The 58140-nt window shown below is 40.8% G+C and overlaps 2 protein-coding genes across 2 annotated transcripts; both read left to right on the top strand.

Annotated features, from left to right (window-relative positions):
* The first annotated feature begins 11504 nt into the window (after positions 1 to 11504).
* Positions 11505 to 40191, top strand: donson (DNA replication fork stabilization factor DONSON). Its single transcript, XM_079812353.1, has 10 exons — positions 11505 to 11959; positions 14142 to 14225; positions 14318 to 14515; positions 19352 to 19530; positions 24559 to 24737; positions 27283 to 27373; positions 27458 to 27592; positions 29037 to 29235; positions 34480 to 34689; positions 39553 to 40191. Exons 1-10 carry the CDS (start codon positions 11582 to 11584, stop codon positions 39688 to 39690), a joined length of 1791 nt encoding a protein of 596 aa, XP_079668479.1. The 5' UTR covers positions 11505 to 11581; the 3' UTR covers positions 39691 to 40191.
* A 2139-nt stretch (positions 40192 to 42330) lies between these two features.
* LOC307123706 (uncharacterized protein) lies at positions 42331 to 57524 on the top strand. The gene is made up of 7 exons (XM_079812354.1): positions 42331 to 42639; positions 46174 to 46234; positions 47081 to 47404; positions 52611 to 52958; positions 55042 to 55290; positions 55402 to 55437; positions 56999 to 57524. Exons 2-7 carry the CDS (start codon positions 46189 to 46191, stop codon positions 57124 to 57126), a joined length of 1131 nt encoding a protein of 376 aa, XP_079668480.1. The 5' UTR covers positions 42331 to 42639; positions 46174 to 46188; the 3' UTR covers positions 57127 to 57524.
* The last annotated feature ends 616 nt before the right edge of the window (positions 57525 to 58140 follow it).

Raw genomic sequence — 58140 nt, 5'->3', positions numbered from 1 at the left:
CTATACTCTAATAATTACTTGTTGATTTATTTATGATTTTTGGTAATAATTAAATAATTAAAATAAAATGTACATTTACTTGATTTATTTATGCTTTTTTGATAAAATAATTAAATATTTAAATAAATAATTAATATTGGTTCAGTTATCAGACACTTCAAATAAAATAATATCAGTTCATCTCCACTTTAGTAAATATGCAAAACAATCAATTAATTAAAATAATTAATAATAATAATAATAGTGCATTTTCATATTTTTTTATATTAGCCACTGTTTTTTGACAATAATTCAATAATTAAAATAAAACACATTTATTTCAGCTTTTTATATAAAAATAATTGAATATTTAAATAAATAAATATTGGTTCAGTTATATAATGAATAATAGTGCATTTTCATATTTTTCATATAATGATTACTCGTTATTTTAATTTATTTTATTTTGGTAATAATTTAGTATTTAAATAATTAAAACATGCATTTACTTATTTTATTTCTGCTTTTTTGATAAAATAAGTAATTCAATAAATAAATAAATATTGGTTCAGTTATCAGACACTTAATAATAATAATAATAATAATAATAATATGAGAATGTAACTTTTGGGAAACATTGAGTTCATCAAAAGCAGAAAAAAATTAAGAAGTTTAAGGAAATAAAAGAATATATTTGTTAATGTGCAGTGCATGACCTCTGTAATAACTGGATTTAACATTAAATACACATATAAATCATAACATGCATGTTTGTATGGGTGAAAACAGTGTTCATTCATCATTTATTGTATTAAAATAGATATTTAATTGAGACGTGTAACACAATCATCATATTATACGACAATATAACATTTGAACACAAACACAGTGGTTATGATGGGAATATAGATTTGATTTGACATTGTTTTAAACACACATTTCATCGTATTTTAAGAAAAAGTTGAAGCATGAGCTTTTATCATTTAATGTTTTCATGTAAATCTACACTCGTCCTTTATATTTGACTAAAGATGGGCAAATGTCCGTGGGGTCAGAGGTCACCCTGGGGCCGTTCATCACCGGCTGAGGATCGATACGCAGCGCCATCAGCTCTGACAACTCATCCATAGCACAATATTCAGCTCTGTCATCTCTCAGCCTGATTAATCACACATGCAGATGAAGATTAATAATGACAGCGGACATTAATCTCAGCGCTGACAGAGGAAGAGCAGCCGCGCACCGGAAACAGCGGAGATCTTCACATCTGAATATTAATATTACACTCGAAAAAATGCTGGCTTAAAAACAACCCAAGTTGGGTTGAAAATGGACTAACAGTAATTGGGTTGTTTTAACCCAGTGGTTGGGTTGTTTTAACCCAGTGGTTGGGTTGTTTTAACCCAGTGAATGGGTTGTTTTATCCCAGTGAATGGGTTGTTTTAACCCAGTGGTTGGGTTGTTTTAACCCAGTGGTTGGGTTGTTTTAACCCAGTGGTTGGGTTGTTTTAACCCAGTGAATGGGTTGTTTTAACCCAGTGGTTGGGTTGTTTTAACCCAGTGAAGGGGTTGTTTTAACCCAGTGAATGGGTTGTTTTAACCCAGTGGTTGGGTTGTTTTAACCCAGTGGTTGGGTTGTTTTAACCCAGTGAATGGGTTGTTTTAACTCAGTGGTTGGGTTGTTTTAACCCAGTGAAGGGGTTGTTTTAACCCAGTGAATGGGTTGTTTTATCCCAGTGAATGGGTTGTTTTAACCCAGTGGTTGGGTTGTTTTAACCCAGTGAATGGGTTGTTTTAACTCAGTGGTTGGGTTGTTTTAACCCAGTGAAGGGGTTGTTTTAACCCAGTGAATGGGTTGTTTTAACCCAGTGGTTGGGTTGTTTTAACCCAGTGGTTGGGTTGTTTTAACCCAGTGAATGGGTTGTTTTAACTCAGTGGTTGGGTTGTTTTAACCCAGTGAAGGGGTTGTTTTAACCCAGTGAATGGGTTGTTTTAACCCAGTGGTTGGGTTGTTTTAACCCAGTGGTTGGGTTGTTTTAACCCAGTGAATGGGTTGTTTTAACTCAGTGGTTGGGTTGTTTTAACCCAGTGAAGGGGTTGTTTTAACCCAGTGAATGGGTTGTTTTAACCCAGTGGTTGGGTTGTTTTAACCCAGTGGTTGGGTTGTTTTAACCCAGTGAATGGGTTGTTTTAACTCAGTGGTTGGGTTGTTTTAACCCAGTGAAGGGGTTGTTTTAACCCAGTGAATGGGTTGTTTTAACCCAGTGGTTGGGTTGTTTTAACCCAGTGGTTGGGTTGTTTTAACCCAGTGAATGGGTTGTTTTAACCCAGTGAATGGGTTGTTTTAACCCAGTGGTTGGGTTGTTTTAACCCAGTGGTTGGGTTGTTTTAACCCAGTGAATGGGTTGTTTTAACCCAGTGGTTGGGTTGTTTTAACCCAGTGAAGGGGTTGTTTTAACCCAGTGAAGGGGTTGTTTTAACCCAGTGAATGGGTTGTTTTAACCCAGTGAATGGGTTGTTTTAACCCAGTGAAGGGGTTGTTTTAACCCAGTGGTTGGGTTGTTTTAACCCAGTGGTTGGGTTGTTTTAACCCAGTGAATGGGTTGTTTTAACCCAGTGAATGGGTTGTTTTAACCCAGTGAAGGGGTTGTTTTAACCCAGTGAATGGGTTGTTTTAACTCAGTGAAGGGGTTGTTTTAACCCAGTGAAGGGGTTGTTTTAACCCAGTGAATGGGTTGTTTTAACCCAGTGAATGGGTCGTTTTAACTCAGCGGTTGGGTTGTTTTAACCCAGTGAATGGGTTGTTTTAACCCAGTGAATGGGTCGTTTTAACTCAGCGGTTGGGTTGTTTTAACCCAGTGAAGGGGTTGTTTTAACCCAGTGAAGGGGTTGTTTTAACCCAGTGAATGGGTCGTTTTAACTCAGCGGTTGGGTTGTTTTAACCCAGTGAAGGGGTTGTTTTAACCCAGTGAAGGGGTTGTTTTAACCCAGTGAATGGGTTGTTTTAACCCAGTGAAGGGGTTGTTTTAACCCAGTGAATGGGTTGTTTTAACCCAGTGAATGGGTTGTTTTAACCCAGTGAAGGGGTTGTTTTAACCCAGTGAATGGGTTGTTTTAACCCAGTGGCTGGGTTGTTTTAACCCAGTGGCTGGGTTGTTTTAACCCAGTGGTTGGGTTGTTTTAACCCAGTGAATGGGTTGTTTTAACCCAGTGGTTGGGTTGTTTTAACCCAGTGAAGGGGTTGTTTTAACCCAGTGAAGGGGTTGTTTTAACCCAGTGAATGGGTTGTTTTAACCCAGTGAAGGGGTTGTTTTAACCCAGTGAATGGGTTGTTTTAACCCAGTGGTTGGGTTGTTTTAACCCAGTGAATGGGTTGTTTTAACCCAGTGGTTGGGTTGTTTTAACCCAGTGAATGGGTTGTTTTAACCCAGAAGTTGGGTTGTTTTAACCCAGGGGTTGGGTTGTTTTAACCCAGTGAATGGGTTGTTTAAACCCATTGAATGGGTTGTTTTAACCCAGTGAATGGGTTGTTTTAACCCAGAAGTTGGGTTGTTTTAACCCAGGGGTTGGGTTGTTTTAACCCTGCGGTTGGGTTGTTTTAACCCAGTGAATGGGTCGTTTTAACTCAGCGGTTGGGTTGTTTTAACCCAGTGAATGGGTTGTTTTAACTCAGTGAAGGGGTTGTTTTAACCCAGTGAATGGGTTGTTTTAACTCAGTGAAGGGGTTGTTTTAACCCAGTGAATGGGTTGCTTTAACCCAGTGAATGGGTCGTTTTAACTCAGCGGTTGGGTTGTTTTAACCCAGTGAATGGGTTGTTTTAACCCAGTGAATGGGTCGTTTTAACTCAGCGGTTGGGTTGTTTTAACCCAGTGAAGGGGTTGTTTTAACCCAGTGAAGGGGTTGTTTTAACCCAGTGAATGGGTCGTTTTAACTCAGCGGTTGGGTTGTTTTAACCCAGTGAATGGGTTGTTTTAACTCAGTGAAGGGGTTGTTTTAACCCAGTGAAGGGGTTGTTTTAACCCAGTGAATGGGTTGTTTTAACCCAGTGAATGGGTTGTTTTAACCCAGTGAATGGGTCGTTTTAACTCAGTGGTTGGGTTGTTTTAACCCAGTGAATGGGTTGTTTTAACTCAGTGGTTGGGTTGTTTTAACCCAGTGAATGGGTTGTTTTAACCCAGTGAAGGGGTTGTTTTAACCCAGTGAATGGGTTGTTTTAACACATTGAATGGGTTGTTTTAACCCAGTGGTTGGGTTGTTTTAACCCAGTGAATGGGTTGTTTTAACCCAGTGAATGGGTTGTTTTAACCCATTGAATGGGTTGTTTTAACCCAGTGGTTGGGTTGTTTTAACCCAGTGAATGGGTTGTTTTAACCCAGTGGTTGGGTTGTTTTAACCCAGCGAATGGGTTGTTTTAACCCAGCTATTGGGTTGTTTTAACCCAGCGGTTGGGTTGTTTTAACCCAGTGGTTGGGTTGTTTTAACCCAGTGAATGGGTTGTTTTAACCCAGTGAATGGGTTGTTTTAACCCAGTGAATGGGTCGTTTTAACTCAGTGGTTGGGTTGTTTTAACCCAGTGAATGGGTTGTTTTAACTCAGTGGTTGGGTTGTTTTAACCCAGTGAATGGGTTGTTTTAACCCAGTGAAGGGGTTGTTTTAACCCAGTGAATGGGTTGTTTTAACCCATTGAATGGGTTGTTTTAACCCAGTGGTTGGGTTGTTTTAACCCAGTGAATGGGTTGTTTTAACCCAGTGAATGGGTTGTTTTAACCCATTGAATGGGTTGTTTTAACCCAGTGGTTGGGTTGTTTTAACCCAGTGAATGGGTTGTTTTAACCCAGTGGTTGGGTTGTTTTAACCCAGCGAATGGGTTGTTTTAACCCAGCTGTTGGGTTGTTTTAACCCAGCGGTTGGGTTGTTTTAACCCAGTGGTTGGGTTGTTTTAACCCAGTGAATGGGTTGTTTTAACCCAGTGAATGGGTTGTTTTAACCCAGTGGTTGGGTTGTTTTAACCCAGTGAAGGGGTTGTTTTAACCCAGTGAATGGGTTGTTTTAACCCAGTGAAGGTTTTTTTTAACCCATTGAATGGGTTGTTTTAACCCAGTGGTTGGGTTGTTTTAACCCATTGAATGGGTTGTTTTAACCCAGTGAATGGGTTGTTTTAACCCAGTGAAGGTTTTTTTTAACCCATTGAATGGGTTGTTTTAACCCAGTGAATGGGTTGTTTTAACCCAGTGAAGGTTTTTTTTAACCCATTGAATGGGTTGTTTTAACCCAGTGGTTGGGTTGTTTTAACCCAGTGGTTGGGTTGTTTTAACCCAGTGAAGGGGTTGTTTTAACCCAGTGAATGGGTTGTTTTAAACCAGTGAAGGGTTTTTTTAACCCATTGAATGGGTTGTTTTAACCCAGTGGTTGGGTTGTTTTAACCCATTGAATGGGTTGTTTTAACCCAGTGGTTGGGTTGTTTTAACCCAGTGAATGGGTTGTTTTAACCCAGAGGTTGGGTTGTTTTAACCCAGTGAATGGGTTGTTTTAACCCAGTGGTTGGGTTGTTTTAACCCAGCAATTGGGTTGTTTTAACTCAGTGGTTGAGTTGTTTTAACCCAGTGGTTGGGTTGTTTTAACCCAGTGAATGGGTTGTTTTAACCCAGTGGTTGGGTTGTTTTAACCCAGCGAATGGGTTGTTTTAACCCAGCTATTGGGTTGTTTTAACCCAGCGGTTGGGTTGTTTTAACCCAGTGGTTGGGTTGTTTTAACCCAGTGAATGGGTTGTTTTAACCCAGTGAATGGGTTGTTTTAACCCAGTGGTTGGGTTGTTTTAACCCAGTGAATGGGTTGTTTTAACCCAGTGAATGGGTTGTTTTAACCCAGTGAATGGGTTGTTTTAACCCAGTGAAGGGGTTGTTTTAACCCAGTGAATGGGTTGTTTTAACCCAGTGAAGGGTTTTTTTTAACCCATTGAATGGGTTGTTTTAACCCAGTGGTTGGGTTGTTTTAACCCATTGAATGGGTTGTTTTAACCCAGTGAATGGGTTGTTTTAACCCAGTGAAGGGTTTTTTTAACCCATTGAATGGGTTGTTTTAACCCAGTGGTTGGGTTGTTTTAACCCAGTGAAGGGGTTGTTTTAACCCAGTGAATGGGTTGTTTTAACCCAGTGAAGGGGTTTTTTAACCCATTGAATGGGTTGTTTTAACCCAGTGGTTGGGTTGTTTTAACCCATTGAATGGGTTGTTTTAACCCAGTGGTTGGGTTGTTTTAACCCAGTGAATGGGTTGTTTTAACCCAGTGAATGGGTTGTTTTAACCCAGTGAATGGGTTGTTTTAACCCAGCAATTGGGTTGTTTTAACCCAGTGGTTGAGTTGTTTTAACCCAGTGAATGGGTTGTTTTAACCCAGAGGTTGGGTTGTTTTAACCCAGTGAATGGGTTGTTTTAACCCAGAGGTTGGGTTGTTTTAACCCAGTGAATGGGTTGTTTTAACCCAGTGGTTGGGTTGTTTTAACCCAGCAATTGGGTTGTTTTAACTCAGTGGTTGAGTTGTTTTAACCCAGTGGTTGGGTTGTTTTAACCCAGTGAATGGGTTGTTTTAACCCAGAGGTTGGGTTGTTTTAACCCAGTGAATGGGTTGTTTTAACCCAGTGAAGGGGTTGTTTTAACCCAGTGAAGGGGTTGTTTTAACCCAGTGGTTGGGTTGTTTTAACCCAGTGAATGGGTTGTTTTAACCCAGTGGTTGGGTTGTTTTAACCCAGCGAATGGGTTGTTTTAACCCAGCTATTGGGTTGTTTTAACCCAGCGGTTGGGTTGTTTTAACCCAGCGAATGGGTTGTTTTAACCCAGTGGTTGGGTTGTTTTAACCCAGTGAATGGGTTGTTTTAACCCAGTGAAGGGGTTGTTTTAACCCAGTGAAGGGGTTTTTTAACCCATTGAATGGGTTGTTTTAACCCAGTGGTTGGGTTGTTTTAACCCAGTGAATGGGTTGTTTTAACCCAGTGAAGGGGTTGTTTTAACCCAGTGAAGGGGTTGTTTTAACCCAGTGAAGGGTTTTTTTAACCCATTGAATGGGTTGTTTTAACCCAGTGGTTGGGTTGTTTTAACCCATTGAATGGGTTGTTTTAACCCAGTGAATGGGTTGTTTTAACCCAGTGAAGGGGTTTTTTAACCCATTGAATGGGTTGTTTTAACCCAGTGGTTGGGTTGTTTTAACCCATTGAATGGGTTGTTTTAACCCAGTGGTTGGGTTGTTTTAACCCAGTGGTTGGGTTGTTTTAACCCAGTGAATGGGTTGTTTTAACCCAGTGGTTGGGTTGTTTTAACCCAGTGAATGGGTTGTTTTAACCCAGTGGTTGGGTTGTTTTTAACCCAGCATTTTTTTAGAGTGTAATATTATAGGCTTATTCTGGCACTACATTCATAAAGCACTTTTTACTAATGGAATAATCTCTAATCTCCACATAGAGTGAATTTAACTTTAGTTTTTACATGTCTATAGTTTTTTTAAATAATTTTCTATTTTGGTTGATTTATTTTTGTAGATCAACTTAAAACTCGAATTACGTTTTTTATATGTTATTTAATTTTTTCGACCTGATTTAACCCATAAAAGTGAGTTGTGTTGGAATAAATACATTGATTCAGTCATACTAAATCACTTTTCATAGTTTGTAATACTATTTTGGATTCGTTTTTATTTTTCTGTTTTCATTTTAATTTTAGTTCAAGTTTAAGTTTTTTATTGTTTGTTGCCATTTTTATTATTTTTTTATAATGTCTATAGTTTTCTTCAACCCAGTGGTTGGGTTGTTTTAACCCAGTGAATGGGTTGTTTTAACCCAGTGAATGGGTTGTTTTAACCCATTGAATGGGTTGTTTTAACCCAGTGGTTGGGTTGTTTTAACCCAGTGAATGGGTTGTTTTAACCCAGTGGTTGGGTTGTTTTAACCCAGCGAATGGGTTGTTTTAACCCAGCTATTGGGTTGTTTTAACCCAGCGGTTGGGTTGTTTTAACCCAGTGGTTGGGTTGTTTTAACCCAGTGAATGGGTTGTTTTAACCCAGTGAATGGGTTGTTTTAACCCAGTGGTTGGGTTGTTTTAACCCAGTGAAGGGGTTGTTTTAACCCAGTGGTTGGGTTGTTTTAACCCAGCGAATGGGTTGTTTTAACCCAGCTATTGGGTTGTTTTAACCCAGCGGTTGGGTTGTTTTAACCCAGTGGTTGGGTTGTTTTAACCCAGTGAATGGGTTGTTTTAACCCAGTGAATGGGTTGTTTTAACCCAGTGGTTGGGTTGTTTTAACCCAGTGAATGGGTTGTTTTAACCCAGTGAAGGGTTTTTTTAACCCATTGAATGGGTTGTTTGAACCCAGTGGTTGGGTTGTTTTAACCCATTGAATGGGTTGTTTTAACCCAGTGAATGGGTTGTTTTAACCCAGTGAAGGTTTTTTTTAACCCATTGAATGGGTTGTTTTAACCCAGTGAATGGGTTGTTTTAACCCAGTGAAGGTTTTTTTTAACCCATTGAATGGGTTGTTTTAACCCAGTGGTTGGGTTGTTTTAACACAGTGGTTGGGTTGTTTTAACCCAGTGAAGGGGTTGTTTTAACCCAGTGAATGGGTTGTTTTAACCCAGTGAAGGGTTTTTTTAACCCATTGAATGGGTTGTTTTAACCCAGTGGTTGGGTTGTTTTAACCCATTGAATGGGTTGTTTTAACCCAGTGGTTGGGTTGTTTTAACCCAGTGAATGGGTTGTTTTAACCCAGAGGTTGGGTTGTTTTAACCCAGTGAATGGGTTGTTTTAACCCAGTGGTTGGGTTGTTTTAACCCAGCAATTGGGTTGTTTTAACTCAGTGGTTGAGTTGTTTTAACCCAGTGGTTGGGTTGTTTTAACCCAGTGAATGGGTTGTTTTAACCCAGTGGTTGGGTTGTTTTAACCCAGCGAATGGGTTGTTTTAACCCAGCTATTGGGTTGTTTTAACCCAGCGGTTGGGTTGTTTTAACCCAGTGGTTGGGTTGTTTTAACCCAGTGAATGGGTTGTTTTAACCCAGTGAATGGGTTGTTTTAACCCAGTGGTTGGGTTGTTTTAACCCAGTGAATGGGTTGTTTTAACCCAGTGAATGGGTTGTTTTAACCCAGTGAAGGGGTTGTTTTAACCCAGTGAATGGGTTGTTTTAACCCAGTGAAGGGTTTTTTTTAACCCATTGAATGGGTTGTTTTAACCCAGTGGTTGGGTTGTTTTAACCCATTGAATGGGTTGTTTTAACCCAGTGAATGGGTTGTTTTAACCCAGTGAAGGGTTTTTTTAACCCATTGAATGGGTTGTTTTAACCCAGTGGTTGGGTTGTTTTAACCCAGTGAATGGGTTGTTTTAACCCAGTGGTTGGGTTGTTTTAACCCATTGAATGGGTTGTTTTAACCCAGTGGTTGGGTTGTTTTAACCCAGTGGTTGGGTTGTTTTAACCCAGTGAATGGGTTGTTTTAACCCAGTGAATGGGTTGTTTTAACCCAGCAATTGGGTTGTTTTAACCCAGTGGTTGAGTTGTTTTAACCCAGTGAATGGGTTGTTTTAACCCAGAGGTTGGGTTGTTTTAACCCAGTGAATGGGTTGTTTTAACCCAGAGGTTGGGTTGTTTTAACCCAGTGAATGGGTTGTTTTAACCCAGTGGTTGGGTTGTTTTAACCCAGCAATTGGGTTGTTTTAACTCAGTGGTTGAGTTGTTTTAACCCAGTGGTTGGGTTGTTTTAACCCAGTGAATGGGTTGTTTTAACCCAGAGGTTGGGTTGTTTTAACCCAGTGAATGGGTTGTTTTAACCCAGTGAAGGGGTTGTTTTAACCCAGTGAAGGGGTTGTTTTAACCCAGTGGTTGGGTTGTTTTAACCCAGTGAATGGGTTGTTTTAACCCAGTGGTTGGGTTGTTTTAACCCAGCGAATGGGTTGTTTTAACCCAGCTATTGGGTTGTTTTAACCCAGCGGTTGGGTTGTTTTAACCCAGCGAATGGGTTGTTTTAACCCAGTGGTTGGGTTGTTTTAACCCAGTGAAGGGGTTGTTTTAACCCAGTGAAGGGGTTTTTTAACCCATTGAATGGGTTGTTTTAACCCAGTGGTTGGGTTGTTTTAACCCAGTGAATGGGTTGTTTTAACCCAGTGAAGGGGTTGTTTTAACCCAGTGAAGGGGTTGTTTTAACCCAGTGAAGGGTTTTTTTAACCCATTGAATGGGTTGTTTTAACCCAGTGGTTGGGTTGTTTTAACCCATTGAATGGGTTGTTTTAACCCAGTGAATGGGTTGTTTTAACCCAGTGAAGGGGTTTTTTAACCCATTGAATGGGTTGTTTTAACCCAGTGGTTGGGTTGTTTTAACCCATTGAATGGGTTGTTTTAACCCAGTGGTTGGGTTGTTTTAACCCAGTGGTTGGGTTGTTTTAACCCAGTGAATGGGTTGTTTTAACCCAGTGGTTGGGTTGTTTTAACCCAGTGGTTGGGTTGTTTTAACCCAGTGAATGGGTTGTTTTAACCCAGTGGTTGGGTTGTTTTTAACCCAGCATTTTTTTAGAGTGTAATATTATAGGCTTATTCTGGCACTACATTCATAAAGCACTTTTTACTAATGGAATAATCTCTAATCTCCACATAGAGTGAATTTAACTTTAGTTTTTACATGTCTATAGTTTTTTTAAATAATTTTCTATTTTGGTTGATTTATTTTTGTAGATCAACTTAAAACTCGAATTACGTTTTTTATATGTTATTTAATTTTTTCGACCTGATTTAACCCATAAAAGTGAGTTGTGTTGGAATAAATACATTGATTCAGTCATACTAAATCACTTTTCATAGTTTGTAATACTATTTTGGATTCGTTTTTATTTTTCTGTTTTCATTTTAATTTTAGTTCAAGTTTAAGTTTTTTATTGTTTGTTGCCATTTTTATTATTTTTTTATAATGTCTATAGTTTTCTTCAATCATTTTTTTTATTTTGGTTGATTTGTTTTTGTAATGAAAATGACGACTAGTAACTCGGCTAAAATATATTTTTTAATTTTTCATATTTTATTTACAAGTTATACGTTATTTTTGTTGGCAAATAAGTCGATTCAGTGATACTAAATGTTAGTTTTTAATAATATTTTTAAATCGTTTTTTTTATGTTAGTATAGTTTTTTATTTTTGTTTATTTATTTTTGTAGATCATTCTACTCAATCTTAGTAGACCTACACATTTTTGGGGGTTAAAGTGCGTGCTAAACTATGTAAATATATATTTTTAAATATTTATTAACTATTAATATTAGAACGCAAACATGAAACAGCAGGGACTTTTATATTAGTGTTTTTCTACCATCATAAACTGTATCTACCGGAATAAATTCTTATAGACTATTTATTTGTTAAACAGTTTATATCATAAATATTTTACTGTCTTTATTTTCGTACTGTCAGAAATAAATATGAAACAATGGAGACTTTACATTTGCCGGGTGTTTACGCCAACGCGCTCATTTGCGTCATCACGTAACGTGCTGACGCAATTCCGTTACGCGCGAAAGTTTGAGCGAACAAAACAATCGTTTTGTTCCCGCTTCACACATCAATAATCAACCGGAGCGAGCGCGATGGCGGATTTGGGCTGCTACTCTCCGAGCTTTAAAAAACCGTCCGATGTTCTCCGTATGAGACAGAAGCGCGCGCGGAGCGAAGGGCCCGACAGGAGGACGGCGAGTCCGGTTGTGTCGGTGGCCGGAGTCCGTCCGTTCTCACCGGGGCCGCTGTTGAACGCCTCTAGCCGGTCGCGCGGCGGCGTGAAGCGCAGGAATCCGTTCGCGAACATTGAAAACACGTACAACAGTCCCAAGAAACGAGCTTTATCACACACCGAGGGCTGCGACGGCGCTCAGGACGGGAGGAAAGCGGTAACGTTAGCCGCGGTTCTGGACGGGAAACTCAGAGAAGAGCTGCTCAATACAGACCAACGGAAACAACACGAGATAAAGGTACAGTACCGTACACGTATGTGCTTGTTTTGTTATGTACTATTATATATATATATATTTTCATGATATTTACTTGACACTTCAATGTACATGTAAATACCATGGTACATAAAAAAAAATAATATATATATATATATATATAAATATAAATATATTGGGCTCATGGGCCAATTAATTATTATAATGAATAATGTTATATTTTAAATAATTTATAATTTCTTAGTTTCCATAGTTTCTTTTTTATATTATGTTAGTATGTATTTTTTTTTTTTTTTGTATTAATGATTACATTAAATAAGATATTTATATATTTAGCTATAAGGATTTTTATATAAAAAGTATTTTGTTTACAATTTTTTTTTCATATGTGATATTTTATAAATCGGTATTGTTTTTTATATTTATTTATTTATGTTTTAAAAATATTAGGCTCGTGGGATTGTGACATGAATAATAATTATTCATAAAAAAAAAAAAAATATATATATATATATATATATATATATATATATATATATATATATATATATATATATATATATATATATATATATATATATATTAGTGCTGGGAATCGATTAAAAAAATTAACTAATTAATCACATTTTTTTCTGTAATTAATCACGATTAATCACAATTTTTTTTATTTCACGTTTTTAATATTGTAGTAATTTCAGTTACTCTCCAAATTAATGTAGAAACAATTTAAAGACAGAATATTTTAAATATGTGTTGTATTGTCATGTTTTTATGAATGATGGCCAGTATCACTGATGTCTCTATGAAACATTAATGACGTTACATTACAGTATAACTGAAAGTTAACGCGTTAAATTTGCCCAGCCCTAATAAATAAATATATATTTATTTATTTATTATTATTTATTTATATTTAACATAGTTCATCTTTTCTTTTGTATCTGATTTCATTAAGAATCATATAGTCATGCAAATTAATCGAGATTTATTTGTTTCAAACAGAGAATGATTCTTCCACGATTCTGAACCGAAAACTAAACAAATGAACATATTTTATTAGATGTTCTGACAATATTAATTGCTGTCGTCTGTTTATAACATTTAATTTGATTTTAATATTTAAACGGTTGAGTGAATGATTCAACGACTCACTCACAAAGACTTCACTTGTTTCGTTACTGGATGAATCAGCGTTTTGGAACGAATCTCTTGAATGAATGATTCAATGACTCACTCATAAAGACTTCACTTGTTTCATTACTGGATGAATCAGCGTTTTGGAACGAATCTCTTGAGCGAATGATTCAACGACTCACTCATAAAGACTTCACTTGTTTCATTACTGGATGAATCAGCGTTTTGGAACGAATCTCTTGAATGAATGATTCAATGACTCACTCATAAAGACTTCACTTGTTTCATTACTGGATGAATCAGCGTTTTTGAACAAATCTCTTGAGCGAATGATTCAACGACTCACTCATAAAGACTTCACTTGTTTCATTACTGGATGAATCAGCGTTTTTGAACAAATCTCTTGAGCGAATGATTCAATGACTCACTCATAAAGACTTCACTTGTTTCATTACTGGATGAATCAGTGTTTTTGAACAAATCTCTTGAATGAATGATTCAATGACTCACTCATAAAGACTCCACTTGTTTCATTACTGGATGAATCAGCGTTTTGGAACGAATCTCTTGAGCGAATGATTCAACGACTCACTCATAAAGACTTCACTTGTTTCATTACTGGAAGAATCAGTGTTTTTGAACAAATCTCTTGAGTGAATGATTCAATGACTCACTCATAAAGACTCCACTTGTTTCATTACTGGATGAATCAGCGTTTTGGAACGAATCTCTTGAGCGAATGATTCAACGACTCACTCATAAAGACTTCACTTGTTTCATTACTGGATGAATCGGCGTTTTTGAACGAATCTCTTGAATGAATGATTCAATGACTCACTCATAAAGACTTCACTTGTTTCATTACTGGATGAATCAGTTTTTTTGAATGAATGATTCAATGACGAATACATTAAGTCTTCATTTGAAGCGTCAAGTTAGTTTTAAAAGGTGATGTACTACGCTACCTTAGACGTCAGTGTTTATATCTGAACTATAATCATGATAATTCTGTCCTGTGTGTGTGTGTGTGTATAATGTGTGTGATCACGTGACTGTGCTCTGTCTGCAGACGGTGGCCATTTCCCTCTCTGAAGACGATGGTTTGTTCGAGGAGGATCTGTTCGAGCCGGAGAGATCCACTCCAGTGTTGAAGGTTTCTGACGGATGATGGCTACTCATGAGTTCTCTGTCATGGTGTGTGTGTGTGTGTTCATGACGTGTGTGTGTGTGTGTGTGTGTCTCCAGAGTCCAGAGGCGGTGTGCCCCACGGCTCCAGCTGAAGTGTGTCTGGAGTTCCCGGCCGATTGGTCCCTTAAAACACGCGTGTTGTTCACGTCTCCTCAGTCGTTCTCCTGGGCGGAGCATGTGAAGGCGCAGGAGGAGGCGCAGGGCTTGAGCTCTCACTGCAGGGCCCAGTTCACCAGCTTACCTGCCAACATCCCAGTACGGACACACACACACACACACACACACACACACACACACACACACATTGGGTTTTCATGTTTTATGGGGACTTTCCATAGGCGTAATGGTTTTTATACCATACATACCGTATATTCTATCCCCTTACACTGCCCCTAAACCTACCCATCTCACACACACACACACACACACACACACACACACACACACACACACACACACACACACACACACACACACACACACACACACACACACACTGCCCCTGCCCCTAAACCTACCCATCACACACACACACACACACACACACACACACACACACACACACACACACACACACACACACACACACACACTGCCCCTAAACCTACCCATCACACACACACACACACACACACACACACTGCCCCTAAACCTACCCATCACACACACACACACACACACACACACACTGCCCCTAAACCTACCCATCACACACACACACACACACACTGCCCCTGCCCCTAAACCTACCCATCACACACACACACACACTGCCCCTGCCCCTAAACCTACCCATCACACACACACACACACACACACTGCCCCTGCCCCTAAACCTACCCATCACACACACACACACACACACACACACACTGCCCCTGCCCCTAAACCTACCCATCACACACACACACACACACACACACTGCACCTGCCCCTGCCCCTAAACCTACCCATCACACACACACACACACTGCCCCTGCCCCTAAACCTACCCATCACACACACACACACACACACACACACACACACACACACACACACACACACACACACACACACACACACACACACACTGCCCCTGCCCCTAAACCTACCCATCACACACACACACACACACACACACACACACACACACACACACACACACACACACACACACACACTGCCCCTGCCCCTAAACCTACCCATCTCACACACACACACACACACACACACACACACACACACACACACACACTGCCCCTGCCCCTAAACCTACCCATCACACACACACACACACACACACACACACACACACACACACACACACTGCCCCTAAACCTACCCATCACACACACACACACACACACACACACACACTGCCCCTGCCCCTAAACCTACCCATCACACACACACACACACTGCCCCTGCCCCTAAACCTACCCATCACACACACACACACACACACACTGCCCCTGCCCCTAAACCTACCCATCACACACACACACACACACACACACTGCCCCTGCCCCTAAACCTACCCATCACACACACACACACACACACACACACACACACACACACACACACACACACACACACACACACACACACACACACACACACACACTGCACCTGCCCCTACCCCTAAACCTACCCATCACACACACACACACACTGCCCCTGCCCCTAAACCTACCCATCACACACACACACACACACACACACACACACTGCCCCTAAACCTACCCATCACACACACACACACACACACACACTGCCCCTGCCCCTAAACCTACCCATCACACACACACACACTGCCCCTGCCCCTAAACCTACCCATCACACACACACACACACACACACACACACACACACACACACACTGCCCCTGCCCCTAAACCTACCTATCACACACACACACACACACACACACACACACACACACACACACACACACACACACACACACACACACACACACACACACACTGCCCCTGCCCCTAAACCTACCCATCACACACACACACTGCCCCTGCCCCTAAACCTACCCATCACACACACACACACACACACACACACACACACTGCCCCTGCCCCTAAACCTACCCATCACACACACACACACACACACTGCCCCTGCCCCTAAACCTACCCATCACACACACACACACACACTGCCCCTGCCCCTAAACCTACCCATCACACACACACACACACACACACACACACACTGCCCCTGCCCCTAAACCTACCCATCACACACACACACACACACACACACACTGCCCCTGCCCCTAAACCTACCCATCACACACACACACACACACACACACTGCACCTGCCCCTGCCCCTAAACCTACCCATCACACACACACACACACTGCCCCTGCCCCTAAACCTACCCATCACACACACACACACACACACACACACACACACACACACACACACACTGCCCCTGCCCCTAAACCTACCCATCTCACACACACACACACACACACACACACACACACACACACACACACACACTGCCCCTGCCCCTAAACCTACCCATCTCACACACACACACACACACACACACACACACACACACACACACACTGCCCCTGCCCCTAAACCTACCCATCACACACACACACACACACACACACACACACACACACACACACACACACACACACACTGCCCCTAAACCTACCCATCACACACACACACACACACACACACACACACTGCCCCTGCCCCTAAACCTACCCATCACACACACACACACACTGCCCCTGCCCCTAAACCTACCCATCACACACACACACACACACACACACTGCCCCTGCCCCTAAACCTACCCATCACACACACACACACACACACACACACACACACACACACACACACACACACACACACTGCACCTGCCCCTGCCCCTAAACCTACCCATCACACACACACACACACTGCCCCTGCCCCTAAACCTACCCATCTCACACACACACACACACACACACACACACACTGCCCCTAAACCTACCCATCACACACACACACACACACACACACTGCCCCTGCCCCTAAACCTACCCATCACACACACACACACTGCCCCTGCCCCTAAACCTACCCATCACACACACACACACACACACACACACACACTGCCCCTGCCCCTAAACCTACCCATCACACACACACACACACACACACACACACACACACACTGCCCCTGCCCCTAAACCTACCCATCACACACACACACTGCCCCTGCCCCTAAACCTACCCATCACACACACACACACACACACACACACACACACTGCCCCTGCCCCTAAACCTACCCATCACACACACACACACACACTGCCCCTGCCCCTAAACCTACCCATCACACACACACACACTGCCCCTGCCCCTAAACCTACCCATCACACACACACACACACACACACTGCCCCTAAACCTACCCATCACAGGACGCATTCTGCGTTTTTACATTTTCAAAAAACATCACTTAGTCTGATTTATGAGATGTTTTCCTCATGGGGACCTAAAAATGTCCCCACAAGGACGAGGATTTCGGATATTGCTATCTTTGTGGGGACATTTTGTCCCCATTACGTAGGGATTACCAGTCCCCACACACACACACACACACACACACACACACACACACACACACACACACACACACACACACACACACACACTCAAACCACTGCTTAACACTAGCCCACCAATGCTTTATTATAGTTAGCTTTATATTAAATAAATTATAATATATTATTAATTTATTTTATTATATTTATTTATTATATTATTATTATTATTAATAGTGAGTTTTAATGTTTGATTTTATTTACGTTTAGTATTAGTGTATGGTATATAGTAGTTATATACTGTAGTTTTTGTTTTTGATATTTAAATATTTATTTTATCTATATATTAAGTAATAAATAAATGAATAGTATTTTATATATAATGTTAATTTTATTGTTATATAAGATATTTTTATTAAATTAGTATTTACTTTTTAATAGTTCTTTTATATTATTATTTATTTTATACTTTTACTTTTATTATTTATAGTCTTTAAATATCAAAAAACAAATACTAAAACTATATATTGTATCTATATATAAAATAAATAAAATTTATTTTATATAATGTTAATTTAATGATGTTGTTATATATGATTTATATGAAAAATGTAGTTTTTAGTACTTACCTTTTTATAGTTTTATTTTTTATTTTTAATAAATATTAATTTAAACATTATTTTTTGTTTATGATTTTTAACAATTTTTAATTTAAAATGTTGTATCATCACAATATTATATATTATACTTTTTTATGTGATTTCATTTACTTTTATTATTTATATTTATAGTTTTAGTATTTGTTTTTTGATATTCAAATATTTATTTTATCTATATTAAATTAATTAAATGTATTTTATATATAATGTTATTAAATATGATTTTTTTTAATGATACATTTTGTATTTTTAATAAATATTAATTGAAACATTCTTTTTCACATATATTATTATTATTTATTATTATTATTATCTTATTTTTAATGTGATTTCACTTTTATTATTTATAGTCTTTATATAGTTTTAGTATTTGTTTTTTGATATTTAAATATTTGTTTTATCTTTATATTAAATAATAGTTTTATAGTTTTTATGATGTCATTTAAGGTTTAGGATTTATTGTTTTTATATAGTTTTAGTATTTAATAGTAAATTAAACTAAATATTTACTAAAACATTTAAAAATTTGTTCTATATTTAATTAAAATATTTATTATGCTTTACCGTATTATTTAATTTAGTTTTAGTATTTGTATTTTTATGTTAAAAATGAAACTTTCTATATGAATAAATGTTATTTTTAATTTGTTAAATTATTAATGCTGTTTTTATTATTTTTATAAATAATATAAAATATTTGTTTTCCTTTTTAAAATAATTTATTTTTATACAGTTTTTTTTGTGTGCACTTTAATACAGTCCAGTGAAATGAAATGATGCTGATCTATAGAATGTTAGTCTGCATTTCTCATGTTGTGGTGTGTGTGTTGTGGTGTGTGTGTGGTGTGTGTGTGTTGCAGGATCCCCGGGGCTGTGTGGAGCTGCGGTGTGGTTTTCAGCAGTGTCTTCAGTACTGGCAGCACCCGTCTCTGCCCTGGCTCTCTCTCTTCCCACGGATTGGCGCAGAACGCAAGTTCTCTGGCAAGTGTATGCCGTGGGCACAGGACGCAGCGCTGCAGCAGAGCCTGATGAGCGACTGGTAAGAACAGTCCTTCCAGAAAAATGCAGCTTTTTTTGTGATTGTTGCGGGCAAAAATCCTTGATTATGCGGCACGTTTTCTTAAAAAATGTGATGAAAAATGCGGGATATTTATGCAATTTTATTAGGGCTGTCAAAAGATTAATCGCATCCAAAATAAAAGTTTGTGTTTACATAATATATGTGTGTGTACTCTGTTAATTATTATTTATATATAAATAAATAAATAAAAACACACAAGCATGTATATATTTAAGAAAAAAAATTTTTTTTTATATATAAAACATTTATATTTATATATATTATAGATTATATAAATGTATATACATGCAAATATTTCTTAAATATATACATGAATGTGTGTGTATTTATATATAAATAATAATTAACAGAGTACACACACATATATTATGTAAACAAAAACTTTTATTCTGGATGCGATTAATCGCGATTCATCTTTTGACAGCCCTAAATTTTATACAATAAAATTGCGGGAACTTGCAAAAACTGCGGTTTGATGAAAAGGCACTACATCACAGAAAGTGCTGGGAATATTAAAGTTCTCATCTTGTTTTATTGAAGACCTTAATAAACACACGGCTCAAATTTACAAAACATTGAGTCAAACAATTTCTGTAGCTTTACAAAAGGAATATGGCACAACTTCTGAAAAAAAAAAAGAATAAATAACTTCCTGTTTTACAGAGGTAGTTTTACAAAACAGACATTTGAGTGCTTCCAATGCACAAAGTGCAATCTCTTAAAGGGTTAGTTCACCCAAAAATGAAAATTCTGTCATTAATTCCTCACCCTCATGTCGTTCGACACCCGTCAGACCTCCGTTCATCTTCAGACACAAATGAAGATATTTTAGTGTAAATCTGATGGCTCTGAAATAGGGCTGTGCAATTAATCGAATTTCGATTTCGATTTTGCCTCCCAACGATCACCAAAATAGTACAATCGAGAAAAAACGATTATTTTGCCGTGTTCAGTTTTGCAAGAACACTCTTATTTTGTCTTGCGTTCTGAATGAAACGCACACGCGCTCATCCGCCCCTCCCGAAGCCACAAACTTTCTCAGATCGTGAGTCTCGTGTGCATATCATCCGCTGGAATTTAAAAACTCGGCGCGAGTAAAGATGGCAGAAGAAGGGCAGTTACAGCAGCGTTTGGTGAGCAAAAAAAGGCTAAACCAACTCCGTTGTCTGGGAACAGTTTGGCTTCGAGGAATCGGACTACGAGCAGAAACATGCTACGTGCAAGATTTGCTACATATAGTGGCTGCGACGCAAGGGAACACTACGAATTTGTTTAACCACTTGAAAATTAAACAGAGTGACCTATGACAATCTAATAAAGAAACAAAAACTGACGAGAGCAGGGGAGCTGTGTAAGCGTCCTTTTTTCCCCTCATATTTTTCAAATAATTCTCTCTTTGTAAACTTTGTTTAATGCATGCGAGTGCTGCCGTATGTTTGAATATGACCAGTCGTTTTCACCGTCGTCACCCGGGTTTAGTGCCAGAAGACGTGAATGAGAAGCCGCGCGCTGTGAGAAAATGTGTCTCTGTGCGTTCATCCGAGAGCGCGCACACGTCTCTCAGCGCGCAAATATTGAGTTCTCTTTCAAGTCTTGCTCTTGAACGGACAAACTCACACAAAACGTATGTCAACATGTCCATCTTGATGAGTATCCTAGCAGACATAGTCTGTATATGCCTTAAGTGAACTTTATACAGTCGATAAAGACGGCGCATATCCGATCCGGATTGAATAGCTTTTGCAAGTTTAATAGGATTCATCTTTAATTTATGCACTCAAATATGCAATGTTATTTTACATTTGATACATTTCTGTACCTGAAAACTAATGTTAGACATACCTGAAAAGCATATCTAGCCGAACCATATTGTTGATCTTATTTATTTGTGGTTATCATTTTTACGTGAATACTTTTGTACTTTGATTTGAATATATGTTATATTATTTATTTTAATAGTTCAAAAAGTACAACAAATGTTACAATTTCAATTGAATTGTTGAAAGGTGTGTTTTTAATAAATACAACACATTCCCAAAGTCATGTGAAATAATCGTGATTTCAATATTGACCAAAATAATCGTGATTATGATTTTTTCCATAATCGAGCAGCCCTACTCTGAAAGGCCTCCATTGGCTCAATGCACGGTTCACTCTCAAGACCCTTAAAAGGCACTAAAGACGTCGTTACAAAGTCCATCTCACTACAGTGGCTCTACAATAACTTTATGAATCGGCGAGAATAGTTTTTGTGCGCAAAAAAACCCCTAAATAACGACTTATATAGTGATGACGATTTCAAAACACGGCATCATGAAGCTTCGAAGCGTTATGAATCAGTGAATCGATTCATGATTCGGATCGCGTGTCAAACTGCCAAACTGCTGAAATACGTGACTTTGGCGATTCAAACCGCTGAATCGACTCAGTGAAAAAAAACAGCTGTTATTTTTGTTGGCCAATGGGAATTTGCGAGCTTCGTCATGGTTTCAGCGATATCTGGGTTTGCAGCTTTTCGATGACGTTTACGTCGGGTAATTACGTCACTTCAAAATGTTCCCATGGCAATAGGGGGAAATGGCGGCTCTTGTGTGAAGTAAACAAGCATTTTTCAACTTTCTGCTAATATATATGACTGTTTTGCAACGAAAATGCAGGGATTATGAAATCATGCTAGCCACGCATATTTTTCTCGCGGAAATGGGCAATTTACGTGGCGAAAGTGCGGCATATTTAAAAAATGCGGCCCCCGCATAAATATGCAGACTTTTGCTAATTATGCATAATCACGTTTTTCTGGAGGGACTGTAAGACAGAGGTGTGTGTGTGTGTGTGTGTGTGGAGGGGTGGATGGACTGGTAATCCCTACGTTAAAGATGGCAATATCCGAAATCCTCGTCCTTGTGGGGAAAACATCTAAATCAAACAAACAAACTTATAAAATAAGTGATGTTTTTTGAAAATGTAAAAATGCAGAATGTCTCCTAGGGCTGTCAAAATTGCTCAAAAATGACGTTCGAATATTCCCTCTAAAAAAAGCACGAATATTTGAACTATTCGAACATCTGGTTGCGCATTTTGTCAATGACGCGCATTACGTCAATAACAGGACAGATTAATACAAAGAGACATAACTAGTTGGATAGGTAGTCTATTTAAGTTTAAACATATTTGACAACGTATTACCTATACAAAAACAAGTAAATCAACTAATGGCCAAGATCGCAGACCTCACTCTCTCTCGCCCTCACCCTCTGCGCATAACGTTTTAAATGAACACACACATTTTGAGTGCTGATCAAGCAATTTAAGGTTGCGACTCTTGTCCCAAATATAGCAGGCTTCATTCAGTGATTGAAACAAATATTAATTGAAGTTTTACTGCATATTGAACGCTCGAGCGAGCTGTGCTGTGGTAAACCTGGAACTTTTCCTTGACATGAAACGGTAAATAATCAAACCAGTGGAAGCAGTGCATTTATCCTTTATTCATGCAATATCTATTCAGTCAGTACAGTAGCCTACACTTTAGTAATGTTTCTTTTTAACGTTAAATAGGGTACCTCGGTTCCATTGCTTGACAGAACTCCCTGAAACCTGCCCCATCCACGACACTGATCGCTCTCATGTCCTTACAAATGAACAAAATTAATTTCTCCGTTATGGCCTCTTGTTATGTTGCAGAAAAAGAGCTTGTGGCGGGCGATGCAAAGTAAGGCTGGTCCAGTTTGCACATACAAATGAGTTGCTTATGTTTACAAAATGAGCCTACAAAAGCATAAACAAGCCCGTTTAATAAAGAAAAGTTCACGAAAACTCACGGAAGTGTTTAGTGAAATTAGGAAACATTTAGATATCATAAATTTAGTTGTATAAGTTAACGTTACATTTCTACATGCATTTTGTTCTCATGTCACAAGTAATATCAAGGTTTATTTTGATCTGTTTTACATGATTCTTCTGTAGTGTGGTTTTCGGTGAAGTGTACTAAAATAAATATCGTCACCTGTGTACATTAGCCCACTTCTTCTCGACGCTTTTTCCTGAAGGTTTATAGAACAATTACTCAGAGTCGCCATCTGTCGTTTCAAAGAAAAGCACAACGGCGAGCGTGTCAAGTATAAACACCTCGTCCGTTTGGGGAGGAGCGCGCGCAGTCAGCGGAGCCAGGCCAAAGTACACAAGGCTTCAGGCGCGATAGCGCCCACTCGCAAAGCAGACAGCCACGCCTCTACTACCGCGGGCGTTTTTTTCCCCCACATTTTTTTATTTATTCGAATATTAATTTTCACCTTCGAAATTCGTTTTTTAAAAACTATTCGAATATATATTCTAATTTAGAATATTCGTTTACAGCCCTAATGTCTCCTGTGATTGGGTAGGTTTAGGGTGTGTGTGTGTGTGTGTGCGTGATTGGGTAGGTTTAGGGTGTGTGTGTGTGATGGGTAGGTTTAGGGTGTGTGTGTGTGTGTGTGTGTGTGTGTGTGATGGGTAGGTTTAGGGTGTGTGTGTGTGTGTGTGTGATGGGTAGGTTTAGGGTGTGTGTGTGTGTGTGTGTGTGATGGGTAGGTTTAGGGTGTGTGTGTGTGTGTGTGTGATTGGGTAGGTTTAGGGTGTGTGTGTGTGATGGGTAGGTTTAGGGTGTGTGTGTGTGTGTGATGGGTAGGTTTAGGGTGTGTGTGTGTGTGTGTGTGTGTGTGTGTGTGTGTGTGTGTGTGTGTGATGGGTAGGTTTGGGGTGTGTGTGTGTGTGATGGGTAGGTTTAGGGGCAGTGTAAGGGGATAGAATATATACGGTTTATACAGTATAAAAAACATTACGCCTATGGAAAGTCCCCATAAAACATGAAAACACGACGTGTGTGTGTGTGAAGTTCAAAAGCATCTGCCACATGCATGAACATAGACAGCAGCCCTTTGGATTCTGGCATCTGTGTTGATTGACATTGCTGATGTGTGTGTGTGTGTGTGTGTGTGTGTGTTGTAGGTCTGTGAGTCTGACGTCTCTCTACAGTCTGCTGAAGGCCCGGCTGTGTCCGTTCTTCTACCTATGCTCGTATCAGTTCACTGTGCTCTTCAGGGCGGCTGGTCTGAGCGGAGCTAAAGGCATCACTGCACTGCTGTCGCCCACCACCAGAGGGCTGAGAGAGGCCATGAGGGCCGAGGGTAAGAGACACACCAACCACTGCTGTGCTGTTACACACACAATTAGGGATCGACCGATGTGGATTTTTTAGTGCCGATACCGTTTTTTTTTTTTACATCAGCCTTAACCGATGACTGATACGGGCTGCCGATTTTCTTGAGCCGATATTTGGAGCCGATACTGCTTTTACACACACACACACACACACACACACACACACACACACACACACACACACACACACACTGCCCCTAAACCTACCCATCACACACACACACACTGCCCCTAAACCTACCCATCACACACACACACGCACACACACTGACCCTGAACCTACCCATCACACACACACACACACACTGCCCCTGCCCCTAAACCTAGCCCTCACAGGAGACTGTGCAGTTCACTTTCTGTGAAAACAAACTTGTTCTGTGATTTATAAGCATTTTGAAAAGTGAGGACATGGGGAACGTCCTCATATTTCACCCTCTTTTTGTAATACCTCTGTCATTATACACATTTGTGTCCTGATATTTCACAAAAACATGCCCAGACACACACGCACGCATATATACACACACACACACACACACACACACACAGACACAGACACAGACACAGACACAGACACAGACACAGACACAGACACAGACACAGACAGACACACACACACACACACACACACACACACACACACACACACACACACACACACACACACACACACACACACACACACACACACACACACACACACACACACACACACACACACACACACACACACACACACACACACACACACACACACACACACAGACAGACAGACAGACGCATACACACACACACACACGCATACACACACACGCATACACACACACGCATACACACACAAACACATTTACAGACACACACACACAGACACACACACAGACACACACACGCATGCGCATACACATACATACGCACACACATACTCATACATATACACATACACACACACACCCACAAACACATATACAGACACACACACACACACACACACACACTCATACATATACACATACACACACACGCATACACACACAAACACATTTACAGACACACACACACACACACAAACACACACACAGACACACACACGCATGCGCATACACATACATACGCACACACATACTCATACATATACACATACACACACACACACACACATGCGTACACACGCATACACACACACACCCACAAACACATATACAGACACACACACACACACACATGCATACATACGCACGCACACATGCATACACACATACATACGCATGCACACATGCATACATACACACACATACGCACGCACGCACTCACATGCATACACACACACGCGCACACATATACACACACATACGCACGCACGCACTCACACACATACACACACACACATACAGACAAACGCACACGCATACACACACTCACACACACACACGCATACATATACACACACATGCATACACAAAAATACACACGCATACACACACACACACGCATGCGTACACACGCATACACACACTCACCCACAAACACATATACAGACACACACACACACACACATGCATACATACGCACGCACACATGCATACACACATACATACGCACACACACATGCATACATACACACACATACGCACGCACGCACGCACTCACATGCATACACACACACGCGCACACATATACACACACATACGCACGCACGCACTCACACACATACACACACACACATACAGACAAACGCACACGCATACACACACTCACACACACACACGCATACATATACACACACATGCATACACAAAAATACACACGCACGCACGCACACACATATACAGACAGACACACACACATGCATACACACACACATACGCCCACGCATATACGCACACACACAAACATATACAGACAGACGCACACACATATATATATATATATATATACACACACACACACAAACATGCATACATACACGCACACAAACGCATACATATTCATTCACGCACACACACACTCAGACACTCACTCACTCACTCTCTCACACACACACACGCACTCAATACACACACGTTATGTGAACATGCACGTTTATTTTGGATGTGATTTAACCGCTAAGTTTTATATTAAAATAGTAGTTATTAGTATAGTAGTTATATAGTTTTAAGATATTTAAATATTTATATTATCTTTATATTAAATTATACATTAATTCAATGTATTGTGTGTATATTATTAATGTTAATTAATAATTTAAACTCGCATAACAAATAACACATTCCTTCCGGTCTTATGGTGGAGTATATTTCTCTATACTTTTCCCTTTTCCTGATGTTTTGCTTTTCAAAATGTCTTGTTTACTATAGTAAATGACTAATAAGGCAAGATGCATTCAGAAAAGTGTGCATTAGTGATTTTGCCACTATTAGTGCTGTCTTTCCCTGTGTGGAGAGCACTGTAAAGTGAAGTATGTCAGTGTTCGTGCTGGCAGAAGCGGTGTTCAAGCGTGATCTTTGTGTTCAGGGATAGAGTTCTCCCTCCCTCTGCTGGAGGAGCGCAGGAAGAGCAAAGAGCCCGGGGAGAGCGGTCAGCAGACGGACAGCCAGCACACTGTGTGAGTACATGACCGCTGACAACAGATGCGCTTCGGTCTGCTTTGAATACTGATCAACACGTTTCTCATCTTTCCTTTTTCTAGATTAAATGAGAACAGTGAAAACGAGGAGGAGGAGGAGGATGATGATGATGATGACGATGATGGTGGGTTTTCTTGGCTGAAGGAGATGGGCGTCCAAGACAAGATCAAGAAACCAGATGCCATTTCTATCAAACTGTATCCTTACAGCTCTTTATATAAACGTGTGTGTTGTGTATACACTATATATATATATACTCACCTAAAGGATTATTAGGAACACCTGTTCAATTTCTCATTATCTAATCAACCAATCACATGGCAGTTGCTTCAGTGCATTTAGGGGTGTGGTCCTGGTCAAGACAATCTCCTGAACTCCAAACTGAATGTCAGAATGGGAAAGAAAGGGGATTTAAGCAATTCTGAGCGTGGCATGGTTGTTGGTGCCAGACGGGCCGCTCTGAGTATTTCACAATCTGCTCAGTTACTGGGATTTTCACGCACAACCATTTCTAGGGTTTACAAAGAATGTTGTGAAAAGGGAAAAACATCCAGTATGCGGCAGTCCTGTGGGAGAAAATGCCTTGTTGATGCTCGAGGTCAGAGGAGAATGGGCCGACTGATTCAAGCTGATAGAAGAGCAACTTTGACTGAAATAACCACTCGTTACAACCGAGGTCTGCAGCAAAGCATTTGTGAAGCCACAACACACACAACCTTGAGGCGGATGGGCTACAACAGCAGAAGACCCCACCGGGTACATCTCCACTACAAATAGGAAAAAGAGGCGACAATTTGCACGAGCTCACCAAAATTGGACAGTTGAAGACTGGAAAAATGTTGCCTGGTCTGATGAGTCTGGATTTCTGTTGAGACGTTCAGATGGTAGAGTCAGAATTTGGCGTAAACAGAATGAGAACATGGATCCATCATGCCTTGTTACCACTGTGCAGGCTGGTGGTGGTGGTGTAATGGTGTGGGGGATGTTTTCTTGGCACACTTTAGGCCCCTTAGTGCCAATTGGGCATGGTTTAAATGCCACGGCCTACCTGAGCATTGTTTCTGACCATGTCCATCCCTTTATGAGCACCATGTCCCCATCCTCTGATGGCTACTTCCAGCAGGATAATGCACCGTCACAAAGCTCCAATCATTTCAAATTGGTTTCTTGAACATGACAGTGAGTTTACTGAACTAAAATGGCCGCCACAGTCACCAGATCTCAACCCAATAGAGCATCTTTGGGATGTGGTGGAACGGGAGCTTCGTGCCCTGGATGTGAATCCCACAAATCTCCATCAACTGCAAGATGCTCTCCTATCAATATGGGCCAACATTTCTAAAGAATGCTTTCAGCACCTTGTTGAATCAATGCCACGTAGAATTAAGGCGGTTCTGAAGGCGAAAGGGGGTCAAACACAGTATTAGTGTGTGTTCCTAACAATCCTTTAGGTGAGTGTAGTAAATCTAATGATTCAATGAGCCTCAGTGGTTCTTGCATGTCAAGCAAACACTCAAACCAAAGATGATTCAGACATCAGATATAATGCTGAAGTATGAACCGTTTCATATGTGACACACACTGTAGTGTCTTCGCCCTGACTGCTCAGTGTGTGTGATGTGTTCCTTAAGTCGTGTCCAGTCGTAAGGAGCACAGAGAGGTGCGATTGGACCACAGACCCGAGTCCGTGGTGTTGGTGGAGGGTCCGAACACCTTCACGCTGCTGAACTTCCTCATTAACTGTAAGAGTTTGGTGGCCGGAGCCGGTTCTCAGGCGGGACTTCCTCCAACACTCCTGGCCCCTACAGCCTTCAGAGGGGCCACACTGCACTCACTCAAGGTACGGGGCCTCGGGTTCGTCTTGTTGTTGGCGTCAATTATTCACACTAATGTATTTGCATAATTATTTTGGGAACGCTTTTCCTCAAGTTCCCATTAGTTAATGCATGAAAGGGATAGTTCACCCAAAAATGAAAATTAGCCCATGATTTACTCTCCCTCAAGTCCTAGGTGTGTATGACATTCTTCTGTCAGACGACTACAATCAGGGATATATTAAAAATGTCCATATGTCATAAAAGTGCATCCATCCATCATAAAAGTGCATCCATCCATCATAAAAGTGCATCATAAAAGTGCATCCATCCATCATAAAAGTGCATCTATCCATCATAAAAGTGCATCCATCCATCATAAAAGTTCATCAGTCCATCATAAAAGTTCATCAGTCCATCATAAAAGTGCATCTATCCATCATAAAAGTTCATCAGTCCATCATAAAAGTTCATCAGTCCATCATAAAAGTGCATCTATCCATCATAAAAGTGCATCATAAAAGTGCATCTATCCATCCATCATAAAAGTGCATCCATCCATCATAAAAGTGCATCTATCCATCATAAAAGTTCATCCGTCCATCATAAAAGTGCATCCATCCATCATAAAAGTGCATCTATCCATCATAAAAGTGCATCCATCCATCATAAAAGTGCATCTGTCCATCATAAAAGTGCATGTATCCATCATAAAAGTGCATCCGTCCATCATAAAAGTGCATCCGTCCATAATAAAAGTGCATCCGTCCATCATAAAAGTGCATCCATCCATCATAAAAGTGCATCCGTCCATAATAAAAGTGCATGTATCCATCATAAAAGTGCATCATAAAAGTGCATCTATCCATCATAAAAGTGCATCCATCCATCATAAAAGTGCATCCATCCATCATAAAAGTGCATCCGTCCATAATAAAAGTGCATGTATCCATCATAAAAGTGCATCATAAAAGTGCATCTATCCATCATAAAAGTGCATCTATCCATCATAAAAGTGCATCCATCCATCATAAAAGTGCATCTATCCATCATAAAAGTGCATCTATCCATCATAAAAGTGCATCTATCCATCATAAAAGTGCATCTATCCATCATAAAAGTGCATCCATCCATCATAAAAGTGCATCCGTCCATAATAAAAGTGCATGTATCCATCATAAAAGTGCATCATAAAAGTGCATCTATCCATCATAAAAGTGCATCCATCCATCATAAAAGTGCATCTATCCATCATAAAAGTGCATCTATCCATCATAAAAGTGCATCTATCCATCATAAAAGTGCATCTATCCATCATAAAAGTGCATCTATCCAAGCAAAAGGACATTCCCAAAACAAATGATCAACAGTTTCAGAAGAGGCTTCACAAAAAGAGCAGGAAGTATCAATATCGCTTCTACATTTCTTTAAAAAGTACTTAACTGGATAAAATCTTTGAATAATTTTAATAGGATATTTTTATAACTTTATTTGTTAGAAAGAATTTCTGAGGAAGTGACCAAATATATGCCATTTAATGTGACTAAGAAATGAAGGAAGGAATCGAAGTAACAAGGTCCAAAAATAATGACCTGATTTTATAGTTGGATTTATAAACTGAAAAACAAATAGAACCAACTACAGTGGATTCAGGGCTAGGGGACTAACAGAAGTCACTGTAGCACTATTATGGTTTCTAAACAGCATACAGATTTCCTAAGAGATGGCCTTGAAAACTATTAAATTCTTTACTAGATACTGGGAATTGGTATCTTGAAACAATACTTAAATAAATTACCATCACTATCAAACAGCTGGTTTACTAACATCACTCCATTATTGAACCAGTTTTCAAGAAATAAAGACTTCCTCTTATGTAGAATATTACAGTTGCTCCAAATTAAAAAATTGTGTGGCGAGAAATTATGCTTGTAAATAAGTCACCAAGCCATAAGCATTTGCTGATGATAATTGGAAAGTTTGACTGGAAGTTTACTAACTGAATAATTGCACATTAAAAGGAAATGTATGCCTCGTAATGGAGCAGATATATCTTGGGATTATACTCCAAATAGAAGATTGATTGTGAAGGAAACATTTAAACCAATTCATTTTTAAGGTATTGTTAACAGAATCAAAATCAATTAAATCTAAGCCACTTGAATTCTCTATTATAAGAATTCAAAATAACTGATTTTCTAACATAATGAGTTTTATTTTTTCATAGAAATTTGAGCAACATTACATCAATCAACTTGCAAGTAGATTTATCCTCAGATAAAGACTGAGCAGCATAGGAGAAGCGGGAAATCCCTTCTGCTTTAGTAAGCAGAGTTCTGCCTTTTCAAAGATAATCTCTTAAAGGGTTAGTTCACCCAAAAATGAAAATTCTGTCATTAATTCCTCACCCTCATGTCGTTTGACACCCGTCAGACCTCCGTTCATCTTCAGACACAAATGAAGATATTTTAGTGTAAAGCTGATGCTGAGAAAGGCTTCAGATTGGCTTCCATTGGCATTCAGTACATTTACACTCACAAGACCCATAAAAGGCACTTAAAACGTCGTTACAAAGTCCATCTCACCACAGTGACTCTACAATAATTTTACGATGCGACGACGAGTTTTTGTGCGAAAAAAAAATCAAAATAACACCTTTATCCAGCTTGTTCTTGTCTTCCGTGTGTGCCTCCACGACGCATGCGCGAGAATATGACGCAGATCCGGCGTTCGGACACATGACCCAGAAGAGATTTGTTTACAAGCAGAGGAAGACGCGCGTGTCTCAGCTGTTGAATTCTACATTGATCGTGCTTTAGGTCTCAGCGTAGTTCTCAAAATGGGGCTTAAGTGTGCATTTCATGGATTCCCGAACGCCGGATCTGCGTCATATTCTCGCGCATGCGTCGTGGAGACACACACGGAAGACAAGAACAAGTTGGATAAAGGTGTTATTTTGATTTTTTTTTTTCGCACAAAAACTTGTCGTCGCATCGTAAAATTATTGTAGAGTCACTGTGGTGAGATGGACTTTGTAACGACGTTTTAAGTGCCTTTTATGGGTCTTGTGAGTGTAAATGTACTGAATGCCAATGGAGGCCGATCTGAAGCCTTTCTCAGCATCAGCTTTACACTAAAATATCTTCATTTGTGTTCTGAAGATGAACGGAGGTCTGACGGGTGTCGAACGACATGAGGGTGAGTAATTAATGACAGAATTTTCATTTTTGGGTGAACTAACCCTTTAAAGGGTTAGTTCACTTTCAAATAAACTTTTGCTTATAATTTACTCACCCCCTTGTCATCCAAGATATCCATGTCTTTCTGTCTTCAGTCGAAAAGAAATTAAGATTTTTGATGAAAAGATTTCAGGATATTTCTCCATAAAATGGAAATCAATAGACTCCATATGGTTAAGGTCCAAATGAGAGGTTCAGTGCAGCTTCAAAAGGGCTTTAAACCACATCAGACGATCAATAAGGGTCTTATCTAGCGAAACGATCGGTTTAAGTTTTATAAGCACAAATGCTCGCCGTGCTCTGTTCAGTGATGCGCGCTCGTGACGTCACGTAATGCACAATTACGTTGAAAAGGTCACGCTAGAATGAGCGGAAGGAGGACCGTATCCACATATTCAAATGTCTTTGCGCCTGTGTCTAGCGTGACCTTTTCAACGTAATTGCGTTTTATGTGACGTCACGAGCGTGCATCACTGAACAGAGCAAGGCGAGCATTTGTGCTTATAAAACTTTTTTTTTTTTAAATTAGCGATCGTTTCGCTAGATAAGACCCTTATTGATCGTCTGGTACCGTTTGATGTGGTTTAAAGCCCTTTTGAAGCTGCACTGAACCTCTCATTTGGACCTTAACCATATGGAGTCTATTGACTTCCATTTTATGGAGAAATATCCTGAAATCTTTTCATCAAAAATCTTAATTTCTTTTCGACTGAAGACAGAAAGACATGGATATCTTGGATGACAAGGGGGTGAGTAAATTATAAGCAAAAGTTTATTTGAAAGTGAACTAATCCTTTAACAACCTGAGTTTTCTCCAAAACTGAACTTAAATTAATCTGACATCTTAGTTTTAGCAAAAGTGTGTGAATGGTTTTGGCAAGCATGTAAATACTCTCTTCTTCTTCTTCTGTGTGACAAGCGAGTGTCAGAAGTGTAAAGTGCCGCAGCACCACCTTGTGTAGCGGGAGCTCCATCTACTGAATGTGCACGTTCACTCTGCGCATCGCCAGTGGAAATCGCTTGGGTGTGAACACTCGAGACGCGCTGAAAAACACTGGCGATAAGTGCACGCGATAATCGTCCCGGTGTGCACAGGCCTTAAAGGGTTAGTTCACCCAAAAATGAAAATTCTGTCATTAATTACTCACCCTCATGTGGTTGGACACCCGTCAGACCTCCGTTCATCTTCAGACACAAATGAAGATATTTTAGTGTAAATCTGATGGCTCTGAAAGGCCTCCATTGGCACAATGGCACGGTTCACTCTCAAGACCCTTAAAAGGCACTAAAGACGTCGTTACAAAGTCCATCTCACTACAGTGGTTCTACAATAACTTTATGAAGCGGCGAGAATAGTTTTTGTGCGCAAAAAAACCCTAAATAACGACTTATTTAGTGATGACGATTTCAAAACAAAGCATCATGAAGCTTCGAAGCGTTATGAATCACTGAGCCGATTCATGATTCGGATCGCGTGTCAAACCGCCAAACTGCTGATTCGACTCACTGATTCATAACGCTTCGAAGCTTCATGATGCCGTGTTGTGAAATCGTCATCACTATGTAAGTCGTTATTTAGGGTTTTTTTGCGCACAAAAACTATTGTCGCCGCTTCATAAAGTTATTGTAGAACCACTGTAGTGAGATGGACTTTGTAACGACGTCTTTAGTGCCTTTTAAGGGTCTTGAGAGTGAACCGTACATTGAGCCAATGGAACTAAAATATCTTCATTTGTGTCTGAAGATGAACGGAGGTCTGACGGGTGTCGAATGACATGAGGGTAAGTAATTAATGACAGAATTTTCATATTTGGGTGAACTAACCCTTTAACGTTCCACCACTTATGTCCTGCCATTGGTTGTGCGGGACCTTTTATTTTGAAACACACAGCCGCTCCCATTCTCTGTCGTCATTAGTTTACGATCCATTTAATACGTTATTAGATAAAACTGTTAAACAAAGAAAATAAAAGGTAGCATTATTACAAATGGAACCTTATTGTAAAGTGTCTTTGTCTTTGGTTTTTCCAGGCCCGTGCTGTGAATGTGAAGACTCTGGTGAGGACGGGCTATCAGGACGTGTGTAGTCTGGAGGTGACTGGTCCCATCATGCCCCACACACTCCATGCGCTGACGCAGCTCCTGAGACCCGCTCAGAGAGGAGAGTTCTCCGTCGGTCTCTACACCCATGAGCCCACGGCCGTGCTCAACGTTCCCATCGGCCAGAGCTCGGAACCGCCGGTGCGTCTGACCGCTGTCTGTGTGTTGTGCTACATGTACACCGGGAAGAATGTGGTGTAGGATTTACTCTGAAACCATTTTTACTAGGGATGCACGATATTGGATTTTTGCCGATATGCTGATATTTTTCAACTCATTCTGGCCGATGCCGATATCGATACCGATATATGTTTATTAGGGATGCCACAATTCTCAATATAATATTGAACCGTTCGGTACGGCATTCACGGTTCAATACGCGCTTGTGAATTGCGGTTTTTTCGGTTTCGCATTTAATTAATTATTTTTCTACAAATTCTATAATTTGCCTCCATCCCAATACTGAACAACGCGACATACATTCACTTCACACGTTAGTGGTAGAGTTATACTCACGGAACACAAGAGTTATTCACAATCACCAGAGTTCATTTTTTGCATGCGTTTTAAAGCCTTGCCGGTTTCATTCGCGTGCGCGGTTTTAACATGCGCTTCTCCAAGCGCGCGCACTAAAAGCCTGTCAAACACGTGAATACTGAACTAAGTAGTCTTACTGCGTTAATACTGTCAAATACACACAAGGTTAACATAAACACAGTTGGTTATGTCTAAAGTGAAAGTAAAATCGCAATCGTGTCTGTATATTAGATGTGTAGAGGTCTTAAACTGAAAGCAGCGCAGCCTATAGTGAACACGCGGTCCTTAAAGGGACATTTCACCTATAAAATTGTCATTATTATAACCGTGGACTAACTGTATTGTTGCATCCCTAATGTTTATTTTTTCCATTTGTTTGGAAAGCACCATTTTGAGCAAAAAAAAAATTTTTCATTCTGGTTTCAGATTTCTGAGGTCTCCTTACTAAAAGGACCCTTGTTAAAAATAAATTAATGTTAAAAAAAGTTATTTTTTTAAAATAACAGTATATTAAAAGCGCTGAAAATAACAATAATAAAGTCAGTAATTTTTCACCCCAGACAGATGCAGTTGTAACCTAAATATTTTATTTTTGGATTTAATGTTTGTTCACATGAAGTGGGGGTGGCAAGGGATCAGCTGATGCTGTATTTAGCTTCAGATAAAAACATTAACAGTTATTTTAGAGCTCCTTGGATTATTTTTCATCATCCATTTCATAAAATTTTATTACAGATTAATAAACTGTATGTAAAAGTATTTAATTTGCAAGTGTCATGCTTGTGCTTTGACATCATTACTGCTTTATTTATTCAGAAAAAGAAGTAACTTCTATTTATTTGTGTATTCTACTTTTCATTTTATTACTGTAACAACAGCGCAGGCAGGCTATATATAACATTCTCCCAGTCGGGCACTAGGACCTGGAGGAGCTTCTGCTGCTGTAGAGGCTGCTGCGTGCGCTAGAGAGTGGGGAGACGCGATTGTGCTTGTTTTGGGCTAGTTTTGTTGTGAAAACCTGGAAATCCTGCATTGACTCACAAATTCAAGGCAGTATTTAAAAACTGTCAATATAAATCACCATACATGCAATGCATTTGCTTGTTTTCACTTGAAGAATGGCCACACGGCTGACGTGATCTTATCGCTATTGCACTCCTTGCACATGTGAGTTATTGCAGGTGCATATCAACACGTTATCATATCGGCAAGGCATATCGACATCATTTTTTCATATCGGCCAATGCCGATTTTTATATTTTAAGCGTTTATCGGCCGATTCCGATGTCGTGCCGATAATATCGTGCATCCCTACTTTTTACTCAATTTCCAGTCATTAGGGGCCAAGAACCGAAGGTGAAACGGTTAGATTTCTTCTTCTTATTATTATTATTCCGCCATTGAAGGCTATGGCAGCCCATAGAACCGCTTGCGGTAAAGTTATGAAATTTGGCACACTGATAGAGGTCTGGCCCAACATTAACCACACCAAATTTGGAGTCTCTAACTCAATCCCTCTAGCGCCACCACCTGTCCAAAGTTTCACTCATGTTTATGCTAATAACTTTTGAACCATAAGGGATAGAGACACAATTTTTTTCTTCTTCGATTCCTTGACTCTAGCCGAGTCGATTGCACCATCTGAAGTCATTTTCGGTCATGAAAATGTTCCCGCCATTTTGAAATTTCCGAAAAGCCTACTCCTTCAAGACCGTTGCTCTGATTTTCACAAAATTTGAACCAGATCATCTTCAGACGGTGCTGACAAAAAGTTATGGAATTCAAGTTGATTCGTCAAAATTGTTTTCGATTAAACGCGTGAGCAAATTTTACGTAGCGGTTGCAAAAATACACTTAAGGCTATATCTCTGCAACGCTTTATCGTATTCAAACCAATCTTGGTACATGTCATCACCAGCGCAGCGCCACCTACTGGTCCGGAGATACGAAATTTCTATTTTTGCTTCTAACTTCTGAACTGTTTGTCCAAAAATCATAAAATCATGGTCTCGTTAGATTCGGGACATTATGCTGAGTCGACTGATATCCAATTGTACCATATCGGACATTTTGAATTATGTGCTACAATGCTGTATTTTATGAACACATGAACGGATTGTTACGAAACTCGTTATGGGTCATCAGCACCATGCCCTAAAGGAGCCTGAGAAGTTTCGAAACAGCGCCACTTAGTGGATAATTTTTTTTCAAACGCTTATAACTTTGGGTGTGATTTGACTTATTTTCATGGGAGTAACTTTTTTCGTCTCCTGAATCATTGCCAAGTCCAACAATACCAGACTTGCCAGGTTTTGGCGTATGGTTTGTGCAGCGCGGTAATTTAGCACTTATAAAATGTTAGCTGATATCTTCGAAACCATAAGTCCGATCGAGACGAAACCAGCGTCAGAAGTTCGGAAAAATCGGTTGATAGCTAATCGCTAATGCCCAAATGTCAAAATAGTAAGAGTCATTTGTTTTTCATATAAAAAAAGTGCCCACAAAAATGAAAGTCAGGCTATATCTCCGCAACGCTTTAGCATATTCGAACCAAACTTGGTGTGTGTTATGACAACCATGACCTGAGGCTGCCTGGAGCGTTTCGGCGCAGTGCCATCTAGTCGTCCAGAGATACAAAAATGTGATATTTTTAATTATAACTTCAGAATGCTTTTAGCAAAAAATCTGGTCTCTTTAGATTCGGGCCATCACGCCAAGTCATACGATATCCAATTTTACCACATCAACCATTTTGGGCGTCGGCCATTTTGAATTTAGTCAAAAAGTGCTATATTTTATGAATACATTGGCGTATCATTACGAAACTCTGCATGCGTCTTCGGCACCAAGCCCTGACAGTACTCAAAAAGTTTCGGGGAAGCGCCAACATGTGGACAAAAGATTTATTTTTCGAAAAATGCTTATAACTGTTGATTAAATTTGACTATTGTCGTAAAACAATCGACTCCTTGGGTCATGCCAAGAACATAGATTCCAATTTTATCATATTTGGCCAAACTTCCTGTTCGCCATTTTGATTTCCTTTACAAACCTACTTTTTCGAAAACCCTTTGTCTGATTTTCACCAACATCGAATCATCTTCAGACCATGAAAGCAAAAAGTTATTAATTTCGTGTCAACAGACAAAACCGTTTTCATATCACGCAGCGACGAAGTTGAGGCAGGATGATAAAATGTCTCTTGAGGCTGTATCTTTGCAATACTTTGGCTAGTTTGGTGTCATTATGTCAGTGTTATTGTCATCTCTCTCTGACCACACCACATCAATTTTGTAACTGCGCCACCTATTGGTCAAAAGTGATAAACCATTAAATCATATTATTAGTGACTATATATTAGATTTTTTTCTGCCATTTTGCCTAAAATCATCTTAATGCCTTTACTGGCTCATTGTTGCAGTTGGTCTGACCCTCTCAGCCATGTTGGCGTGTCTTATTGGCTTCTTTGCACTTGGCCTCGTTAATGGTATTTTATAATATTTTCACTAATAATGTTCCCGCCATTTTGAATTTTCTGAAAAGCCTACTCCTCCTAGGCCGTTGCTCTGATTTTCACTAAAATTGAACCAGATCATCTTCAGACGGTGCTGACAAAAAGTTATGGAATTCAAGTTGATTCGTCAAAATTGTTTTCGATTAAACGCGTGAACAAATTTTACGTAGCGGCTGCAAAAATACACTTTAGGCTATATCTCTGCAACGCTTTATCGTATTCAAACCAATCTTGGTACATGTCATCACAAGCATGACCTGAGGCAACATGCAGCGTTTTGGTGCAGCGCCACCTACTGGTCCGGAGATACGAAAAATTGCTATTTTTGCTTATAACTTCTGAACTGTTTGTCCAAAAATCATAAAATCATCGTCCCGTTAGATTCGGGACATTATGCTGAGTCGACTGATATCCAATTTTACCATATCGGACATTTTGAATTATGTGCTACAATGCTGTATTTTATGAACTCGAACAGATTGTTACGAAACTCGGTTTGGGTCATCAGCACGATGCCCTAAAGGAGCCTGAGAAGTTTTGAAACAACGCCACCTAGTGGATACATTTTTTTCCCCAAATGTTTATAACTTTGGGTGTGATTGACTTATTTTCATGGAAGTAACTTTTTTTTTGTCTCCTGAATCCTTGCCGAGTCCAACGATACCAGACTTGCCAGGTTTCGGCGTATGGTTTGTGCAGCGTTGTAATTTAGCACTTATAAAATGTTAGCTGATATCTTCGAAACCATAAGTCTGTAGTCTTATCACTAATAATTACAAAGAATCGTCAAGTAACTCGTTAAACAAACCCCCGTTTGGGAAACTTTGCTCTACTCAATTTTCAGTTTTGCACGCTGTTTATAATTGACATTTCTCTCGACGTCCTTTATATAGTGTGTGTGTGTGTGTGTGTGCTCCAAAAGGTCTCATGCTCTGGTCTCTTCTTCTTTCCAGGAGTGTGTTGTACAGGATCTGGGCAGGTGTGGCCTACAGCAGAGCTCTGTTCAGCAGCTGGCGGCGCCGAGCATGCTGGGAAAGTGTGCGCTCCGACAGCTGCACATGAGGGACTATTCGTACAGCTGGAAGTCCTGAGCTGCCGGACGTCTCCTCTCCTCATGAACAGGCCAGGCCTATTAATATCTCTTGGCGTATCAGGCGTCCTGTGACGAGTGCAGGAGATTCTGCTGCTGTACAGCTTCTAGTGCACGTGAACATTAGAGTCAAATTTGGCATTTTAAGTCTCCGTTTTAATGCAGTGTTTTAGATGATGTGTTTTAAAGCTTAAGTTTTAATCACCGATTCCCTCCTGAAGAAGTGCGCGTGTAATCCTGTCAAAAGCTCTCATGGTAATATTTCAGACTGTTGAAGTCCAGTGTATTATTCACACTTGTATGAATGTGTAATATTAAATGAGTTGAAATATTTCCCGCTTTATGTCTCATAATGATGTCACAGATGAGTGCAAAACACACGATTTCTGAGCGTCCGGCCGGCGGGGGAAAGAGTGAGGGGTCGGCTTTATTGATCATAAGCTGATAACCACTGCTTATTACATGCATCATTTGTTAATAAATGAATGGACATGAAATATTGATTTGAGTGTAAAATACTTTATTGTAGTCATTTTCTTTTTTTGTTGTTTGTGGAAAATCAAGTTAAAGTAAATGGTACAAAAAGTGTGTATATATATATTATAAAATAAAACACATACATACATACATATATATATATTAGTGCTGGGCATCGATTAAAAAAATTAACTAATTAATCACACTTTTTTTCTGTAATTAATCGCAAGTTTTTAATATTTTACGTTTTTAATATTTTGATATTGTAATCATTTCAGTTACTCTCCAAATTAATGTATAAACAATTTAAAGACAGCATATTTTAAATATGTGTTGTATTGTCATATTTTTATGAATGAAGGCCAGTATCACTGATACTAAAGTCTCTATGAAACATTAATGACGTTACATTATAACTGAAAGCTCCCAATTTCAACATTTATTAGGCTTTAAAAAAAACAACTTTTAATTTAAGTGAACTTAAAACAATCTTTACATAAACCCAAAATAAATGTTATATTTACCCATGGCCTTCCCTGTTATACATATACAGAAATGTAATAGTTATCTTTCTTAACTGCATAAATAATAAATTAAATATAGATGAATCATCATTAAAGCAAAAATTTTCTCTGTTCCCGTTGTTCTTTGATGAACATTAATGACATCATCATCAGTGCTACTGTCACTTTAAGAACAGCCGCGGATCTCATTTCCTCACAACTCTTTAAGTTCATTAAGACGTTATTTAACTAATTTAAGACTCTAATATGAGAATACTCAAAATCCTCTGTGTTATTGTTTGTTCAAGAGCAAAAGAGAACTCGATGTGAGCAGGAAACTGACGCGAGTCTATCTATGCGTCGAGTGTGTGTGTGTGTGTGTGTCCCTTGATTAGCTGACATGAGACGCATCCACACAGACAGGACACACACACACACACACACACAGGACATTGGCATACAGCGCGTTCTCTTGTGTCTTGTCACGCTTGGGAGCGTGATGATCATGTAATGCTAAGCAAAAATGGATATAAAAACGGACGCTGCGTTATTTGCGTTAAATATTTTAATTGCGTTAAGCTGAAAAAATTAATCGCCCGCGTTAACGCGTTAATTTGCCCAGCCCTAATATATACATACATACATATACATACACACATATATATACATATTAAATAAAATAATATATATAATATAAAAATAAATTACTGTGAGACACAGACACACAACACACACTGAGTCTGTGGCACACACACACACACACACACACACACCAAAACACACACACAGAGTCTGTGACGCGCACACACAGAGAATCAGTGTGTGTGTGTGTCACAGACTCCGTGTGTGTCACGACTCTGTGTGTGTCAGACTATGTGTGTCACAGACTCAGTGTGTGTGTCAGACTCTTTGTGTGTGTTGTGTGTGTGTGTGTGTCACAGACTCAGTGTGTGTGTCAGTGTCTGTGTGTCACAGACTCCGTGTGTGTCAGTGTGTGTGTGTGTCACAGACTCTGTGTGTATGTTGTGTGTCAGTTTGTCTGTCACACACTCAGTGTGTCTGTGTGTGTCACAGACTCAGTGTGTGTCAGTGTGTGTGTGTCACAGACTCCGTGTGTGTGTGTGTGTCACAGACTCAGTGTGTGTGTGTGTGTCAGACTGTGTGTGTCACAGACTCAGTGTGTGTGTCAGTTTGTCTGTTACAGACTCAGTGTGTGTGTGTGTGTGTCACAGACTCAGTGTGTGTGTCAGTTTGTCTGTTACAGACTCAGTGTGTGTGTCAGTTTGTCTGTTACAGACTCAGTGTGTGTGTGTGTGTGTGTGTGTGTGTGTCAGACTCTGTGTGTGTGTGTGTCACAGACTCAGTGTGTGTGTCAATTTGTCTGTTACAGACTCAGTGTGTGTGTCAGTTTGTCTGTTACAGACTCAGTGTGTGTGTGTGTGTGTGTGTGTGTGTGTGTGTGTGTGTCACTGACTCAGTGTGTGTGTCAGTTTGTCTGTCACAGACTCAGTGTGTGTGTGTCATTGTTCTTCATGTGAGTGGGATCAGTCAGCGAATGCCATCGTCAGGTCCTGCTGGTCTAAAAGCGGAGCTGGAGTGTGTGCCAGAAGTGTTGAAGAGTGGAAATGCTTGCAGTCGAGCCAAGAATCCCATCATTCAGAAGATGATCCTGGTGTCCGTGTAGCTCCACGCACGTCTAGTGTTTCACAGCCACGGCTTACACACTCAGAAAACTCCGAAGCCAGACGTTTCCTCTCTCTGATCTGTCAAACGCGGGCACATGCGATGCAATATTGCTCAGGTAATGCCATAACTGCAGTGTGATGATGCGTCGGGTCATATTTTAACACCCATGTCACCTCGAGCCCTAAACGTAAAGCAGGACGTACAGATCTGCTGGATTCATGTTCTCTGAGCTGCAGACGAGACCCATGAGACTCTGATGATCCGCCGTTATCACAGAATAACCCGTGAGTATCTTCATATCATATCAATAATATTTACATTTTGTTATTCCTCAACAATAAAGCATGACGGAGTGAAATGACTCCAAGGAGAAAGGAAAGGTGTGATTTAAGAATATATATATATATTTATGTTTATGATATGTTTTGTGTAAATGGAGCCATATTCCTTGTGTGTTACAATGATTTAATGTTTTAATAAATGTTTTACAATGCAAATGCTAATAAAAATGACAACAAAATGCTCAAAAATGAAAATGGCATAAAAATAAATACTATTACTATTAGTTTTTGATGCAGTATTGCTCCATGTGCTTTCGTATTAAGCTAATCTATTGCTGTATTGTCTAATAATTTCATAATTATATATATTTTATTTGTGTAACTAAGCTTGTGCACCGCCCTCCGTCAGATGATTGGACTGCAGTGTGTGATGTGGATTGGGTTTCAGGATCATGTGACGCACGTCAGCACTATTAAATAAAGCTTTAGCAGTTTTTGTGGGGGCGTGGTGGAGGATCATGGGAGGATCGTTCTCCACATGCCCCAATAATACCACAGATTATTCATTTTGTTTGGAAGTATAATAGTAGTAGATTTTAAATACATGACGTTGATATTTGTGATAACACAATATTAGCGAGGTGGTCACAATTTAATTGTGTTGGTCCCGTCGAGGCATGGCCTCCACTAGACCCCTGAAGGTGTGGTGTGGTATCAGGCACCAAGATGTTAGCAGCAGATCCTTTAAGTCCTGACAGCTTTCTATCAGAACCAGCATTAACTTCTTGAGCAGTTTGAGCTCCAGTAGCTCGTCTGTTTGATCAACCACATGCGCATCAATGAGCTTCGGCCGCCCATGACCCTGTGGCCGGTTCTCCACTGGTCCTTCATGACCCTGTGGCCGGTTCTCCACTGGTCCTTCATGACCCTGTGGCCGGTTCTCCACTTGTCCTTCATGACCCTGTGGCCGGTTCTCCACTGGTCCTTCATGACCCTGTGGCCGGTTCTCCACTGGTCCTTCATGACCCTGTGGCCGGTTCTCCACTGGTCCTCCATGACCCTGTGGCCGGTTCTCCACTGTTCCTCCATGACCCTGTGGCCGGTTCTCCACTGGTCCTTCATGACCCTGTGGCCGGTTCTCCACTGGTCCTTCATGACCCTGTGGCCGGTTCTCCACTGGTCCTTCATGACCCTGTGGCCGGTTCTCCACTGGTCCTTCATGACCCTGTGGCCGGTTCTCCACTGGTCCTTCATGACCCTGTGGCCGGTTCTCCACTGTTCCTCCATGACCCTGTGGCCGGTTCTCCACTGGTCCTTCATGACCCTGTGGCCGGTTCTCCACTGGTCCTTCATGACCCTGTGGCCGGTTCTCCACTGGTCCTCCATGACCCTGTGGCCGGTTCTCCACTGTTCCTCCATGACCCTGTGGCCGGTTCTCCACTGGTCCTTCATGACCCTGTGGCCGGTTCTCCACTGGTCCTTCATGACCCTGTGGCCGGTTCTCCACTGGTCCTTCATGACCCTGTGGCCGGTTCTCCACTGGTCCTTCATGACCCTGTGGCCGGTTCTCCACTGGTCCTTCATGACCCTGTGGCCGGTTCTCCACTGTTCCTCCATGACCCTGTGGCCGGTTCTCCACTGGTCCTTCATGACCCTGTGGCCGGTTCTCCACTGGTTCTTCATGACCCTGTGGCCGGTTCTCCACTGGTCCTTCATGACCCTGTGGCCGGTTCTCCACTGGTTCTTCATGACCCTGTGGCCGGTTCTCCACTGGTCCTTCATGACCCTGTGGCCGGTTCTCCACTGGTCCTCCATGACCCTGTGGCCGGTTCTCCACTGGTCCTTCATGACCCTGTGGCCGGTTCTCCGCTGGTCCTTCATGACCCTGTGGCCGGTTCTCCACTGGTCCTCCATGACCCTGTGGCCGGTTCTCCATTGGTCCTCCATGACCCTGTGGCCGGTTCTCCACTGGTTCTTCATGACCCTGTGGCCGGTTCTCCACTGGTCCTTCATGACCCTGTGGCCGGTTCTCCACTGGTCCTTCATGACCCTGTGGCCGGTTCTCCGCTGGTCCTTCATGACCCTGTGGCCGGTTCTCCACTGTTCCTCCATGACCCTGTGTCCGGTTCTCTACTGGTCCTTCATGACCCTGTGGCCGGTTCTCCACTGGTCCTTCATGACCCTGTGGCCGGTTCTCCACTGGTCCTTCATGACCCTGTGGCCGGTTCTCCACTGGTTCTTCATGACCCTGTGGCCGGTTCTCCACTGGTTCTTCATGACCCTGTGGCCGGTTCTCCACTGGTCCTCCATGACCCTGTGGCCGGTTCTCCACTGGTCCTTCATGACCCTGTGGCCGGTTCTCCACTGGTCCTCCATGACCCTGTGGCCGGTTCTCCACTGGTCCTCCATGACCCTGTGGCCGGTTCTCCACTGGTCCTTCATGATCCTGTGGCCGGTTCTCCACTGGTCCTTCATGACCCTGTGGCCGGTTCTCCACTGGTCCTCCATTACCCTGTGGCCGGTTCTCCACTGGTCCTTCATGATCCTGTGGCCGGTTCTCCACTGGTCCTTCATGACCCTGTGGCCGGTTCTCCACTGGTCCTTCATGACCCTGTGGCCGGTTCTCCATTGGTCCTTCATGACCCTGTGGCCGGTTCTCCACTGGTCCTTCATGACCCTGTGGCCGGTTCTCCATTGGTCCTTCATGACCCTGTGGCCGGTTCTCCACTGGTCCTCCATGACCCTGTGGCCGGTTCTCCACTGGTCCTCCATGACCCTGTGGCCGGTTCTCAACTGGTCCTTCATGACCCTGTGGCCGGTTCTCCACTGGTCCTTCATGACCCTGTGGCCGGTTCTCCACTGGTCCTCCATGACCCTGTGGCCGGTTCTCCACTGGTCCTTCATGACCCTGTGGCTGGTTCTCCACTGGTCCTCCATGACCCTGTGGCCGGTTCTCCACTGGTCCTCCATGACCCTGTGGCCGGTTCTCCACTGGTCCTTCATGACCCTGTGGCTGGTTCTCCACTGGTCCTCCATGACCCTGTGGCCGGTTCTCCACTGGTCCTCCATGACCCTGTGGCCGGTTCTCCACTGGTCCTCCATGACCCTGTGGCCGGTTCTCCACTGGTCCTCCATGACCCTGTGGCCGGTTCTCCACTGGTCCTCCATGACCCTGTGGCCGGTTCTCCACTGGTCCTTCATGACCCTGTGGCCGGTTCTCCACTGGTCCTTCCCTGGAGCACTTTTGATAGAGACTGACCACTGCAGACCGGGAACACCCCACAAGAGCTGCAGTTTTGGAGATGCTCTGACCCGTCACAATCTGGCCCTTGTCAAACTCACTCAAATCCTTACGCTTGCCCATTTTTCCTGCTTCTATCACATCGGACAAAATGTTCACTTGCTGCCTAATATATCCCACCCACTAACATGCCTTATGCCTTATTTTATGATTGCAAAATGTATATATTGAATAATGCAATACAGATTTTGGGGAGATGCAATTAAATAATAGTTTTTTATTATGATTATTTACAGGTTTTCTGAGAGGATATGAATATTCTTGGCACTACATTCATTTTTATGGTCTCCCTCAGTGGTAAGTGATGGATTTCCTCTGTTTAGCATCTGATATTAAAGGGTTAGTTCACCCAAAAATGAAAATTCTGTCATTAATGACTTCCCCTCATGTCGTTCGACACCCGTCAGACCTCCGTTCATCTTCAGACACAAATGAAGATATTTTAGTGTAAATCTGATGGCTCTGAAAGGCCTCCATTGGCTCAATGCACGGTTCACTCTCAAGACCCTTAAAAGACACTAAAGACGTCGTTACAAAGTCCATCTCACTACAGTGGTTCTACAATAACTTTATGAATCGGCGAGAATAGTTTTTGTGTGCAAAAAAACCCTAAATAACGACTTATATAGTGATGACGATTTCAAAACACGGCCTCATGAAGCTTTGAAGCGTTATGAATCAGTGAGTCGAATCATGATTCGGATCGCGTGTCAAACTGCTGAAATTTGGGGATTCAAACTGCTGAATCGACTCACTGATTCATAACGCTTCGAAGCTTCATGATGCCGTGTTTTGAAATCGTCATCACTATATAAGTCGTTATTTAGGGTTTTTTTGCGCACAAAAACTATTCTCGCCGCTTCATAAAGTTATTGTAGAACCGCTGTAGTGAGATGGACTTTGTAACGACGTCTTTAGTGTCTTTTAAGGGTCTTGAGAGTGAACCGTGCATTGAGCCAATGGAGGCCTTTCAGAGCATCAGATTTACACTAAAATATCTTCATTTGTGTCTGAAGATGAACGGAGGTCTGACGGGTGTCGAACGACATGAGGGGAAGTAATTAATGACAGAATTTTCATTTTTGGGTGAACTAACCCTTTAAGAGCTCATGTTTTGGGAATGATTGTAATGTCGTCCTCCAGTCTGTCTAGGTGTTTACCTGCAGACATCGGAGGTCCAGGCGTTCCTCGGGAAGAGCGTGATCTTGCCCTGCAATGGCTCCGGATTCCCTGTGGAAGAGCTGCAGGTTTACTGGGAGGCGATGGGCAAAGACGTGATCTCTCGGCAAGGAGACGTCATCACGGTCGGCCGGGCGTTCGATGGGCGGGTCCGCTTCCTCACCGATCCTGCTGAGACACTGGACTTCTCCCTCGTTCTGGCAGATGTGATGCTGAACGATGGAGAGATGTACGAATGTCTCTGGGAGGGAACACAACCCATTTGCTCTGTATTACTGGAAGTGTTGAGTAAGTAACCGAGACCATCACTAGTTGGTTTAGTACACTAGAAAACCACCTCAGGCTCAAAGAACCAGTTCATAAATGCCTTATGGTGAGCGTCAACACAAGTTTAACCCTCTGGTGCTCTGCGTTTAGGGGTTGCATTGGTTGTCTTCCCGGACACCTAAAAATGTAACTTCCTCTACCCCAGTAAAACCAATGCTATTTATTTTTCTTCAATAATATTTTTTCTTTTTAATGTTGTATTTTGAGATGATTTGATGGTATTTTTTAATATTTATGCAATAATTATGGTCTATTTTTGCCATTGAAAATTATATATATATAAAAAAATATATATATTGCAGTATTTCAGGTTAAAATAGAGACTAGGCCTAGATTAGCGCCCTCTTTTGGAATTATTTAAGAAATCCTGCAACCATGTGTGTAATCACTAGAGGTCTCTATGGAGAGGCTTGAGAATTCACTATTTCTCTTTTGAACACATTTAATGATTTTTTTCTTCTTAGAAATATAGATTTTTTTTCTGTGAATTTGTGTTTTTGCAGATTTCCCATTAATTTCCTATGGTGGTCATTTTTGACCGAAGAGCACAAGTGGGAGTATTTTTTTATGACCATTTAGCATGCTCGAATCATGCCATCAATTATTTTGTGTTAACATACTTAATGCTAGAAAAGCCACCAAGTTTCATATCATTCTGATGAAGCTGTGATTTTTAAAAATTCCAAATGTGGTTCATAGGTTCAGTTTTTTATAGGTGTGTGTGTGTATAAGAGTGCGTGTGTGTGAGTGGATGTGTCATTGTCACACTCCTGATGTTTTAGTGTCACCCCTTCACTGCTGTGTACTTTTTTTCAGCATTGTGGCCGATTTGTAGATTGCACACACAAATATTCAGAGAATTTGTGTTTTTGCCGATTTCCCATTCATTTCTTATGGTCAGTCATTTATGACCTAAGACAATGAACACTACTTTTTTTTTTTTACGACCAATTAGCATGCTCGAATCATGACCCCAATTTGTGTGTGTTTACATACCTAATGCTAGAAAAGTCATCAAGTTTCATATCATTCCGATGAAGCTGTGATTTTTAAAATTTTAAAACAGAAAATGTTCCGGTCAGAAATGACCGAAGAACACGAGGGTTAAAGGGTTAGTTCACCCAAAAATGAAAGTTCTGTCATTAATTCCTCACCCTCATGTCGTTGGACACCCGTAAGTCCTCCGTTCATATTCGGAACACAAATGAAGATATTTTAGTTGAAAGCTGATGCTGAGAAAGGCTTCAGATTGGCCTCCATTGGCATTCAGTACATTTACACTCACAAGACCCATGAAAGGCACTTAAAACGTCGTTACAAAGTCTATCTCACCACAGTGGCTCTACAATAATCTTACGATGCGACGACAATAGTTTTTGCGCAAAAAAAAAATCAAAATAACACCTTTTTCCAACTTGTTCTCGACTTCCGTGTGTGCCTCCACGACGCATGCGCGAGAATATGACGCAGCGCCGGCGTTCGGGAATCCATGAAATACACACTTTAGCCCCATTTTGAGAACTACGCCGAGACCTAAAGCGCGATCAATGTAGAATCCAACAGCTGAGATACACGCGTCTTCCTCTGCTTGTAAACAAATCTCTTCTGGGTCATGTGTCCGAACGCCGGATCTGCGTCATATTCTCGCGCATGCGTCGTGGAGGCACACACGGAAGTCGAGAACAAGTTGGAAAAAGGTGTTATTTTGATTTTTTTTTTGCGCACAAAAACTATTGTCGTCGCATCGTAAGATTATTGTAGAGTCACTGTGGTGAGATGGACTTTGTAACGACGTTTTTAGTGCCTTTCATGGATCTTGGAAGTGTCAATGTACTGAATGCCAATGGAGGCCTATCTGAAGCCTTTCTCAGCATCAGATTTACACTAAAATATCTTCATTTGTGTTCCGAATATGAACGGAGGACTTACGGGTGTCCAACGACATGAGGGTGAGGAATTAATGACAGAATTTTCATTTTTGGGTGAACTAACCCTTTAAGAAACAGTGGCGTGTAATGGTGCGTTCACACCTGATGCGTTTCGCGCGAGTGATTTACATGTTAAGTCAATGCAAAGACGCGAATAGACATTCTGCGGCGCGAATGACACGAATTAAGCGTTTTGAACGCATGAAAAATCTGAACTTTGCCGGATATTTGCGCCGCGATAACCAATCAGGAGCTTGCTCTAGTAGTGACAACAATGAGGACAAAATCTGTATATTAATATCTGGTTCAGACAATATGATTATCACTGTGATAACATTAAATGACATGAAACACAACCCAGTCTCTTTTTGTTAAATGCAAGTTTATGTTTGATCAATAATACAAAAGTATAAGTAAAAGGTATAATAAGCTACACATGAAATAAAGCAAACAATTCAGTCAAACATTCAAAGTCAGTGCTAGTAGGCTAACGTTACAACTGCAACGTACAGTTATAGCCTAAAAATATAAAGTAATGAAACTTCTCTTTGCCTTCAGTCTAAACGATTTGCCAGGGAACAAATTATTGATCCATGAGACCAAAGATCGGCCGTTACAAGACGAATTATAGCTGGAGACGCCACAGAGACATCAGAGCCAGCGGCAGAAGGACTGGCTGAGGAAAGGCTGCTCTCGCCGGGGTTAATGAGCGCTGAGAGCCGCTGATCCACTGGAGCTCACAACTCCACACACACCAGATAAAATTAGGGATGCACCGAATCCAGGGTTCGGGTTCGGATTCGGCCGAATATTGGGCTTTTTGACTGGGTTCGGTTTCTGCCGAACCTCAGAATTTTTTTCCACCGAACCCGAACACTAGGCTTGCACTATGCGCGCCCCGCTGGTCGAACGTAATGACGCCGCTGTTGAAAGTGAAAATGGAACTCATGAACAGAAAACGTGGCAGTATACTTTAAGTCAAAAGAAGGCGATTCAAGTTGAGCTACGCGTTCAATTTGCAATCCCGATTTGTCTCGTGATGACAAGGACCCTAAACAACAGCCGCTGTTATAACATTTGCATATGAAACATCCGAGAGAATACGAGTTGTGCATGAAGGAATCTACAGACAGCAGCCAAAATGTATTTTATTTTACCTTGCAAACAGCCTATAGATCTATAGATCAGATAAAATATAAATAAAATTAATAAAATAGGCCTACACTAAATATTTTTCACTTAAATAATTACCAAATTAAGATGACAAAACGAAAATACACTGAATCCGTAAGCTTGAAGAACCGGAATTAGGTAAATAGGTAGATAATATAGGCTACTATATATCTTTACATATACTATTCTCTTAAAACCATCATTTCGTTATTTTTACTAACCCAAATAATGATTCATCCGCTAGGTTGCACGGGAGGGGGAAAAATAGGTTCCTTCCACTTAAGAGTTGAGCTCTTTTTATTAATATATCTCTTAACATAAATACTATTTTCTACTTTAAAAAAATAACTTCGTTATTTTACTAACCCAGTGTTTTGTATGTGAATGCTGTTTCACGTGAATAATACCACAGGAGTGAAACACAAAGCTTTGTTTAGCCTAGAAAGGAAATAATGGTCAGAGAGCTCTTTTTAATTCTGTTTTGCGATCTGTATCTGGTCACTCGATTTTCCGTGAATTTGAACAATAGGCCTAGTCCATTTTATCCCAATGGACATGGACATCTCGTTTCTTTTCCCAAATCTTCACTTGCGTCGCACCCATGTTCGCAGGGGATTATAAACGTTTCTTCCTTTCGTTTGCTTATAATTAAGTCTATTATAACTTCACATCCTTTACTGTGGGAAAGTATAAAAAACACTGTAAGACGAATAGCCTTTTACTTCAAATTTTATTTAACACAGTTTGTTCTTGTTATTAAACTTGGTAAGGCGCGTCAAGTTTGGTTTATTTGAATAGCGCATTTCACACACACACACGCCGGTGATTTTAGTTTCGTTTTCTCTGGCAGTGAATAATCAAACATTGTCTAAATGTCTTGACCCTGTGGAAAATAAAATCCACTCTTCAGACCTTTTACAACAAGTGTTGCTTTGCAACATCAGTAGAACATATGATGACAAAGATATTCAAGAAGGTGTCTATTCAGTGTCCCATTCCTCTCAAAGCGCAGAGCGGTATATGACACATCTTTGCGGGGAAATAGTAGGCTATGAATCAAATATTTTTCTAACTAATATTTAATTTTCATATATTCTTGAGGTTACCATTATTTACTGATAATCGTTTAGATGTTTTATAGGCTGTAGTGTGTTGTTTCACTGACGGAAGTGCTAAAATAAACACGCATGCTTATGGATGTTTCAGCCTCAAATGATTTCAAAATGTAGGCTATATATCTGGCATAGACTACAGTATTTAAAATAGCATATATGCATTAGTTACATTCTCAATTTAATTTACAGAGCAATCCCTGCTAAGTTTTTAGTTTAACTAATACGCTGTCAGACTCGCAACGGGGGCGTGGCATCATCACGATGGTGGCGCTCCATCTTGATGTCGGCACAACCCTAGCGCGCGCCTCCTGCGCTCTCCGTTGGGTTGTTCTTTGAAACAACAGAGGACGACTCGGGGTAATTTTTCTATAAACCATCATGAAATAGCGTCGAGAAGAACATACACGACAATGTTTACTTTAGTAAACTTGACCAAAACAGTTAATGGCATCCCTACACTGCTGTGGACGTTGTTAACTTCATTAATGTGTTTACTTTGATAATGGACTGCGGATGGGAGTAGGATTCGGTATTCGGATTCGGATTCGGCCGAATCTTGACCAGTGGATTCGGTATTCGGCCGAACCCCAAAAATCTGGATTCGGTGCATCCCTAGATAAAATGTTCAAATAAGCACTCTCTTTATAAATAAACCACCGATTTGAGCTTTAAACAACTACATTATCACCTGAAAAAGTCTTAAAACTACGTTTTGTCACACATTAACAGTAGATTTTAACAAAAAATACGTGTGAACACAGCCCATGTCAGCCATTTCTCAACGAGACGAGCCGCTGGCAGAAGCCCCGCCCATGATGTGAACTCGTGTCTTTTGTGAAGTGAATGTCACGCGCACATGAAGCGAGTAAACTCAAAATGTTCAAGCGTCCAACTTCACGCGAATTATTCGCGTCCGGTGTGAACGCCACATTAATCTCTCCTGTGTTTCAGCTGAACCCGAGGGGCGGCCTGATGTTGTTGAAGCAATTGAGGGTGAGGATGTCACTTTGGAGTGCTTTGGCAATATCCCTAAATATAAACCATGGAAAGGCGTCTACATCCAGTGGCTGAAAGATGACAAAGAGATCCTGCGGTTGAGCTCCGGAAAGATGGACGTCAGTATGGATTACAGCCTCATGGCCTTACCGCCCAAACACAACATCTCTCGCGGGGTCTTCTCACTGACCATTAAGTCGGTCAGTCTTTTCGACCAGGGCGTTTATCAGTGCCGTTACAAGAGCGCCGATTACGGGGAGCCACGGAGCGGATTCCCGGAGACACACACACTTATTGTTCGGGGTACGTGTTCAGCTGAGAACCGTGGCCACTCATGATGGGGAGGAGAGAGAGGGAGATTTGAAGAAAGACTGTAAAAGAGAAATGAATGAAAGACATTAAAAAATGTGGCAGATAAATTAAAGCCGATAAATAATTCATTTCCTTCAGATGTGCACTGTTCACTTTGATGGGTTTGAATTGCTATGAAATATGATTGGAATCACTTCAAAAAAGAAAAATACAATTAAGCAACATGTGCATATAGACCAGTGTTTCCCAACCTTTTTTCGGTCATGTCACCTTTTGAAAATGTTCTCCATTTTGTGGCCCCCCCTCGCATATGATACGCTAGGGGTGTAAGGGCACAGATTGCTCACGGTTCAGTTTGTATCGCGGTTTTAGGTTCACGGTTTCGGTACGGTTCAGTATTTGCTCTATTCAGGGGAAAAAAGGACTACTGTCAAATAAAAATAAAGAAAATAATAAGAACAAATCATTTAAATACAAGCAGCAGCGCAAATAAATACTATTGAGCAAAGATGCTAATAAAACTATGCTTTTCAGGTTTTTCAGGTACGTCTAACATTAGTTTTCAGGTACAGAAATTGATCAAATGTAAAATAACATTGCATATTTGAGTGTATAAATTAAAGATTAATCCTATTAAACTTACAAAAGCTATTCAATCAAGAGCAGTGAGTGATGTCCTTGTCTTTTGTTGTTTGACATTAAACAGACAGCAGTAAAGGCGACTGCCCCTTTAAGACCTAATGCACGGTTATGCGTCGTCTTTCTCGACTGTATAAAGTTTACTTAAGGCATATACAGACTATGTCTGCTAGAATGCTCATCAAGATGGACATGTTGACATGCTCTTGAATGGACAAACTCACACAAAAAGTAAGACTTGAAAGAGAACTCAATATTTGCGCGCTGTGAGACGCAGTGTTGGGAATAACGTTGTTATAGATAAACGGCGTAACTAACGGAATTATTTTTTTCAGTAACGAGTAATCAAACGAATTACTGTTCCTCCCGTTACAACGCCGTTAGCGTTACTGAGGGGAAAAAATGCGCAAGTGATTCTGAAGTGCCTCACATCATCATATGCCACAAAATTATAATTTAAAATATAAAATAGTGGCTAAAAACCCAGGTGATAACGTGAGCTCCACTACCAAAGGAAAGTATAGTACTGATAATATTTACACAATATGTACACTATAGTAGGCCTACTGATACTATTTACAATAATATATTGAATTTGATAGGTGTCTCTCACATTGTCCCACAGCAACATTACAATAGAGTACATTAATGTACAATGTTTTATAATAATCATTTATTCTATTTAGTGTCCAATTCATTCATTTAACATATCTAATATTGGGGGCATCCAAGTTATTTGACATATTTGAACATTTGGGAAAAAAAAAAAGTAACGCAGTAATTACTTTCACTGGTAATTAGTTACTTTTATAATGATGTAACTCAGTTAATAACTCAGTTACTATTTGTAAGAAGTAACTATAACTAATTACGTTTTTAAAGTAACGTGCCCAACACTGGTGAGACGTGTGCGCGCTTTCGGATGAGTGCATAGAGACACATTTTCTCACAGCGTGCGCGACTTCTCATTCGCATCTTCTGGCACTAAACCTGGGTGATGACGGCGAAAATGACTGGTCATATTCGAACATACGGCATGCAATGAACAAAGTTTACAAAGCGAGAATTATTTTATATTAATTTTTTTATAATTATATAAATAAAAATTGAAGAAACCCCCCCCCCCCCAAAAAAAACAATATATATATTTTTGAAGGATTTTTACACGGCACCCCTGCTCTCGTCAGTGCCACGGCACCCCGGTTGGGAAACACTGATATAGACTACATAAAATTATAAAGTATATAAAGATTTGGATTTAGATTTATCAGCCAATATATCGGTTATCGGCTTTCAAATATAAAGAATTATTGGTTATATGTATTGGCCAAAACCTTAATAATGGTGCATTTTGATTTTGTGAGATACACCAGTCCATTAAGTCTGTTATCATGTAACCTCTCTCTCTCTCTCTCTCTCTCTCTCTCTCTCTCAGCTATGTCTTCAGGGATGACCGACCTCATGGACTCAGTCTCCAGTGCCAGCGCGACCTCTCCTTCTCACACAAGCTCAAGCGTGCCATCTTGGACGGCTGTTGCGAGCACTCGAACTGAAGCGGGCCGCACAGCACCAGCGTACGAATATACTGCGAGTGCTCAGATGGAAATGAACAGCACCGTGTCAGCGCACACACACACTGCCAGCGCTCAAACTGACCCGCAGACACACACTGAGAGAGCTGAAGGTACTGCTGCTCATCACCACATCCACACAACACTATCAGTAGATTGATTTCATATAATGTGTCTTTATTTATAATGACTCTATTTATTAACACGATTTCTACCGATGACAGATATGTCAGCCGTCCCTGAGGCGGGCACCATTTCTGGTAAGCATTCAATGCTTATAATTCTTATAAATGAAATGTGTAATGTAGTCCAAATGACCTGTGCATTACGCTCACCTAAAGGATTATTAGGAACACCTGTTCAATTTCTCATTATCTAATCAACCAATCACATGGCAGTTGCTTCAATGCATTTAGGGGTGTGGTCCTGGTCAAGACAATCTCCTGAACTCCAAACTGAATGTCAGAATGGGAAAGAAAGGTGATTTAAGCAATTTTGAGCGTGGCATGGTTGTTGGTGCCAGACGGGCAGGTCTGAGTATTTCACAATCTGCTCAGTTACTGGGATTTTCACGCACAACCATTTCTAGGGTTTACAAAGAATTGTGTGAAAAGGGAAAAACATCCAGTATGCGGCAGTCCTGTGGGAGAAAATGCCTTGTTGATGCTAGAGGTCAGAGGAGAATGGGCCGACTGATTCAAGCTGATAGAAGAGCAACTTTGACTGAAATAACCACTCGTTACAACCGAGGTCTGCAGCAAAGCATTTGTGAAGCCACAAAACACACAACCTTGAGGCGGATGGGCTACAACAGCAGAAGACCCCACCGGGTAACACTCATCTCCACTACAAATAGGAAAAAGAGGCGACAATTTGCACAAGCTCACCAAAATAGGACAGTTGAAGACTGGAAAAATGTTGCCTGGTCTGATGAGTCTGGATTTCTGTTGAGACATTCAGATGGTAGAGTCAGAATTTGGCGTAAACAGAATGAGAACATGGATCCATCATGCCTTGTTACCACTGTGCAGGCTGGTGGTGGTGGTGTAATGGTGTGGGGGATGTTTTCTTGGCACACTTTAGGCCCCTTAGTGCCAATTGGGCATGGTTTAAATGCCACAGCCTACCTGAGCATTGTTTCTGACCATGTCCATCCCTTTATGAGCACTATGTCCCCATCCTCTGATGGCTACTTCCAGCAGGATAATGCACCGTCACAAAGCTCCAATCATTTCAAATTGGTTTCTTGAACATGACAATGAGTTCACTGAACTAAAATGGCCGCCACAGTCACCAGATCTCAACCCAATAGAGCATCTTTGGGATGTGGTGGAACGGGAGCTTCGTGCCCTGGATGTGCATCCCACAAATCTCCATCAACTGCAAGATGCTCTCCTATCAATATGGGCCAACATTTCTAAAGAATGCTTTCAGCACCTTGTTGAATCAATGCCACGTAGAATTAAGGCAGTTCTGAAGGCGAAAGCCAAACACAGTATTAGTGTGTGTTCCTAATAATCCTTTAGGTGAGTGTGTGTTCCAAGTCTGAAGACAAATGATAGTTTTGTGTGAAGAACACACCATTGAAATCCCCGCCAGAGCTCTCAAATGTCATTTGCATGTTATTTTACGACTAAAGTATTTAATATGTAATACTCAAGTATTATATAATACAGCAAGTGAACATTTCGTCCTCAGAGTTGATGTGTTAGAAGCCGGAAAAATGGGCAATCTACTGTAGGACATTATAACGGCTCTACATGTGGCCCAGTGTCAGCTGGTTTCTGTGATGCATGTTTAACGTGAGCCGTTTCCTCTCAGGTCAGTGGGATCCTCTGGACTTCCTCTCGGATGAGAAGATTCCCTGGATCCGCATCGGCCTCATCGCTGGAGGTCTGCTCGTCGCTGCAGTCGTTCTGGGATCATTGCTGCTGTTTGGAAGAATCTGAGAGAGAAGTTATGAAGGGATTCATTCCAGACATTTCCATTGCAGTTTTGTGAGCTGTGAAAAGTTGGTTCAACAAAATATGATGTATTTTTTTATATAGCTAATAACTGTTTACTTACAGTACTCAATACTATTTAATACTTAGCAAATCTATCTTAATATCCTACAAATCCTGTACTATTTATGTCATATATATATATATAGTCAATAATGGTCAACTTGTACTATTCACTACGACTTTCGCCTCAATATTCGCCTAAATTTAGATATTGGGTAAGATTAAGGGATGTAGAATAAGGCATTAATATGTGCTTTATAAGTATTAATAAACAGCCCATATCCATGCCAATACGCAACTAGTTAATTGTGAGAATTGGACCCTAAACTAAAGTGTTATACAATATTTAAATAAATAAAAAATATGCAGGTAAACCTTATCATATACACTATATTGCCAAAAGTGTTGTGACGCCTGCCTTTACATGCACATGAACATCCCATTCTTAATCCGTAGGGTTTAATATGGAGTCGCCCACCCTTTACAGCTCTAACAGCTTCAGCTTTCCTCAAGGTTTAGGAGTGTGTTTATGGGGATTCTTCTAGAAGCGCATTTGTGATGTTGGACGAGAAGGCCTGGCTCTCAGTCTCCGCTCTAATTCATCCCAAAGGTGTTCTATCGGGTTGAGGACTCAAGTTCCTCCACACCAAACTCGCTCCTCTTGTCTTTATGGAGACGCTTTGTGCACTGGTGCATGCTGGGACAGGAAGGGGCCGTCCCCGAACTGTTCCCACAAAGTTGGGAGCATGAAATTGTCCAAAATGTCTTGGTTCCTTTCACTGGAACTAAGGGGCCATCCCCTGAAAAACAACCCCACCCCATAATCCCCCCTCCACCAAACTTTACACTTGGCACAATGCAGTCAGGCAAGTCCCGTTCTCCTGGCAACCGCCAAACCCAGACTCGTCCATGGGATTGCCAGAGAGACGCGTGATTGGTCCCTCAGAAAACACGTCT

The sequence above is a fragment of the Gobio gobio genome, assembly GCF_949357685.1.
Source record: "Gobio gobio genome assembly, chromosome: 3".
NCBI lineage: Eukaryota > Metazoa > Chordata > Actinopteri > Cypriniformes > Gobionidae > Gobio > Gobio gobio.
This window is presented reverse-complemented; position numbering and strand designations above follow the sequence as displayed.

Bases quoted from the DNA above. Each gene is read 5' to 3' on its own strand.
- LOC307123706 (XM_079812354.1), top strand. From the start codon at position 46,189: ATGAATATTCTTGGCACTACATTCATTTTTATGGTCTCCCTCAGTG. The intron at 52,959-55,041 runs GTACGTGTTCAG...TCTCTCTCTCAG, and splicing joins ACACACACTTATTGTTCGGG to CTATGTCTTCAGGGATGACC. The intron at 55,438-56,998 runs GTAAGCATTCAA...GTTTCCTCTCAG, and splicing joins TGAGGCGGGCACCATTTCTG to GTCAGTGGGATCCTCTGGAC.
- donson (XM_079812353.1), top strand. From the start codon at position 11,582: ATGGCGGATTTGGGCTGCTACTCTCCGAGCTTTAAAAAACCGTCCGAT. The intron at 27,374-27,457 runs GTGAGTACATGA...TCCTTTTTCTAG, and splicing joins ACGGACAGCCAGCACACTGT to ATTAAATGAGAACAGTGAAA. The intron at 29,236-34,479 runs GTACGGGGCCTC...TGGTTTTTCCAG, and splicing joins CCACACTGCACTCACTCAAG to GCCCGTGCTGTGAATGTGAA.